The following is a 72,089-nucleotide window of genomic DNA, read 5'->3' as shown; positions in this document are numbered from 1 at the left end:
TTCCATCAGTATTTTACTACATGAGCAAACTCACAAGCTTGTAACATATACATTCAACAGTCATCTTTGTTCTAAGAGTACCCAACATCTGGTTTAAAACAAAACAATTTTAACCTTTGTTCCCATTACAATGACTCAAACATCCTTAACCAAAATGATTTTTTTCCCAAATATTCCCATATTTTCCTTTTCCTGGTGTACTTATCTAACGCACATTCCTTTTCTTAAAGTAGTTTTTGAAACTGTAATTATCCTAAGAATTTCCCATTCCTCTCCTTACCTAAATATCCCCTCTAACACAAAAACTAAGGAAACTTAATTCCTATCTTAGCATGTAGCTGATCGCAGGTGTCAGAGCCAGACACCTAACCTATCTCTGGCTATTAGATCCAATTCACCTAAAACCTTTTTAGTTTGCTTAGTAACTAACTATAAAGATCCAGGACATTAAAGGAAAATTCCTTTACAGACATAAGTATTGAATGTCAGTGTCCAGGCAGGTCACATGGGTAAGTCAAATGTCTTGGGCCAGATTTATTCTTCCAGGTGAGATATTATCCAAATGTCATTTTGGGGAAATCAAGTCAAAGGGGTCCAACCTCAGACATACTGAGAAGCCACCCCTTCGGCTGCCCATCCTTGTCACCTGACATCCTTGACCCATTGGCTTCCTTGGCTCCAAGAACATAACATTTACCCAGTAGCATTTCTTTTTTGTTGACCATCCTGGTATCTGACATAAGAGAAAAATCAATTAAAAGCCATGTGATCTAAAATAGTTGTTTTACCTAGTTAGAACTTCCAGTGAATACAATTCACTAAATTCCAATTATAATCTTAATGGAGTCCCGATTAATGAAACCCTTGCCTAAGGCTCTGAGTATCCTTCCTGGTTCTTTGCCTGAAATCAGGTATGATTGGCCCTACAGGCCTGTCTCCTACCTCTTACTAAAGACATCCCTTTGTCTGAAATCATATCTACTCTATCTTTACATAAAGATGGCATATCAGATTTCCCTTGGCTAGAGAAACCTCCTTCTAGTCTGTTGCATCTTACAACAAATAAATGCCTCCTTTGTCCAGGAGATTGCAGAGAGAAATATCAAATTATCTTGTGTTTATCTTTCCAATATTATATAGTGCTTTTACTTCAAAGCAAACAACCACTGCTTTGGAATCTACATATATATAGATCAAAAATATTCCTAATTCATAGTCAGAAACTTTTATACATAAACCTGTTTACCTACTAGCCATCCTCAGCATACAAATGGTTATTTTTGTTTTTGCAAGGCAATTGGGGTTAAGTGACTTGCCCAAAGTCACACAGCTAGACAATCATTAAGTATCTGAGGCCTGACCTGAACCCAGGTCTCCTGACTCCAGGGCCAGTGCTCTAACCACTGCAACACCTAGTTGCCCAGTAATATACAAATTACTTTTCAGAATTCTTTAAAACCATTAAAACATCTTAGGTAGCTTTAAATTTCCAACAGGCATTATTAATTTCATTATAACAGAACAGCAATAAGAGTAACAGAGTAACACACAAATTACTATTTTTTTAGGTTTTTGCAAGGCAAATGGGGTTAAGTGGCTTGCCCAAGGCCACACAGCTAGGTAATTATTAAGTCTAAGTAATTATTAAGTGTTTGAGACCAGATTTGAACTCAGGTACTCCTGACTCCAGGGCCAGTGCTTTATCTACTGCACCACCTAGCCGTCCCACTAGATTTTTTTTAAAGCAATCCTTCCATTATTACATTATTCTTGAACCCACAGATCTATCCCAGAAAGGGTCATACTTTTTCATATTTTCCTTATTGCCCTTCAAAGCAAGCACATTAATCCCAGGCTTTAACAATACAGTATCTAAATAACATATTCACAATAGATAGCTAAATATTGCAAATATCATCTCCTTGCGGTAACAAAAGAATCACATAACTGATAAAAACATCTTATTCATTAATAAGTTACCTTACAATAAGGCCCACCACTGCAATTTGTTGAGAGCCCTAATCAGCTGTCTTCAGTAAGAGAGAAGTCCACATTCTTGACTTCTTTAAAATTAAACATACATTGTTAATATACATTAAACATTAAGATTCTTATTTAAACATCTCATTTCCCTTAGAACAAGAGCAGAATGAATATCCCATGTTCTTTACACTTTTGTCTCTTTACCCAAATTCTCAGAATCCGATCTCATACATGACACATTTAAATTCCCAATATAATTAAGACTCAACTAACTTTCCAACAGTTTACTTAGATAAAAACTTTAAGAGTACCTGATACAGAGAATCCAGGACTCAGATTCCAAAAGCTCTATCCAAAATAAAAATACAACTGTTAGTATTATTCAACATTAAAATCAATTAGTTTTTTTACCAGAAGAAATCACTAAACATCCCTGATAACCTAGGTATTTCTCTTCTTAGTTAACCCAGTACCACTTTTCTTAACCCAAATAGAATTTTAAAATCCCAAACTGCTTGCTAAAGTTACAATAGTGTTAAAAACAGTTTAATCCCAAACTACTTTAACAATCTAGGTTATTTAATTCCTCCATTCTGTACAAATTTTGTGAGAATATTACAACACTAGTATCCCTCTTTTAAAATCCTCAGAGTGCTTTCCAGCACCTTAGTTCAGAAACTTTAGAAACAATGGGAGTCATCACTCAGGCCATGGGGCCAGCAGATATCTTAACCCCTGGATATTAGATATTTTTTTTCCCAATCACATATCCCACCTGTGGAGGGATCTCTTTCCCTTTAAGGCTTCTCTCCTGTCTATCCCCTCTCCCTTCATGGGCAGGTGGGCTCTCAGGTGTACTCGGTCTAGGGTTCAAGTGTTAACAAGATGGTGGATGGTATTGAGACTACCACGTGTCCAACCCACCACCCCTTCCCCCAACCCAGGGAAAAAGCATGGAATCTTTCCCAGATACTCACAAGGATAAAAAAAATCTTTCCTCCTAAAACTTCTCAATCTTCCCTTTAAAGGTTCTTTCTTCTATTAAACTTTTCTAAGAAAACTCTCCCCAAACCACAGCTTTTCTCTTTAAGAAACCCCCACCCTTCCCTTAACTCTGCCCAGCTACCACCGGCTCAGTGAAGGAGGGGCTGATTTCCACGTCGGGGAGGAGCTGCACAACCACTTTCTTCTCCTTTTACAATGATTTGTAAGCCACTTTACAAAGTTCACAAAATCCATCTGTGGCATACAAAGTCAAACCTGCTCAAACCTTCTGTCTACATGCTTCAACCTATTTCCATACTTAATTCCTTTTCATTAGCTCCTCTTGACTTTGATTCTAGTTCAGAACAGTATAAATTACATAGCTTATACAGCTATATAAACCACACATATGATTCCATCCCTAGCTTTTAATAGCATTTTTTATTACAACTGCTAAAACCCTGGAAAAGGCAAACAGTCATCCAAAAATCCCTTAGCGTAATCAGAATATTCCTTGTCCCTCCCCCCCTTTCTTCAAATAGAGTAAAGCTGAATAACTTTTATAGAGGGACAATCCTTTCTGGGGGGACAGTTGATCTTCTATTCTTAAATCTTTACATGTCCCATAATTTTCTGTAATAATCAACATTACCAGAACCTAAACTGATAAACTCCTGAAGTTTTGATTAATTATTTAGTTTCCCCTATACTGGCATATCTTGGTAACCACATTATATACTTTAGGATTAACCTGACTCTCTAACAACCTCTTTTTTTTTCAAATTAAAATAGCATTTTTTTCTATGATAGTATTCACTCTCTTTCATGTTTCTTTTTATTTCAAAATAAGGTCCCTTTGAACATTTATTTTACTAATTCTTCCTGAAGTAACTCTCCCTTAGTCCTTTTTCTAAAAGAGAGTGGGGGGAAATATTCTAGCACCACAAAATCATGGAGAACTGGGAAGAGAAGGGAACATAAACAGGGAAGGGGGGGCCCTTCTCATAATGGTAGAATAACAGGGTGAGTAGTTTGGCCTCCATAATCCATTCCTTTTTAATCAAAATCAAAATCCTTCTTTAAGTACTTAAGAGAAAACCTAGGAGTGAGGAGGGAGGGATCATATTATCTATTAACACAGGCAGAAGGTAGGCTCAAGGGAAGAGCCAGAGAGTTAGATAAATACTGCCTAAAAATCCAAAACAAAATGAGGCTACCCAAGGAACTCTTTAGGGCAACTTGCAAACTCCTCCTTTCCATGTTTAACAAATCACACAAGTAAATAGACATTCTAAACACATAAAGACAGACAAGGCACAAACACAGATCATACAAAATGCAACAGAATTTTCCAAAATGACAATTTCAAAACACAGGCCAATGGCAAATTCCTGCCATCTCAGGAATGCAGAGAGGGCTCTCCCTTCCAAAGGCAGACCAAATTCATTACAATACTTAATCATTTTCTTCTTACTTTTCCTTTATATTTTAATCTTATTTACCTGATTTGCCACAGGGGGGAGGGAGGCTTAGGACAGGGTCCTTCCCATTTTAAATATTGACAGAGACCTCTCAGGATCAAATGCCCTTAGATCCAAGCCTCTTACACCCAAACTGGAAGGGGTCACCCCCAACCCTCAGTCATCCAAATGGACCCTCCAGGAATCTAATGCCCTCAGATTCCAAGGTCTAGGCTTACCCAAATGGACCCCCCAGAAATCTAGTGCTCTCAGATTCTAAGGTCTAGGCTTACCGTCTTTTGGGTCTCTATGAATAGAAGTTTAAAGACTGTTCTTTGTCCTCACTGACATCAGGTTTCTGCTGCAGATTTTCTGTTCTCTTCCTACCGAGTCTCTCCGCTTCGGGCCATTTGCACAGAGGGGAAACCAAGGCTTCTCAGAAAATGACAAACTGCCAGAATTTGTGGCAGCACCACTGTTTTGCCAAGTTCTGAGAAGCTGAGGTCCCCAATGGGCATGCTGTCCCAGTGACGAGCCCTCAAACTGTGTGGGACAAATAAGTGCCACTGAAATAAATTTTGGAGAGCTTTCAAGATATGAAGAGAAGGCTTTATTTGTAAATGGGCCACAATCAATTAGAAAGATTGAGGCAAAAACAAAAGGCCCAAGAATCACATTTATCCTAACTCAATACCCCCCCCCACACACACACACACAACTGACCCACGATCCTCAATGAAGAATGTGGTCTTACAATCTAAACAAGAAAACTACCCTAGGGAAAGGGGCATAGAATTCAAAGAAAGCAAACTAATCTAGGGAAAAGAGCATAAAATTCAAACAGAAACCAGATTATCTCTTTAGTCCCAGGAATTGAATGATTCTCCAGACATCAACAGATAAGATGGGTTCAGTTGACTCTTCAATAATATCCCAGAAGTTTGCTTTGTCAAGGGAGGAGGGGCACAGTTAATCAAATTCAATCTATAATATTTTACTGAAGAAATCTCAAAGCCTTATCCCACTCATTGTGACTGACACCATCTAAGAGACTTAAGACCCCCTCTAATATTAATCTCTCAGTATCACAAGATGACCTCTAAGGCTAGTAATGTCCATCTCAAGGTTACTTTTTTCCCCAGAGTGATTAAAATGGTCTTTTATGAATATATCTTTGCAAAGAAGGACTACCTCTCTCTTAAGGGGCAAGGGGCACCAAATCCTGGAAATGCTAGGTCTTAAATGTACTTTGAAAGGCTAGTTCCTGATGCTGAGTGAGATGAGCAGAACCAGAAAACCATTGTACACCCTAACAGCAATATGGGTGATGATCAACCTTGAAGGACTTGCTCATTCCATCAGTGCAACAATCAGGAACAATTTTGGGCTGTCTGCAAAGGAGGGTGCCATCTGTATCAAGATAAGGAGCTGTGGAGTTTGAACGAAGTTCAAGGACTATTCCCTTTAATTTAGAAAAAAACCAGATATCTTTTTGTCTGATCTTGTCACCTCTTAGACTTCTCTTTAAGGATATGATTTCTCTTTCATCACACCCAATTTGGATCAAGGTACAACATGGAAACAAAGTAAAGACTGACAGAGTGCTTTCCATGGGGGTGGGGTGGGGGGAGGGAAGTAAGATTGGGGGGAAAATTGTAAAACTCAAATAATATCTTTAATAAAAATTAATTTAAAAAAAGGCTAGTTCCTCTCCCTTTTGAGCCAGTCATTGACTATAATAATAATCTAATTGATACATTTGCCCCACCCCCCAAACATTTTCCCCACCCTGTTCATTATACTAATGGGCACAGGGGAAGAAACAGTAATCTCATTGAGCATGCACAAAGGAGAAGGATGAAGATCCTAGATTAATTGAGAACTAGGTGGGGCAGACTTGATCTGATCTCAGGCTTTTGATCAGGTTGAGGCTAAGTCTTATAACTCACATACCTGCCCATAGGCACCAATACAGACAGAATCCAGTCTTTGCAATGTAAACTAACAATTTCCCCTTCACATTCTTGTGGGACCCAAATACTCCCATATAGCTCATAATTCCCCCATGTTCTTATTAGTGATTTCTTTCTTAAATCATAATCCTTGTTATTGATATGACTACTAACGTTTTCTATGAAGATTTTTACTTCCTCATTATCAGAGACATGGAACATACTATTTTCCAGGCTTGTATAGGAACACATGAAAACTTTTTTGATGTCCCTGCTCATTTCTTTTACTACTTACTTGTCATCTATCCTTAGGTAGCAACTTGATGCATTCAATTTACCATAAATTCCTCCTTCTCCAACTAACAGATAATCTAATACAAATCTTGTCTCTCTTGTTTGCATGGCTTAGTCAGTCAGCAAGTCTAGGGTCCTAACTGTCTAATTGGCAATTGTAATTGGTAATCCTAAACAACAGTTTAGGATCTGATTAGGATATAAATTGGGGTTCCATAGCCCTAACTCCCATCCTGTGCCCAGATAGCAGGCCCATAAATCTGGATAACAGCTCCCTGACCAACCCTTGGCAGTGGTAATCATTACATCTCACATGAGGGTCAGTCCACCTATCTCTGGAAGTTGTACAATCCAGAATATGCAAATTCAGGATTACTTTTTTGTCACCTTTATTTGAGAAAGAAAGACAGAGTAGTATAGGTGATTAGGACTTTGAGATCTCAACTTCCTTGAGCTCACCTGTGTCAGGTATACATGTCCTGAATTCTGTGTATGAGCAGCTTTCCATTTTGCTAGCATGTGGGAGGCTTGAATAGTTTTCATATGTTCAGCAGAGGAACAGAATCAGAGATAGAGAAGAAGAGAGGGATAGGAGAAGGTCTCACTCGTTTTAAAACCCTCTAGGTGGGTAGACTTATCGTTTCAGTATCCTATCCTTCTTAAGGCTGTTTCATCTCCTTGCTGTTTGTCTCAGATCGATGTCACACCAAAGTATTTCAGATCTGAACATATTTCCCTGGAAGGGACCAAGTCATAAATTCGATATCTCATGGGAAGTGCCCCAGTCAAAATTTAGTATCCCAGGATTTAGATATTAAAAAAAAATACTATAAGAAAACTAGAAGATCAAGGACTAGTTTACCTGTCAGATCTATGGAAAGGGAAGCAGTTTATGACTAAGCAAGAGATGGAGAACATAGATGATTTTGATTATATTAAATTAAAAATCTTTTGCACAGACAAAACCACTGTAACCAAGATCAAAAGAAATGCAGGAAACTGGGACACAATATTTACAACTAATGTTTCTGACAAAGGACTCATTTCTAAAATATAAAGAGGACAAAGGGACCCAGTGAGGCAGTTCTCCTACTCAAGGTAGCCTGGAAAAGAGCAGAAAGGCTCTGCTCCCCAGATCGGAGAGGCAACCTGCCAGAGGGGTGGCCCGCAAGAGCCAAAGAACTTCAGCCTCCTGGAGGCAGCACCAGGGCGCTGGCAGTCACAGCTCACAGCAGTGGGGAGTCTCCTGAGTTGAACCCTGGGGAGCACCAGACACAAAGTGGGGGAACAGTGGGGGACCTCTGCCAGAGCGAGCACATGGAGCCCAGCCCTCAGGGCACACAGGGAGCAGCTTGGTCTTTCGGCAGCCCAGATCCAGGAAACAGAAGCAGGCAGAGCCAGTAAGCAGGAGCCCCCAGGGCATGAGCCCATTGAGCTGAGGGAGGGGAGTGAAGAGAAACTGCAGAGCTCTGTCCTCTGCCTCTGGAACAGGACTCTGGGGTTCTGACCACATTCAGATCCTGAGCCCAGTCTAGGACCCCTCATAGAACAACAGGGCCCCACCCCCACCCCAGCCCTCAGCCCCGTGGCAGAGGGGGTCGCTTATGATCATTCACAGACCAGGAGGGAGGACAGAACCTCACACACTGAGACCCTTGTGGGAGTGTCCCAAAAGCTCAGGAAGCACCCAAAAAAAACAGGCTTAGGCTGGGAAAATGAACAAGCAAAGAAACAAGGGGAAGACCATTGAGAAATATTTTGCAAATGAGCCCAAGAAGGATCAAAATACTCAGTCTGAAGATGAGGAAGCACAAGCTCCTGCATTTAAAGACTCCAAGAAAAACAGAAATTGGGCTCAGGCTATGATAGAGCTCAAAAAAGACTTTGAAAATCAAATGAGGGAGTTAGAAGAAAAACTGGTAAAAGAAAGGAGAGAGATGCAGGAAAAACATGAAAATGAAGTCAGCAGCTTAGTCAAGGAAATCCAAAAAAAAATGCTGGAGAAAATAGCATGCTAAAAACCAGCTTAGGTCAAATGGACAAAACAGTTCAAAAAGTTATTGAGGAGAAGAATGCTTTAAAAAGCAAAATTGGCCAGATGGAAAAAGAGATAAGAAAACTCTCTGAGGAGAACAAATCCTTCAGACAAAGAATAGAATTCAGGGAGATTGATGAATTTACCAGAAATCAGGAATCAATACTTCAAAACTAAAAAAATGAAAAATTAGAAGAAAATGTGAAATATCTCATTGAAAAAACAACTGATATGGAAAACAGACTTAGGAAAGATAATTTAGAAATTATTGGAATACCTGAAAGTCATGATCAGGAAAAGAGCCTTGACATCATTTCCAAAGAATTACTACAGGAAAATTGCCCTGATATTCTAGAAGCAGAGGGCAAAATAGAAATGGAGAGAATTCACCAATCCCCCAGAGAAAAAGATCCCAAAAAACCAACCCCTAGGAATATTGTAGCCAAGTTCCAGAACTCCCAAGTCAAAGAGAAAATATTACAAGCAGCCAGAAGGACAAAGTTCAAATATCATGGAGCTGCAGTCAGGATCACACAGGACTTAGCAGCAACTACATTGGAAGCTCGTAGGGCTTGGAATACAATATACCGGAAGGCAAAAGAGCTTAGAATGCAGCCAAGAATGAACTACCCAGCAAGGCTGAATGTCCTCTTCCAGGGAAAAAGATGGACTTTCAATGAACCAGGGGAATTTCAAATGTTCCTTTTGGAATGGCCAGAGCTGAACAGAAGGTTTGATCTTCAGATACAGGACTCAGGTGAAGCATGGAGATTGGAGGAGAGGGGGGAAATATGAGGGACTTAATGAGGATGAACTGCATGTATTCCTGTATAGAAAAATGACATTGATAATATTCATATGAACCTTCTCAGTTAATAGAGCAGGTAGAGGGAGCTTTTATAGTTGAAGCACAGGAGAAAGCTGAATTCGAAGACAAAATATGGTGTAAAAATGGAGTCAATAGAAAAAAAGGGAAATGGAATGGGAGAAAGAAAAAGGAGAGGGGGAATAATCCAAGATATTTCACGTAAGATTTTTTTTATTACAATGAGCTATTGCAATGATATGGAAGGGTAGAGGCAAGGGGGAATGAGGGAATCTTTGCTCTCATCAGAGATGGCTAGGAGAGGAAACAGCATATATACTCAATGGGGTATAGACATCTGGACTAAGAAGAAGAGAAGGAAGACAGGGGGAAGGGGTGGGGATGTGAATAAAGGACCAGAGGATGGACCATGGGGGGAGACTGGTCAGATATAACACATTTTCTTTCTTACTTCTTGCAAGGGGCTGGGATTGGAAGGCCTGCCCAGGACCATGGGGCCAGGTGGATGCTGGGCTTAAGAGGTGGTATGGGGGCTCAGGGCTTCTTGGCCCCAGGACCAGGGATCTGTATGCTGAGCCAGTCAACAACCCTACAGCAGAGTCAGAGTGAAAGGAGAGAGAAAATAGAGTACATGGTAGTGGAGAAATAAGAAAGGAAGGAGTTGCGATCAGCAATGGCAACAGCGGAAAAATATGGAAGTAACTGTTGTGATGGTCTTATCATAAAGAATGAGATCTACCCATGACAGAGTTGTTGGTGTTGGAACAAAGGCTCAAGCACATTTTTTTATTATTATTTGGGGGAGGGTGCAGGGCAAGTGGGGCTGGATGGCCTGCCTGGGGCCATATAGCAGGGTGGTCTTTGGATGTCTGGGGCAGGATTTGGACCCAGGTGCTCCTGGCTCAAGGGCCAATGCTCTGTCTGCCACCCAGCCACCCTTACTATTACTATTATTTTATTTTCTTTCTTTCTTTCTTTCTTTCTTTCTTTCTTTCTTTCTTTCTTTCTTTCTTTCTTTCTTTTTTTTGGTTTTTGCAGGGCAGTGGGGATCGGGTGACTTGAATGTCACACGGCTCGGTGATTGTTAGGTTTAGGAGGCTGGATAGGGACTCAGGCACTTGTAGCTCCAGGGCTGGTGCTTCGTCCATTGTGCCACCTGGCCATACCTACAATTATTACTATTATTTTTTATTTTAATTTTTTTCTCTCCCCTTTACTTTTTTCACCCAAGCAAGTCTATCTATATTCATCGGGGAGGAGGGGTATTTTGTTTACTTGTAAACGAGAATATTTTATTAATGTAAAAAAAAACATTTGTACAAAATGAGAATAAAAAAATAAATTTAAAAAAATGTGGAAAAAAATAAATAAAATATAAAGAGAACTGAATCAGTTTTTTTAAAAAAAAGCCATTCCCCAATTGACAAATGGTCAAAGGATATGCAAAGGCAATTTACAGATGAGGAGATCAAAACAATCCATAGCCATATGAAAAAATGCTCTAAATTATTACTTATTAGAGAAATGCAAATTAAAGCTTCTCTGAGGTAGCACGTCATAGCTCTCAGACTGGCCAATATGACCAGAAAGGATTATGATCATTGTTGGAAGGGTTGTTGGAAATCTGGGACACTATTGCATTGTTGGTGGAGCTGTGAACTTATCCAACCTTTCTGGAGAGCATTTTGGAACTACGCCCAAAGGGAAATAAAAATGCTCACACCCTTTGACCCAGCAATACCACTACTGGGTCTATACCCTGAAGAGATGATGAGAAAAGGGTAAAACATCCCTTGTACAAAAATATTCATAGCAGCCCTGTTTGTGGAGGCAAAGAATTCTAAATCCAGTAAATATCCTTCAACTGGGGAATGGCTTAGCAAACTGTGGTATATGTATGTCATGGAACACTATTGTTCTATTAGAAACCAGGAGGGATGGGATTTCAGGGAAGCCTGGAGGGATTTGCATGAACTGATGCTGAGTGAGATGAGCAGAACCAGAAAAACACTGTACACCCTAACAGCAACATGGGAGTGATGTTCAAGCTTGAAGGACTTGCTCATTCCATCAGTGCCACAATCAGGGACAATTTGGGGCTGTCTGTAATGGAGAAGAACATCTGCATCCAGATAAAGAACTGTGGAGTTTGACCAAAGACCAAGGACTATTACCTTTAATTAATTAATTAATTAATTAATTAATTTTTAATTTACATTTATTTTTTATTAAAAATATTATTTGAGTTTTACATTTTTCCCCCAATCTTGCTTCCCTCCCCACCCCAGAATGCCCTCTGTCAGTCTTTACTTTGTTTCCATGTTGTACCTTGATCCAAATTGGGTGTGATGAAAGAGAAATCATATCCTTAAAGAGAAGTCTAAGAGGTAAGAAGATCAGACAATAAGCTTTCTGTTTTTTTTTTCTAAATTAAAGGGAATAGTGCTTGTACTTTGTTCAAACTCCACAGCTCCTTATCTGGATACAAATGGTACTCTCCTTTGTAGACAGCCCAAAATTGTTCCTGATTGTTGCACTGATGGAATGAGCAAGTCCTTCAAGGTTGAACATCACTCCCATGTTGCTGTTAGGGTGTACAGTGTTTTTCTGGTTCTGCTCATCTCATTCAGCATCAGTTCATGCAAATCCCTCCAGGTTTCCCTGAAATCCCATCCCTCCTGGTTTCTAATAGAACAATAGTGTTCCATGACATACATATACCACAGTTTTCTAAGCCATTCCCCAATTGAAGGACATTTACTGGATTTCCAATTCTTTGCCACCACAAACAGGGCTGCTATAAATATTTTTGTACAAGTAATGTTTTTACCCTTTTTCATCATCTCTTCAGGGTATAGACCTAGTAGTGGTATTGCTGGGTCAAAGGGTATGTACATTTTGTTGCCCTTTGGGCATAGTTCCAAATAGCTCTCCAGAAGGACTGGATGAGTTCACAGCTCCACCAACAGTATAATAGTGTCCCAGATGGATCATTATCCTTCCTGGTCATACTGGCCAATCTGAGAGGTGTGAGGTGGTACCTCAGGGAAGCTTTAATTTGCATTTCTCTAATAATTATTGATTTAGAACATTTTTTCATATGGCTATGGATTACTTTGATCTCCTCATCTGTAAATTGCATTTGCATATCCTTTGACTATTTGTCAATTGGGGAATGGCTTTTTGTTTTAAAAATATGACTCAGTTCTCTGTATATTTTAGAAATGAGTCCTTTGTCAGAATCATTAGTTATAAAGATCGTTTCCCAATTTACTACATTTCTTTTGATCTTGGTTACATTGGTTTTATCTGTGCAAAATTTAATGTAATCGAAATGATGTAATTGGTTTTTGGTGATGTTCTCCAATGCTTCCTTAGTCATAAACTGTTCCCCTTTCCATAGATCTGACAGGTAGACTAGTCCTTGATCTTCTAATTTGCTTATAGTATTGTTCTTTATGTCTATGTCCTGTAACCATTTGGATCTTATCTTGGTATAGAGTGTGAGGTGTTGGTCTAATCTAAGTTTCTTCCATAGTAACATCCAATTTTCCCAGAAATTTTTATCAAAGAGGGAGTTTTTATCCCAATGACCAGACTCTTTGGGTTTATCAAACAGCAGATTACTATAATCATCTCCTGCTTTTACACCTAGCCTATTCCACTGGTCCACCACTCTATTTCTTAGCCAGTACCAAACAGTTTGATGACTGATGCTTTATAATATAATTTTAGATCTGGGAGGGCTAAGCCACCTTCTTTTGCACTTTTTTTTCATTAAGATCCTGGCAATTCTTGACTTTTTATTTCTCCATATGAATTTACTTACAATTTTTTCTAACTCGTTAAAGTAATTTTTTGGAATTTTGATTGCTAGGGCACTAAACAGATAGTTTAGTTTTGGTAGAATTGTCATTTTTATTATATTAGATCTACCTATCCATGAGTAGTTGATATTTGCCCAGTTATTTAAATCTAATTTAATTTCTGTGAGAAGTGTTTTATAATTGTTTTCAAAAAGATTCTAAGTCTGTCTTGGCAAATAGACTCCCAAATATTTTATATTGTCTGAGGTTACTTTGAATGGGATTTCTCTTTCTAGCTCTTCCTGCTATTTCTTGCTAGACATAGATAGAATAGTTGAGGATTTATGAGTGTTTATTTTATAACCTGCAACTTTGCTAAAATTGCTAATTGTTTCCAGTAGTTTTTTAGATGATTTCTTGGGATTCTCTAGGTAGACCATCATGTCATCTGCAAAGAGTGAGAGTTTTGTCTCTTCCTTCCTAATTCTAATTCCTTTAATTTCTTTTTCTTTTCTAATTGCTGATGCTAACATTTCTAATACAATATTGAATAGTAGTGGTGATAATGGGCACCCTTGTTTCACCCCTGATCTTATTGGGAATGCCTCTAACCTCTCCCCATTGTATATAATGCTTGTTGATGGTTTCAGATAGATACTGCTAATTATTTTAAGGAACAGTCCATTTTTTCCTACACTCTCTAGTGTTTTTAATAGGAATGGATGCTATATTTTATCAAAAGCTTTTACAGCATCTATTGATATGATCATATGAATCCTGATAGGTTTGTTGTTGATATAATTGAGTATACTAACAGTTTTCTTACTAATGAACCAACATTGCATTCCTGGAATAAATCCTACTTGATCATAATTTATTATACTAGTGATGACTTGTTGTAATCATTTTGCTAAGACTTTGGTATTTTTGCATCTATATTCCTCAGGGAAATAGGTCTATAATTTTCTTTCTCTGTTTTAACTCTTCCTGGTTTAGGTAACAGTACCATATTGGTTTCATAGAAAGAGTTAGGCAGAGTTCCATCTTTCCCTATTTTTCCAAAGAGTTTATATAGGATTGGAACCAATTGTTCCTTAAATGTTTGGTAGAATCCAGGCCCTGGAGATTTTTTTTAGGAAGTTCAGTAATGGCTTGTTGAATTTCTTTTTCTGAGATAGGGTTGTTTAGTATTTAATCTCTTCTTCATTTAACCTGGGCAACTTATATTTTTGTAAATATTCATCCATTTCACTTAGATTATCATATTTATTGGCATAGAGTTGGGCAAAATGATTTTGAATTATTATTTTAATTTCCTCCTCATTGGTGGTGAGTTCACCTTTTTCATTCATAATACTAGCAATTTGGTTTTCTTCTTTCTTTTTCTTTTAATCAAATGGACCAGAGGTTCATCAATTGTATTGGTTTTTTCATAATACCAACTTTTGGTTTTATTTATTAATTCAGTAGTTTTTTTGGCTTTCAATTTTATTACTTTCTCCTTTAATTTTTAGAATTTCTAATTTGGTACTTAATTGAGGATTTTTGATTTGTTCTTTCTCTAATTTTTTTAGTTGCATGTTTAGTTCATTGATGTCCTTTTTTTCCAATTTATTCATATAAGCATTTAGAGCTATAATATATCCCCTGAGGGTTGCTTTGAATGAATCCCATAGGTTTTGGTATGTTGTTTCATTATTATCATTATCTAGGATAAAATGGTTAATTCTTTCTATAATTTGTTTTTTGGTCCACTCATTTTTTAAAATGAGGTTATTCAGTTTCCAATTTGTTCTGGGTCTATATCTCCTTGGCCCAGTATTGCATATGACTTTTATTGCATTGTGATCTGAGAAAGATGTATTCACTATTTCTGCCTTTCTGCAGTTGATCATTAGGTTTTTATGTCGTAGTACATGGTCAATTTTTCCATAAGTTCCGTGTACTGCAGAGAAAAAGGTATATTCCTTTCTATCCCCATTCAGTTTCCTCCATAAGTCTACCATATCTAATTTTTCTAACGATCTATTTTCCTCCCTAATTTCTTTCTTGTTTGTTTTATGATTCGATTTATCTAGATCTGATAGGGGGAGGTTGAGGTCTCCCACTAGTAGAGTTTTGCTGTCTATGTCTTCCTGTAATTCTTTGAGCTTCTCCTCTAAGAATTTGGGTGCTGTCCCACTGGGTGAATATATATTCAACATTGAAATGACTTTATTGCCTGTGGTACCTTTTAGGAGGATAAAGTTTCCTTCCTTATCTGTTTTGATGATATCTATTTTTGCTGCTGCTTTGTCTGAGATAAGGATTGCTACCCCTGCTTTTTTTACTTCAGCTGAAGCAAAATATATTTTGCTCCAGTCTTTTTCCTTTACTCTATATGTATCTCTCTGCTTCAAATGAGTTTCTTGTAAGCAATATATTGTAGGATTCTTGTTTTTAATGTACTCTGCTATTTGCTTACATTTTAAGGGAGAGTTCATCCCATTCACATTCAAGGTTATGATTACTAATTCTTTATTGCCCTCCATGCTATCTTCCCTCTGTTTGTATTTTTCCCCCTTCCCCCCCTTTATCCATATTCCCCAGTCTTTTGTTTCTGAAAACTACCCCCTTCAGTGTGTTTGCCCTCCTATATCACACCCTCCCCTTTCTTTCCCCTTTCCCTTTTTCCCTTTTCCCTTCCCTTCCTTTTGTTATTTCCCTTTATTTCCCCCATTCCCCCTTCTTTTCTCTGTTCCCCCTCCCCTTTTCCCATTTTAATACTTGAAAGGTTAGATGTTTTATAAGTTAACTGAGTATGTGTAGGTTGACTTTGAGCCAAGTCTGATGAGAAGAAGATTCAGGTGTTTCTCCTCTGCTCCCTTCTTCCCCACTATTACCATAGGTTTTTTGTACCTCTTAGTGTAATGAGATTTACCCCCATTCAATCCCCTCCATCCTCCCATCTCTTTCCTGTCCCCCTTTTCAGGGCAGTAGTGTTTTTTTTAGATCATTCTATCTAAGTCATACAAAATTCTAAGTTTCTTTCCCTTTTAGCTCTGTATATTCTATTGAATAGAGTCAAAATTCCTGAGAGTTATTAGAGTCTTTCTCCCAAGTGGGGTTAAAGCCAATTACATCCCATTAGATAGTAGTCTCATGGATAGGTCATGAATGTCCATCATTTCTGGTTAGGTGTATTCTCTCTGTTAGAGTTACATTTCTCAAGGTTTATGAGAATCTTTTTTTTTACTCCCATGCTGGGATATAGCCAGTTTCAACTTACTGGATTGCATTTTTTTTTCTTTTACTGCCCCCCCTTTTTTTTTTACCTTTTTATGTGTCTCTTGAACCTCCTGTTTGATGCCCAAATTTTCTGTTTAGCTCTGGTCTTTTCATCAGAAATTTTTGGAATTCTTCTATTTCATTAAATGTCCATCTTTTTTCCTGGAAGAGAAGGCTCAGCTTTGCAGGAAAGTAGATTCTTGGCTTCATTCTAAACTCCCATGGTCTTCAAAATATCTCATTCCAGGCCCTTTGATCCCTTAAAGGTGACACAGCCAGGTCCTGCATGATCCTTATGGTGGCTCCTTGATATTTAAATTTTTTTTTCTGGCTGCTTGCAGGATTTTCTCTTTTATCTGATAGCTCTGTAGTTTGGCCACAACATTCCTTGGTGTTTTCATTTTAGGATCTTTTTTCTGGTGGGGATTGATGTACTCTTTCAATAACTACTTTGCCCTCCAATTCCATGATATCAGGGCAGTTTTCCATCACTAGATCCTGTAATATTAAGTCCAGGCTTTTTTTTTTCCTTCAATGTTTTCAGGAAGTCCTATAATGTTCAGGTTGCCCCTCCTTATCTATTCTCAAGGTCAGTGGTTTTGTTGATGAGGTATTTTACATTTGCTTCTATTTTTTCTATTTTTTGATTTTGTTTAACTGACTCTTGCTTTCTCATGGTGTCATTAGTTTCTGTAGACTCCATTCTTTTTTGGGGGGAGGAGTTTTCTTCATTAACCTTTTGCAACTCCTTTTATAATTGGTCAATTCTACTTTTTAAAGAGCTTTCCATTTGACCAATTGAGGTTTTGGGAGAATTAATTTCTTTTTGCATTTGCCCATTTGAAGATCTGAGAGATTTGTTTTCTTGTTGCAAGGTATTAATTGTCTCCCCCAAATTTTCCAGTTGATTTTTAAACTCCTTTCTTATTTCTTCAAGGAAGTCTTTCTGTGCTGAAGACCAAATTGTATTCTCCTCAGAGGTTCCAGGTCTCTCTGAGTTAGTGTCTTTCCCTTCCAAGAATTTTTCTATGGATCCACCTTTCCGCTGACCCTTCTTCATTTTGCTGAGACCTGAGTTTTGGAGGGGCTGGTTCACAGGGGCTTGGGATCGCTAAAGGCTTTACTCACTGAGTGCGGTTTCTCTGGCTGGCCAGTAGGAGGTGCTGGTTGCTTTCTCTGGAGTGTCTGTGACCTTGGTTGAGGCCCTCTCCCTTTCCTTGAAGGGAGGAATTGGAGCTATTGAATTCTTTTGCCTTCAATCAATGGTGGGCTTTACCCTGGCATTAGGTCATTCCTCAGCTGGGCTGGTTCTTCTGCTCACACACCTGGGCCTGAGGCAGAAGTAGTTTGCATTTGTTTGTTAGGGGAGAAGTCTGAGTTGTAATGGGACTCAGACCAGAGGAGCCCAGGGATGGTGTCCACAGCTTCCCTGCTCCAGAATTCTCCCCCCCCCAGCCCTGTCCCGGATTTCCAGGGGGACAGCTCCAACACCAGCGCCTCTGCTCCCCCACAGACTCAAGCCCCCGCGGTCCAGCCCCACTTCTGATCCAGCAGGTCTGGCTCTCGGGCCCCCAGTCTCCAGGTTCCAATTCAGGGGCTAGTCTGGTTGATTGGGGCTGATCCTCCCTCTGAGCCCAGACTCACCTGCCCAAATTCAGCCACAGCTCCTGCTGGAGACAAATCCCGAGGTAGATGTTCTTTCTCTTGGCTTTTCTTTCTGGGTTTTTTTTTTTTTTGAGTCGGATTTCTTTTAAGAGGTTTGTTTCATGTGATAGGTGGGGAAGAGATTAGGAGACTTTAGAACTGTGCCTGTATTCTCTCCGCCATCTTGGCCGGAAGTCCTTATTATTACCTTTAATTTAGAAAAAAAACCCCATTGATATCTTATTGTCTGATCTTGCTATCTCTTATACTTTATGCTTCTTCCTTAGGGATATGATTTCTCTAGCTGTGTGGCCTTGGGCAAGCTGCTTAACCCCATTGCCTTGCAAAAATCTTAAAAAAAAAAAAAAGGATATGATTTCTCTCTCATCACATTCAATTTGGATCAGTGTATACCATGGAAATAATGTAAAGACTGGCAAATTGTCTTCTGTGGGGGTGGGGGGAGGGAAGTAAGATCGGAGGAAAATTGTAAAACTCAAAATAAATAAAATCTTTTTAAACAAGAAAAAATACTTAGTATCCCAGGCTGGTCCATCAAGTAGGATTTATCTATTTGTATCTTATTTTTCTTGAAGTCACCTGGTTTTATGTATGATGCTAATACAGGTGCTAAAAATTAGAGGGACTCTCCCTGTGACAAAGTCAACTCTAGAACAGCAGCTTCTCAGAGAACAGTACTGAAATAGTTGAATAATACAAACAATTCTTCTATATCTAATAAAAAATCACACACACTCCTCAAATATATTCAATTTTTTGATTTTGAATTCTATGTCTCATTTTATTCTCCAATATCAAATTTATTTTCTTGAAACCTGTAGTTTCAAAGTTATTGTTGAAAACTGATTTGAAGTTATTGTTGAAAAACTATTTATAAAGTGGTTGTTGAAAACGAACAGACAACAGATGTTCACTTCTCTAAACTGTTTGGTCACAGACCACTAGGAGGAGAGAGAGAGGTAAAGGGATGAGAAAACAGATTACATTACAGATCCATTACAGAGGAATTGCTTTATGGGATATGGGGAATTTTAGGGTATATGACCATTAAATTCAAACTCCTGTCATACCTACTTCTCCTTCTCTGGTATTGATTAATGACAAATATTTGCCATGATGCCTTCAGAGCTGTTTTGTTATCAAATTAAAAAGGGATCCTCTTTAATATATTTACTGAGGAATGTTAGAGCAGGTTGGAGAGAATTTTCTCTTTCCTCATAATATACTTAACCAAACAACACATTCTAGGGTATTGTAGATATTCATGATTTTATATGACTGTAAGAGGGTGTGTGTGTGTGTGTGTGTGTGTGTGTGTGTGTGTGTGTGTGTGTGTGTGAAGAGACAGAGCAACAAGAGACACAGAGACAAAGTATATGTTAGTTAATATTAAAGAATTTTAAGGCTTCAATTCACTCTCCACTATGCCACACACATATAATTGGCCAAAATCTGATGGAATAGCTTGTGACAACCCAAGCTGCCTTTAGTGGAGGTATTGAATAAATGAAGTACTTTATTCTCTAATTGTTTCATGAAATCTCTTGTCTCCCCCAATAAAGTCAGGCTCCTGGAGGTCTGGGCACTCCTTTCTTTTGTATCTCTCAGTTACTAGCACATCCTGGATCCCAGGAGTTACCTAAAGGCTCAGCCAGGGCACTGAGCTCATGCCCCTGCTAGAGGCATGGGGAGAAGGGAGGTGAATAATCGAACAGAAGTCAAGTCCAGTCACTGTGGCCACAAATAGACATGAATATCATAATTTACTGAGATTAACATCACACTGACAGTGAATAGAGCAATAATGAAGTTCTGGAGCCTGATACTAGTCACCTAAAAATGATTATAAAAATAACATGTCAGTGGTTAAAATTTATAAAGTCCTGGTGAACATTATGTCCCTGGACCTTCACCACACTCCTTGATGCTCCCCGACAGTTATTGACTCCTGTGCTACCCAAAGTTCCCATTGGGTCACCCTAAGTTAAAAACACACTTATTAAGCTTTTGTTGGTTGATTTGGAAATTACCGTTCTAAAATGTTTGCAGAATTTCATGCATTATATTGAGTAATCCATCATACAGGATGTCATCAACAAACAAAGTTAATGAGGAGAAATTAGGTCAAGGAAAATTTGAGGGAGAGAGAGAAATAAGCAGAGAGAGTTAGAGACCGTAAGAGACAGACACAGGGAGAGAGACAGAGAGATGGGGGACAGAAGAGATAGAGACATAGAGAGATAGAGAGATGGGGGAGGGAAGAGGGGGAGAGAGAGAGACAGACAGACAGACAGAAAGAAAGAATATTCTCTTTAGAGAATACTTACATTGGTCTCTGTTTCTTCCTTTAGAAGGAAGAAGGAATCCTATGATCATAGATTTAGACTTGGAAGAGAGGTTAGGATCCATCTTGTCCAATATCTACAATGAATCAAGAAATTCAGAAAGTTTGTACAGGAAACTCCCTAAAATTAAAGGAACTTTGAGAGGTGTTGGAGTCAATGGCAAGAGAGATTAGATATCCCATGAATTCCCCTAAGAGTACTGAAGAGGGAAATATAGCAAACTTGACTTGATGACAATGATAGCAAAGTAATTATTTAAATGCAAATATAGCTTGGAGGTATTTAGTGTCAGAGCAAGTATTCAAATCTAGGTCTCCTATTGCCTATTTCTATTTCTGTTCCTGTCATAAACTTCCTTCATTGATGCAGATCGGCAAATTGGGTTCCTTTAGTACTATGGCAAGCCCTCAATTTGATGTTGTTTTGTGGGACAAATGCCACTTAAATAAATTTTGGAGATCTCTCAAGGTATGAAGAGAAGGCTTTATTAGTTTCTCGAGAAATGGGCCACAATCAGTTAGAGAGATTGAGGCAAAAGCAAAAGGCCCAAGAATCATATTTATCCTAACTCAATCCCCCCCCCCCAAGTGAATCATATTTATCCTAACTTGATTCCCACCCCCCAACTGACCCACCCTCATTAATGAGGAATGTGGTCTTACAATCTAAACAGGAAAACTACCCTAGGGAAAGAGGCATAGAATTCAAAGAAAGCAAACTAATCTAGGGAAAAGAGCATAAAATTCAAACAGAAACCAGATTATCTCTTTAGTCCCAGGAACTAAATGATTCTCCAGACATCAGCAGATAGGTGAAGTCAGTTGACTCTTCAACAATATCCCAGAAGTTTGCTTTGTCAAGGGAGGAGGGGCACATAGTTAACCAAATTCAACCTATAATACTTTACTGAAGAAATCTCAAAACTTTATCCCACACATTGTTGTTTGGTCATATCCAAGTCCTTGTGACCCTGTGAGCCATATCACACCAATACTATCCATGGGGTTTTTTTGGATTGGGGGGATTTGCTAGGAGATGGGATTTAAGTGATTTATCCAAGGTCACACAGGTAGATAATTATTAAGTATCTGAGGTCGAATTTGAATTCAGGTCCTTCTGACTCCAGGGCCAATGCTCTCTCTATCCATTGTGTCACCTAGCTGTCCCTCCATGGGGTTTTCTTGGCAAAGATACTGATTTGTCATTGCCCAGGATCTCATAACTAGTAAATGTCTGAGGTTGGATTTGAATTCAGGTCTTCCTCAGTCTAGGTCCAGGGCTCTATGTACTGAGCCATTTAAGTGCCTCCTCTATCATTATACTATACTGCTTCTATGAGAAGTATGCTAGTCTGATACAAGCAAAAATGGCTTGTTAAATGAGTCTTCAGAATCCCAGAAGTCAAGTTATCTGTGGGCTCCATCTAAGGTTGTCTGAAAAGACCTCCAAGCTATATTTGCATTAACAACAATTAGTTTGCTATCATTGTCATCAAGCCAAGTTTGCAATATTTCCCTCTTCAGTACCCTTAGGGGGATTCAAAGTATATCTAATCTCTCTTGCCATTAACTCCAACACCTCCCAATGTTCCTTTAATTTTAGGGAGTTTTCTATATCCCCTGTATCTACTTAGCTAATTAGTAATCAGTTGCATTTATAAAGAAATGTTTACTCCAAAGATGTGGCAAAGATAAACACAATACTCCCCCCCCCAAAAAAAAGCTCCCTCCCCTAGGGGAGGGACTTAGCAAAATCCCTTTAGGTATAAACTCAGTCTCTGAGGAGGGGAAGGTGTTTAGGTTAACACTTTAGCATAGTTCCTTTATAATACAGTCTCATTGAATTCCTCATCCAAAACCCTCATCCAAAGTTCCTTGCTGGCTACATCTGGCCTTGAATTCTTCTTCAGAGGTTTCCACTGGATTCTACTGCCTATGTCTAGACATAAAAAGGACAAATAAAATAGATCAGAAAATAACCTAAAGCCCATTTCTTGGGGTCACAGGGTCTAAAAGGGTGAGTGGGAGGAGAAAGGGAAGGACATTCCTCCTTCATCCACATTCATTTATGGTTCCCATAAGTAGAACCTTCACCCCCTCTGGACATGATGGGGGGAAAAAAGAGAGAGAGAGAGTCCGTGCCCAGTCATCTTGGAGATACACCCTTTCCAACTATGAAGACTATCAAGAGGCTGTTCCTAGTCTTGCGGTAGGTCTTTTCTCAGAAGTTAGTCTCTGGCCACTCCCATGTGGTGCCGTTTGCAAATGCTGTAGCTGTCCCCACTTCTGTGTATGTTGGCTGCTCTCCTTCAGGCTTCCTTCACTGAGAGGAGTAAGCTCAGTGTCTCTTTAATCAGACTAATCAGACCAGTTTACTTTCAGAACCTTCAGGCCTATACCTCTGACTGCTTCATCTATGAGATTCCTGCTCTCTAGATCCTCAAACCCAAAGTGATAGAGAGGGTAAAACTGAATCAGAAAAAAAATCCCAAACCCACAAAACAAATGGACTTTGTAACTTAGAAAGTTAGGTCCCATATAGAATTTACAAGTCAGAATTAAAGATCATAAATGGAATTTTGAACATTAAATGTCAAATCTAGTTTGGATTTCATAGTCAGAAGGTCCTGTCAAAATTGGAATTTAGAACTTAGAGTGTCAAATCACATAAGGAAATTAGAATTTAGAATGTCAAATCTAATTTGGTTTTCAAAATGCCTGATCCTGTACTGAAATTTTTAAATTAAGATTTTATTTTTCCAAATACATGCTATGAAAGTTTTTCAACATTCATCCATTCACCTTTTAAAGAATTTCTCTTTTGTACTTCTCTCTCCCTTAATCCTAATTCCTCATACCATAAATGACTAATCTGTAAACATGTTTAACACAAATATGTTTGTACAATATTCACTTGACTGATCCCCACCATTGAGGGCAGGGAAGGGAGGATGAAAGGAAATTATGCAATTTTTAAAAAATCACACACCTATTTCTACACACACACATACACACACACACACCTCTCCTCTCCTCTCCTCTCCTCTCCTCTCCTCTCCTCTCCTCTCCTCTCCTCTCTCTCCTCTCCTCTCCTCTCCTCTCCTCTCCTCTCCTCTCCTCTCCTCTCCTCTCCTCTCCTCTCCTCTCCTCTCCTCTCCTCTCAAATACATATATACAAAGGCTTCTTTCTATTCACTTTTCTATGTTGCAGACATAACTTTGGCCTCCATAGAGGGGTGGTCATTGCCATAACCTTGGCTTCAGCAGCTGCAAGCCAGAGGTCCACCCCTGGAGAGGTATCATTTTTGAAGAGTTAAATGACAACTACACATACACACACACAGACCATAATTTCATATGTATAAATTTTTGTGATTGTGTAGGAATGTAATACACTTTTGCCACACATATGCTGTATATCTGTATACTATGCATTTCCTCCAAGTTTTTACCTATTCCCGGATCTGATTTGTCCCTTTGGGAGGTCTAATCTTTCCTATCTTTCAATCATTTCACTGAATCAGATTTAGAAGAGACCTCAGAGGCCATCTAGTCCAGGACGGAAAAAGAAATCTTTGATACGAATACTCAGGACTAGTTGTCAGCTCAATCCACAACAACAGTAGCTTATCATACAACCTTTGACTTTATCAGTGAAGCCTCTGGTTTCAACCTTCATCTTATCCCATTTCCACCAAGGTCAAAGTCTCTTGTCCCCTCAGTCTCATTTGATTGGCTCATTTTTTGTTTTTCCTCTCCACTTAGGCTTGCTGGGTTTGGAGTCATTATCATCCTGAACAGCTTGACTTCAATTCAGGTCCAAAAAACTTTGGGTTCTCAGAGAATATTAGAAAAAAGATTGTTTGACACAAGTGTGACCAAATACAAGGTAGGGGTCAAAAAAAGGGAATGACTAGTTCAGTCTTGCCAGATTTCCCCCACTCCCCACCACATATCATTTTATATTTTTCTATTGATGTGTCACAGATTACTTAACAGAAATATGTGGATTAAATGGGAATGAACTTGGTTAAGTCACTATTGAGCATATGCTCACAGGTTCCTAGGATTTTATGGGATCTTCTTTATGATTAATGACATGAAGCAGACTTTTTTAATGAATCAATTTTTATGCAGTCTATCTTATATAATCAAGTTTTATGATACAAATGAAGGCAGAGGGGTGAATCATGAGATTTTTTTTCTAGAATAAAAGCTTGATACTATCACATTTATTTCTATTCCAGGGTTAGGGACTTGTTACAAGTCTTTAACTGACTAGACAGACAAAGGTCCTAAACCTGTACTTGGAAAAAAGGACACTCACATAGATATATCAAATTAGAACTGTTTTCAACCTCCCATCTATAAAAATAAAGTACATTAGAAATCTCAAAGACAATGCTGGGGAAGCACATGTACACGTTGTGTTTAAATTAGATTTCCTTTTAAATACAATATTATATAAAGATGAAGTGTGGTGTAGTGGAAATAATGTTGACCTTGTAGTTATATGAAAATGTGATAGTGTTCAAATTCTTTTAAATTTTTTTCTCAATTGTATGTAAATAAAACTTTTTAAACATTTTAAAAAATATTTTGAGTTCCAGATTCTCTCCCTCCTTTTCCCTTCCCTCTCCTTGATTAATTTTTTTCCCAATTAATATTTTATTTTTATTTTTCCAATTATATACTATGAAAGTTTTTCAACATTCATATGCATATACATATTTATAAGTTACATAAGTTCCTTTCCTCCTTCTCTCTCCACCCAAATGGCAAACAGTCTGGTGAATATTATACATATACATTTGTATCTAACATGTTTACAGATTAGTCATTTTCTGTATGAGGAATTAAGACTAAGGGAATAGAAAGAAAACTATGAGATAGGAAAGAAAACATAAGAGAAATTTTTTAAAAGTGAAGGTAGTGTTCATTCAGATTCTGTAGGTTTTCCTATGGATTTGGATAGCATTGTTCATAACAGGTCTCCTAAGGTTGTCTTAGCTCTCTGGACTGCAGAAAATTGCTGCATTCATCAAGGTTGAGCAATCCTTGAGTAATTTAGATATAGATTATACATGTGTCATCATGCAAAACATTTCCATGTTAGCTATGTTGCAAAAAGAAAACACATACACCTCCCCCTGCCAAAAAATTCAGGGATAATAGTTTCAATTTTCATTCAGACTCTATCAATTCTTTCTCTGGAGGTGGATAGCAGTTTTCATCATGTCTTCAGATTTGTTTTGGATTATTGTATTACTGAGAATAGTTGTTATTCAGAGTTGACCATCACACAATATTGCTATTTCTATACACAATATTCTCCTGATTCAGTTAATTTCACTTTGCATCAATTCATTTACATCTTCCCAGGTTTTCTGAGAGCATCCTGTTTATCATTGCTTATAGCACAATAGTATTTCATCACAATCATGTACATGTATAATCATTCCTCAATTAATGGGCATCCTCTCAATGTCTAATTCTTTGTCGCCATTATAAAAAGAACTGCTATAAATATTTTTGTTCATGTAGATTCTCTTCCTTTAAAAAAAAACCTGGGGTGGCTAGGTGGCACAGTGGATAAAGCACGGGCCCTGGAGTCAGGAGTACCTGGGTTCAAATCTGGTCTCAGACACTTAATAATTACCTAGCTGTGTGGCCTTGGGCAAGCCACTTAACCCCATTTGCCTTGCAAAAAAACCTTATTGGGATATAGACCTAGCAAGGGTATTGTTGGATCAAAAAGTATACACACTTTTATAGCCCTTTGGGCATTGTTCCAAATTGCTCTCCAGAAAGGTTGAATGAGATCACAACTCCATCAACCATGCATCAATGGACTTTTAAAGAAGGTAGTTACTCAAAGAAGGCTATAACCACCCACGTGGAAGGGGAATCAGAGGGTTAGACAAACTGAACATGCTTCAAAGTTTCCTCAAGTGTAGATACCCATATTAGGAGAACTGGCCATGCTCAGACAAGCATAGACTTTTTTAGATTTTTTTTAAACAATCTTCATTCCAAATTCAAGTCAGTTTTCTGTGATCTCTGGGGAGGCATAAGCAATGGCAATTGACTTGCTTCCTCAGAGGCATACAGAAAAGTCTTGAAACACTCAAAGTTATAGCATATGCAATCCCATATATACAGATGAACATCACAAGCATCTCCAAATATTAAATTTTGTAAATTCCCAGAACAGGGAACATTTCACAAAGTTCTCCAAATCGAAAAGAAAATTAAGAAAGATTTTATAAAGTTTATCAGATATCCCTGTCTGCTGAGCCTTAGCCTTTATAGGGATGTTCTCAATTTCCAAGCAACAAAGACAGCAAAATGGCTTCTGTCTTGACCTGTCCACTAGGAGTCTTTCAAATTAAATGGAGCATTCCTTTATAGGGATTAGGAATCTGAGTGTCAGTTTGGTATTTCCCCATTCTCAAACAAGAAAACTAGATTAGGTAGAATAATTCCAATTGAGATCTGCACTTTTCCTCGGGGCACAAGAAAATACAAAGTGTGATTAGATAGGGGCCCTTCTTAGGCAATCCCACAGGGGTCTAGACAATTTCTTCCAGGATCCTTATTCCAAAGGTTATCCAAAATTCCTCCTTGGATCCTTGCTTCTGCCAGGTCAGTCAAATGGAATTGCAAACTTACCTATTAAAACTAGAAGACAAGTAGGTTCAGTTAAAAAAAAAAGTAAAGAATATCAATTACTTGTGGTTTCTAGACCCAGATATTCTGACCCTAAGAAAGTTATAAGAGCAATCTGTTTAAATGCAAAATGAACAATATAAATACTTCTACTGGACAGTAGCAATCTAGTGATTCTAGATTCCTCTCATTAATCTTAATATCAATACTTATATAGAACATAGTAATACAGAATCTATCAGTAAATCAAATTTTATATAGAATTCAGTAGCACCAAAAGTATCAATTTTTAAATAATCAAGTAATCAACATTGAAATAATCAATGTAATAATCAAGTAATCAACATGTGAAAGGTTTGCAGAATTACACCAATGGAACTCATTTGTGAGAAACTACTCACCAGGAAAAAAAATCGACTGTACATTTATAGCCTAAATTTTTTTTTGCTCAATTCTCTAGGCTCCCCCTTACTAAAAGTTTTTCTGGTAAAGCCTAGAAGACTATTTGTAATTGGAAAGATTCAGTTAGTTGACAGTCAATATTTTATAGTGGGATTTGGATTAGATGGTTGTAGAAATCCTTTCCAATCCTGAAATTTGGTCCCTAAAGTGTTTACAAAGCAGCCAGGTGGTGAAAGGGAGAGGCAGAATGGAAATGAGAAGATGAGAAGAGCTGGATTCAAATCCTGCCTCCAATACTGCATCTGTGACCTGAGTAAATAATTTCATCTCTCTACTTTGGTTTCCTCCTCTGTAAAATGGAATTGATAATACCATCTATCTTACAGGATGGATGTGAGAAGCCTTTTCTGAGCCTTAAAGTACTCTTCAAATGCTAGCAATGAGAAGGTTCCTTTTTGCTAGAACATTCTAATTTGTTATTTTTATTGATTCCAGGTGTCTCAACATTGACTCCCTTAGACAATAAGGTCCTCAAAGGCAAAGATTGCAAATGTTTATTGATACACACAGCATCCATCTACTGAATAAAACACTGGAAAATTTCAGGGACATCATTTTAAGGTTTTTACTTGGATAAAATCTTGGATACTGTCATTGTGGTGTTGTCTCACAGCTTTCAATTTGAAGGACTATAGGATAGCTTTTCCTTATATTCAAAGGCCAAAAATAGAAAATAGACATTCAAAAAATTATTTCCTATTGCAAATGACTTCCCATAACTTCATCATTCTTTAGTTTGGAGAATTGGGAACTGATTATATTCATTAGTCCTATTCTTGACTTTGACATTGGGTGATATGAAAGACCACTAGTTGTAGAATCTGAAGACATTGGTTTGGATCTTAGCTCTGTTCCTCATTATAAATAAATCATTTCAATTTTATGAGTCTCATTTTGCTTATCTGTAAAATTGAGAGAATAATACTTTACTATCTACCTCACAGGGTTATTGTGAAGAAAGTGCTTTGTAAGCAAGGAAAAATTATGTAAATGTAGATTGTTATTACTGTTGTACTCTTGAGGTTTCCCAGTATCTTGGTGGGGTTTCTGAACCTAAGAACATTATCTTAGGTTTGCACTAAGCATTGGCTTGGTGAGAGAAGCTCATTGTGAAGGGCATGAAAAATCCTGGGGAGGGAAGTTTCAGGCTGAAGAAAATGGCTTCTCAACTCAGCCCCATTGGGACTCTCATGCACTTTATCAGACCCCAATACCGCTTCGTAATGTTTCAGAGGACACTGCCTGCTGGTTTTGGGAGGTATCGGCTCAAAATGAAGTCCGTCACCACTGTGGGGAGCTTGGCCAGTGGAAGGTAGAGGAGTTTGGCATCCAGGCCAGGATTATAGCGGATCCGGGGACTCCGAGAGGTAAGGGCATGTTCCATAGAGTCTGTGACCACACTAATTTTCGGATCTGCCAATCTGGTCCAGTTTTTTAAGTTTTTCGTGTCTGTATTAGAGGACAAAAAAAATCAAGAGGTCAATGATTCTGCACAAAATTGTCTCCGTTTTCCTGATATCTCCTTTGATGCGCATCTTTTTTAATTCTTCTATGAAATTCTAAGGCTCTGACAATTATTCCCCTATGTCTCATTATTATTTCATTTATTCACTCATTCAATTAAATATTAATTGTATCCTAGGTATATGCAGAGATACTGAGAAGAATACAAAGGAAGTAAGAAAAAACCCACAGCTTTGTCCTCAAGGAATCACATTAAATTGGAGAAGACTGGGCATATTATACAAGAAATAGTGAGGCATAGATCTGAAATCAGATGGTCTGAGAAAGTTAAATGCAGCTCATAAATGTCTGCTCCATTACCTACTAACTATATGACTGTGGGTGGGTTATTAGATCTTTCTCAACCTCCATTTCTTCATCTGTAGGCTGAGAACTTTGCCTCATATTTTACAGAAAAAATTTAGTCCATTTGCTAAGAGTTCCCTTTTTCTCCCCCTTCCTCCTCTCCTATTACTCATGTGTCCTCTTCTACTATCTTTAGTGTTTTTAATAGGAATGGATGCTGTATTTTGCCAAAAGCTTTTTCAGCATCTATTGATATGATCATATAATTTCGGATAGGTTTGTTGATTGAGTATACTAACAGTTTTCCTAATATTGAACCAACCCTGCATTCCTTGGATAAATCCGACTTGATCATAATGTATTAGCCTAGTGAAAACTTGTTGTAATCGTTTTGATAAGATTTTATTTAATATTTTTGCATGTATATGCATCAGGGACATAGGTCTATAATTTTCTTTCTCTGTTTTAACTCTTCCTGGTTTAGGTAGCAGCACCATATTGGTTTCATAGAAAGAGTTAGGCAGAGTTCCAACTTTCCCTGTTTATCCAAAGAGTTTATATAGAATTGGAACCATTTGTTACTTAAATGTTTTGTAGAATTCACTTGTGAATCCATCAGGCCCTGAAGATATTTTCTTAGGGAGTTCAATGATGGCTTATTGAATTTCTTTTTCTGAGATAGGGTTGTTTAGGTATTTAATCTCCTCTTCATTTAACCTTGGCAACTTATATTTTTGTAAATATTCATCCATTTCACTTAGATTATCAAATTTATTGGCATAGAGTTGGGCAAAATGATTTTGAATTATTACTTTAATTTCCTCCTCATTGGTGTGAGTTCACCTTTTTCATTTATGATACTGGCAATTTTGTTTTCTTTCTTTTTTTTAATCAAATTGACCAGAGGCTTATCAATTTTATTGTTTTTTTCTTAATACCAACTTTTGGTTTTATTTATTAATTCAATAGTATTTTTTGCTTTTGATTTTATTAATTTCTCCTTTAATTTTTAGAATTTCTAATTTGGTATTTAATTGGGGATTTTTAATTTGTTCTTTCTCTAATTTTTTTAGTTGCATGATTAGTTCATTATTTCCTCTTTTTCCAATTTATTCATGTAAGCATTTAAAGCTATAATATATCCCCTGAGAGCCGCTTTGAGTGAATCCCATAGGTTTTGGTATGTTGTTTCATTATTATCATTATCTATGATAAAATGGTTAATTCTTTCTATAATTTGTCTTTTGGTCCACTCATTCTTTAAAATGAGGCTATTCAGTTTCCAATTTGTTCTGGGTCTATATCTCCTTGGCCCAATATTGCATATGATTTTATTGCATTGTGATCTGAGAAAGATGTACTCACTATTTCTGCCTTTCTGCAGTTGATCATTAGGTTTTTATGTCCTAGTACATGGTCAATTTTTCTATAAGTGCCATGTACTGCAGAGAAAAAGGTATATTCCTTTCTATCTCCATTCAATTTCCTCCATAAGTCTACCATATCTAGTTTTTCTAACAATCTATTTACCTCCTTAACTTCTTTCTTGTTTATTTTATGATTCGATTTATCTAGATCTGATAGGGGGAGGCTGAGGTCTTCCACTAGTAGAGTTTTGCTGTCTATGTCTTCCTGCAGTTCTTTCAGCTTCTCCTCTAAGAATCTGGATGCTGTCCCATTGGGTGCATATATATTCAGTATTGAAATAACTTTATTGTCTATGGTACCTTTTATGGAGGATAAAGTTTCCTTCCTTATCTCTTTTAATGATATCTACTTTTGTTACTGCTTTGTCTGAGATAAGGATTGCTACCCCTGCTTTTTTTTACTTCAGCTGAAGCAAAATATATTTTGCTCCAACCTTTTACCTTTACTCTATATGTATCTCTCTGCTTCAAATAAGTTTATTGTAAGCAGCATATTGTAGGATTCTGGTTTTTAATACACTCTGCTATTCGCCTACATTTTAAGGGAGAGTTCATCCCATTCACATTCAAAGTTATGATTACTAATTCTTTATTGCCCTCCATGCTTTCTTCCCTCCGTTTGTATTTTCCCCCTTCCCCCCTTATCTGTATTCCCCAGTATTTTGTTTCTGAATGCCACCCCCTTCAGTGTGTTTGCCCTTCTATACCACCCCTCCCCTTTCTTTCCCCTTTCCCCCTTTCCCTATTCCCTTCCCTTCCTTTTGTTAGTTCCCCTTTTTCTCCACTCTCCCTCCCTTTCTCCATCCCCTCTCCCCTTCCCCCATCTTTTAATATTTGAAAGGTTATATTTTTTTAAGTTAACTAAGTATGTGTAAATTGACTTTAAGCCAAGTCTGATGAGAAGAAGATTCAGGTGTTTCTCATCTCCTCCCTTCTTCCCCTCTATTACCATAGGTATTTTGTGTCTCTTAGTGTAATGAGCTAATGCCACTGAGGGAGATTTCTGTTAAGAGGTTTGTTTCATATGATAGATGTGGAAAGATCAGGAGACTTTAGAACTGTGTCTGTCTTCTCTCCGCCATCTTGGCCATAAGTCCTCCCCACTCTTTCAGTTATTTTCAATCTCCCTATCTGTCGGTTCATTCTCTATTGCTTATATGCACATGTCTCTTCCATCTTGAAAAAACAAACACCACCTTCATTTGATCCTTCCATCCCCAACTATAATTCTTTATCTCTTCAACCCTTTGAAACTAAGCTCAATAAAGGGTCTACAATAGTAGATCCCCCCTCCCAGTTTCTTCTCAATTGTTTCTTAACCTTACAATCCAGCTTCTTACTTTATCATTCCACCAAAATTGCTCTCTGAAATTATCAGTGATTTCTTATTGTCTAATCCAATGGTTTTTTTCTCCTCATTTTTCTCAACTGCACTGCAGCCTTGGACACTGTTGACCTCCTTGACACTGACTTCTCTCTAGGTTTTCATGACTCTAATTTGTTCTGGTTCTCTTTGCACCTGGCTAACCACTCCTTCTTTGTTGTCTTGGCTGGATCTTTTTCTAACTGTTGATAGCCTACAGGTTCTATCCTGGACCCTCTTCTCTTCTCTATACTATTTCATTTGGTCAGCTCAACAATTCCCATGAATTTAATTGCTGTCTCTATGGTAATGATTCTCACATTTACCTAACCTCAAATCTTTTGTTTCAGAAACTTGAAAGTGGAAGTCCAGAGGACATTTTAAACTCAGTCTGTCCAAAATATTGGGGCAGCTAGATAGCATAGTGTATAGAGCACCAGCCCTGGAGTCAGGAGGACCTGAGTTCAAAATGGAATTTATCACCTTTCCCCTCCAACCTCTCTCTCTCCCTGACTTTCCCTATTCCTGTAGAGGGCAGTTCATTCTTCCAGTCCCTCAGATTTGATTCCTCACTATCTTTCACCCCATTCTTCCCTCCACCCTGCCCTGATCTCCATCCAATCTGTTGCCAAGCCCTGACAACTTCACTTTTTTAACATCTCTTTCCTTTCCTTGACCATTCTGGTGCAGACTCTCATCACTTCACCCATGGACTATTGCTATAGTTTGCTGGTGGATCTGTCTGCCCCAAGTCTCTGTCTTCTTCAGTCCATTTCCAGTTTAGCCACCAAAATGATTTTTTTTTAAAAGCTAGGTCTGATCATGTCATACCTCTACTCAATAAAGTTTGCTGGTCCTCTAATTCAAATCTAATTCAAAATACTCAAAGCCCTTCATAGCCTAGCCTTCTCTGACCTTTCTAGCCTTTTTATATCTTACTCTTCGACCATGTTGTCTTTAATCCATTGCCATTGATCTATCTGCCATTCCAAGAATATGCCATTCTATCTCTTGTCTCCAGGCATTTTCTCTGGCTTCCAAGCCTGGAAAGGAGTTTTAAATGCTGGTTAGTTCTGTTGCACTTTAAAAAACCTCTTTTAAGAATTCTATATTTAATAACAGCAAGGTGGCACAGTGGACAGAGTGTCAGCCCTGGAGTCAGGAGGACCTGAATTCAAATCTGTTCTCAGACATTTGATATTTAATAGCTGTGTGATCTTGGGCACTTGCCTCATTGCCTAACAAAAAAAAAGAATTTTATATTTTAAGAGATGAACCTCTGAGAGGGATTTACTTTGAAATATAAGTGATATGAAAAGAAAATATACTAATATTCTTTTTTTTAAAAAAAGGAAGTTAATTAGGCCAAACTTTTCATTTTACAAATGAGGAAATGGCAGCCAGAGATTTTTAAATGACCTTCCAGAAATTGTGGAAATGAGTGTCTGGTTTAGGGATTGTTTCTAGATGGGGCTTAGGATTTTATTGGTGTAGAGAACTGTCTCTTAAGAAAGTCCCTCTCTCCCCCCACCCCCACCCCTCTCTGCTCTGACACTGAAGGCTGTCTGAGGCTTGGAGAAGTTAAATAATTTATGCAGGGTCATATAGTATACAAGAGAGGCAGGACTTCCATTTGAGTCTTCCTGACTCCTAATAAGGTCTTGATTCAAACACCATGCTGTTTTGGTCATCAACAACTAGGGACAGCATTGAAAATTCACTGTGGGACTGGGGCAATATCAATGCAGGGTATAGCTGTCAGAAGTTTATTGATGTCCTGGGATTTAGAGAACAAATAAGATGTAATTTAAAAAAATAAGTTACAAAGGTCAAATGGGAAAAAATAGACTGTTTCTCAATATAAAAAAAGATGACATTTGAGACCTGGCTTCATAAAAGAAATCATCATTTGAACTATAATATCATTAACTACAACATTTTCACCACATCATTTGAATTATAATACAACTTCAGTGAAAAACACTATGGCATAGCAAATAGAGAGTTGATCTTTGAGTAAGGAAGTCCTAGCTTCCAGTCCTGTCTAGGACATTATTAGTTGTGTGGCCATGACCACAGAGACATTTAACTCCTCAGTAGTCCTTTAAAGTTCTCTAAGATGGTTCCGGCCAAGATGGCGGAGAGAAGACAGGCACAGTTCTAAAGTCTCCTGATCTCTTCCCCATCTATCACATGAAACAAACCTCTTAAAAGAACTCCAAACCAGGAAACCCAGAAAGAAAAGCCAGGAGAGGAAAATCTACCTCAGGATTTGTATCCCGCAGCAGCCTTGGCTGAGTACCCACAGATGAGTCTGGGCTCTGAGGGAAGATCAGCCTGGGATCAGCCAGGTTAGCAGCTGAATTGGAACCAGGAGTCTGAGGGCCCGAGAGCCAGACCTGCTGGATCAGCAGTAGGGCTGTACGAAGGGGGCTTGGGTCCCTGGGGAAGCAGAGGCGCTGGTGTTGGTGCTGCCCCCGGGAGCTTGGGGAAGTGGCTGCGGAGAGAGGTCTGATGCAGGAGAGCTGTGGACGCCATCCCTGGGCTCCTCAGGTCTGAGAAACTCTGAGTCCATGCCACCATTGCACAGAGGCCTCTTCCCAAACAAATGCAGTCTAATTCTGCCTCAGGCCCAGATGTGTGAGCAGAAGAACCAGCCCAGCTGAGGAATGACCTCAGGCCAGGGTAAAGCCCACCATTGATTGAAGGCAAAAGAATTCAATAGTTCCAACTCCTCCCTTTGGGCAAAGGGAGAAGGCCTCCCAACCAAGGTCCCAGACACTCCATAGAGGGCAACCAGCACCTCCTACTGGCCAGCCAAAGAAACTGCAATCATTAGAGCCTTTAGCAATCCCAAGCCCAGGGGAACAAGCCCCCCCCCCAACTCAAGGTCTTAGCATAATGAAGAAGGGTCAGCGGAAAGGTGGATCCATAGAAAAATTCCTGGAAGGGAAAGACCCCAACTCAGAGAGACCTGGAACCTCTGAGGAGAATACAATCTGGTCTCCATCACAGAAAGACTTCCTTGAAGAAATAAGGAAGGAGCTTAAAAATGTGGGAGAGACAATTAATACTTTGCAACAAGAAAAAAAAACCTTAGAAAGTACAATTGGACAAACACAAAATGAGAATAAATCTCTCAGATCCTCAAATGAGCAAATGCAAAAAGAAATTCATTCTCTCAAAACCTCATTTGGTCAACTGGAAAGCTCTTTCAAAAGTAGAATTGACCAATTGGAAAAGGAGTTGCAAAAGGTGAATAAAGAAAACTCCTCCCCCAAAAAAACAATGGAGTCTACAGAAACTAATGACTCCATGAGACAGCAAGAGTCAGTTAAACAAAATCAAAAAATAGAAAACATAGAAGCAAATGTAAAATACCTCATCAACAAAACCACTGACCTCGAGAATAGATCGAGGAGGGACAACCTGAACATTATAGGACTTCCTGAAAACATTGAAGAGAAAAAAAGCTTGGACATAATATTACAGGATCTAGTGATGGAAAACTGCCCTGATATCATGGAATTGGAGGGCAAAGTAGTTATTGAAAGAGTACATCGATCCCCACCAGAAAAAGATCCTAAAATGAAAACACCAAGGAATGTTGTGGCCAAACTGCAAAACTATCAGATAAAAGAGAAAATCCTGCAAGCAGCCAGAAAGAAGCTATTTAAATATCAAGGAGCCACAGTAAGGATCACACAGGACCTGGCTGAATCAACTTTAAGGGATCGAAGGGCCTGGAACGAGATATTTCGAAGAGCATGGGAGCTTGGAATGCAGCCAAGAATCTACTTTCCTGCAAAGCTGAGCCTTCTCTTCCAGGGAAAAAGATGGACATTTAACAAAATGGAAGAGTTTCAAAAGTTTCTGATGAAAAGACCAGAGCTAAACAGAAAATTTGGGCATCAAACAGGAGGTTCAAGAGACACATGAAAAGGTAAAAAAAAAGGGGGGGGGTGGTAAAAGGAAAAAAATGCAATCCAGTAAGTTGAAATTGGCTATATTCCAGCATGGGGGTGGGGGGAAGAGACTCTCATAAATCCTGAGAAATGTAACTCTAACAGAGAGAATATACCGAGCCAGAAATGATGGACATCCATGACCTATCCATGAGACTGCTATCTAATGGGATGTAACTGGTTTTAACCCCACTTGGGAGAAAGACTCTAATAACTCTTGGGAATTTTGACTCTATCCAATAGAATGTACTGAACTAGAAGGGACAGACATTTAGAATTTTCTATGACCTAGATAGAATGATCTAAAAAAATACACTACCTCCCCTAGAAAGGGGGACAGGAAAGAGACGGGAGGAGGGAGGGGATTGAATGGGACAAATTTCATTACACTAAGAGGTACAAAAACCCTATGGTAATAGAGGGGAAGAAGGGAGCAGAAGAGAAACACCAGAATCTTCTTCTCATCAGACTTGGCTTAAAGTCAACCTACACATACTCAGTTAACTTATAAAACATCTAACCTTTCAAGTATTAAAAGGGGAAAAGGGGAGGGGGGATGGAGAAAGGGAAGGGGAGTGGGCGAAATAAGGGGAACTAACAAAAGGAAGGGAAGGGAAAAGGGAAAAAGGGAAAGGGGAAAGAAGGGGGCGGGTGTGATATAGGAGGACAAACATACTGAAAGGGGAGGTATTCAAAAACAAAATACTGGGGAATATGGATAAAAGGGGGGGAAAGGGGGAAAATACAAACATAGGGGAAGATAGCACAGAGGGCAATAAAGAATTAGTAATCACAACCTTGAATGTGAATGGGATGAACTCTCCCATAAAACATAAGCAAATAGCAGAGTGGATTAAAAACCAGAATCCTACAATATTCTGCTTACAAGAAACTCATTTGAAGCAGAGAGATACATGTAGAGTAAAGGTAAAAGGTTGGAGCAAAATATATTTTGCTTCAGCTGAAATAAAAAAAGCAGGGGTAGCAATCCTTATCTCAGACAAAGCAGCAGCAAAAAATGGATTGCGTTAAAAGAGGTAAGGAAGGAAACTTTATCCTCCTAAAAGGTACCATAGACAATAAAGTCATTTCAATATTGAATGTATATGCACCCAGTGGGACAGCAACCAAATTCTTAGAGGAGAAGCTCAAAGAATTACAGGAAGACATAGACAGCAAAACTCTTATAGTAGGAGACCTCAACCTCCCGCTATCAGATCTAGATAAATCGAATCATAAAACAAACAAGAAAGAAATTAGGGAGGTAAATAGATTTTTAGAAAAATTAGATATGGTAGACTTATGGAGGAAACTGAATGGGGATAGAAAGGAATATACCTTTTTCTCTGCAGTACACGGAACTTATACAAAAATTGACCATGTACTAGGACATAAAAACCTAATGATCAACTGCAGAAAGGCAGAAATAGTGAGTACATCTTTCTCAGATCACAATGCAATAAAAGTCATATGCAATACTGGGCCAAGGAGATATAGACCCAGAGCAAAATGGAAACTGAATAACCTCATTTTAAAAAATGAGTGGACCAAAAAACAAATTATAGAAAGAATTAACCATTGTATCCTAGATAATGATAATAATGAAACAACATACCAAAACCTATGGGATTCATTCAAAGCACCTCTCAGGGGATATATTATAGCTCTAAATGCTTATATGAATAAATTGGAGAAAGAGGAAATCAATGAACTAAACATGCAACTAAAAAAATTAGAGAAAGAACAAATCAAAACTCCCCAATCAAATACCAAATTAGAAATTCTAAAAATTAAAGGAGAAATTAATAAAATCGAAAGCAAAATAACTATTGAATTAATAAATAAAACCAAAAGTTGGTATTATGAAAAAAACCAATAAAATTGATAAACCTCTGGTCAATTTGATTAAAAAAAGAAGGAAGAAAACCAAATTCCTAGTATTACAAATGAAAAAGGTAAACTTACCACCAATGAGGAGGAAATTAAAGTAATAATTCGAAATTATTTTGCCCAACTCTATGCCAATAAATTTGATAATGTAAGTGAAATGGAATAGTATTTACAAAAATATAAGTTTCCCAGGTTAAATGAAGAAGAGATTAAATACCTAAACAACCCTATCTCAGAAAAAAGAAATTCAAGCCATTACTGAACTCCCTAAAAAAAAATCTCCATGGCCTGATGGATTCACAAGTGAATTCTACCAAACATTGAAGGAACAATTGGTTCCAATCCTATATAAACTCTTTGGAAAAATAGGGAAAGATGGAACTCTGCCTAACTCTTTCTACCAAACCAATATGGTACTGTTACCTAAACCAGGAAGAGTTAAAACAGAGAAAGAAAATTATAGACCTATCTCCCTGATGAATATAGATGCAAAAATCCTAAATAAAATTTTAGCAAAATGACTACAAGTCATCACTAGGATAATACATTATGATCAAGTAAGATTTATTCCAAGAATGCAGGGTTGGGTCAATATTAGGAAAACTGTTAGTACACTCAATTATATCAATAACAAACCTATCAGAAATCATATGATCATATCAATAGATGCTGAAAAAGCTTTTGGCAAAATACAGCATCCATTCCTATTAAAAACACTAGAGAGTGTAGGAATAAATGGACTGTTCCTTAAAATAATTAGCAGTATCTATCTGAAACCATCAACAAGCATTATACTCAATGGGGAGAGGCTAGAGGCATTCCCAATAAGATCAGGGGTGAAACAAGGGTGCCCATTATCACCCCTACTATTCAATATTGTATTAGAAATGTTAGCATCAGCAATTAGAGAAGAAAAAGAAATTAAAGGAATTAGAATTGGGAAGGAAGAGACAAAAGTCTCACTCTTTGCAGATGACATGATGGTCTACCTAGAGAATCCCAAGAAATCATCTAAAAAACTACTGGAAACAATTAGCAATTTTAGCAAAGTTGCCGGTTATAAAATAAACCCTCATAAATCCTCAACTTTTCTATATATGTCTAGCAAGAAACAGCAGGAAGAGCTAGAAAGAGAAATCCCATTCAAAGTAACCTCAGACAATATAAAATATTTGGAAGTCTATTTGCCAAGACAGACTCAGAATCTTTTTGAAAACAATTATAAAACACTTCTCACAAAAATAAAATCAGATTTAAATAACTGGGCAAATATCAACTGCTCATGGATAGGTAGAGCTAATATAATAAAAATGACAATTCTACCAAAACTAAACTATCTGTTTAGTGCCCTAGCAATCAAAATTCCAAAAAATTACTTTAACGAGTTAGAAAAAATTGTAAGTAAATTCATATGGAGAAATAAAAAGTCAAGAATTGTCAGGAGCTTAATGAAAAAAATGCAAACGAAGATGGCTTAGCACTACCCGATCTAAAATTATATTATAAAGCCATCAGTCATCAAAACTGTTTGGTATTGGCTAAGAAATAGAGTGGTGGACCAGTGGAATAGACTAGGTGTAAAAGCAGGACAGGAGTATAGTAATCTGCTGTTTGATAAACCCAAAGAGTCCGGCCACTGGGATAAAAACTCCCTCTTTGATAAAAAAAAAAACTGCTGGGATAATTGGAAGTTAGTATGGAAGAAACTTAGATTAGACCAACACCTCACACCCTTTACCAAGATAAGATCCAAATGGTTACAGGACATAGACATAAAAAACAATACTATAAGCAAATTAGAAGATCAAGGACTAGTCTACCTGTCAGATCTATGGAAAGGGGAACAGTTTATGACTAAGGAAGCGTTGGAGAACATCACTAAAAACCAATTAGATGATTTCGATTACATTAAATTAAAAAGCTTTTGCACAGATAAAACCAATGTAATCGAGATCAAAAGAAATGTAGTAAATTGGGAAACAATCTTTACAACTAATGATTCTGACAAAGGACTCATTTCTAAAATATACAGAGAACTGAGTCATATTTTTAAAACAAAAAGCCATTCCCCAATTGACAAATGGTCAAAGGATATGCAAAGGCAATTTACAGATGAGGAGATCAAAGCAATCCATAGCCATATGAAAAAATGCTCTAAATCATTAATTATTAGAGAAATGCAAATTAAAGCTTCCCTGAGGTACCACCTCATACCTCTCAGATTGGCCAGTATGACCAGGAAGGATAATGATCATTGTTGGAAGGGATGTGGGAAATCTGGGACACTATTACACTGTTGGTGGAGTTGTAAACTCATCCAACCCTTCTAGAGAGCTATTTGGAACTATGCCCAAAGGGCAACAAAAATGTGCATACCCTTTGACCCAGCAATACCACAACTGGGTCTGTACCCTGAAGAGATGAGGAAAAAGGGTAAAAACATTACTTGTACAAAAATATTTACAGCAGCCCTGTTTGTAGTGGCAAAGAATTGGAAATCCAGTAAATGTCCTTCAATTGGGGAATGGCTTAGCAAACTGTGGTATATGTATGTCATGGAACACTACTGTTCTATTAGAAACCAGGAGGGATGGGATTTCAGGGAAACCTGGAGGGATTTGCATGAACTGATGCTGAGTGAGATGAGCAGAACCAGAAAAACACTGTACACCCTAACAGCAACATGGGAGTGATGTTCAAGCTTGAAGGACTTGCTCATTCCATCAGTGCAACAACTGGGAACAGTTTTGGGCTGTCTGCAAAGGAGAGTACCATCTGTATCCATATAAGGAGCTGTGGAGTTTGAACAAAGTACAAGGACTATTCCCTTTAATTTAGAAAAAAACCCAGATAGTTTATTGTCTGATCTGGTTACCTCTGAGAATTCTGTTCTCTTTAAGGATATGATTTCTCTCTCATCACACCCAATTTGGATCAAGGTACAACATGGAAACAAAGTAAAGACTGATGGAGTGCTATCTGTGGGGTTGTTTTGGGGGAAGGGAAGCAAGATTGGGAGAAAATTGTAAAACTGAAATAATATCTTTTAAAAAAAAAAGTTCCCTAAAATGGTAGTTACTGAGCAACTGCAGATATCACCAAAGAAATCACAAGTCCAGACCAATACCCAACAATTTCAACTTTTTTATAAAGAAAAAGACATTAAAAATTGTGAAAGTAGTTGAGTCAAATAAGAAATAACTTTCTCATTATTACTCTAAGATAATTACTACTGAAAATCATTGCACCAATAAGCCTCACTCCTCCTGCTAAGGTTCCCAAATATATAGGGCAGAATTCCTATGTGGAGGGCTCACCAAATAGAGGTTTGCCAAGCTTGGGGGAATCTAGGAGAAGCTCATAACAATGGGTAGGGCCTCATAAGAGACAGTCGTGAAGTCTTGTATGAACTTACAGGGTAGTGTTGGACTGTAGTCCATTTTGAATGTTTGCTTGGGAAAACATCATTCAAGGGAGAATTTATTGTGTGTAGTATTTGCCAAGAACCATGCCAGACTATGGAGGTAAAATATTTGGAGTAAAACAATCCCTCTTCCCAAGATGCTTATATTTTACTGGGGAAGAAAATATAGATTTACTTTTTGTTTATTTATAATAGATTGATATATTTGTATGTATATAGACATATATAGAATTATCTATCTATCTATAATACAGCTGGAGAAAGAAAGCTCTAACAGATGAGATCAGGAAAGGTTTCAATAACAAGAGAATGCTTGAGTTCTATTTTGAAGGAAAAGAGACAGATTTTATGAGAAGAAAGTGAGAAGACAATGCATTCTAGACTTTGGAGATGGCCAATATAGAAGCCTAGAGATAGGAGATGAAGTGTGTGTGATGTGTGAGAAATAGAGAAGGACAGTTTGTCTGGATTGCAAAATGTGGAAGAGGAATTGTACAATAAGACTAGAAAGATAAGGAGGGAAGGTTTAAAGGCTAAACAGAGAAGTTTTATCTGAAAGACAATAGGAAATCATTAGAATTTACTGAGTAAGGGAGTGATATGGTAAGAGTTATTCTCTCTCTCTCTCTCTCTCTCTCTCTCTCTCTCTATATATATATATATATATATATATATATATATATATATCTCAAATAGGTCAGGATTTTTATTTTATAAGCCTGCAAAATTCTCAGATCAAAACCTTTTTACTGAAGAGACAAGACGTTGCTTGTAAACCACTTGAAGACAAAGGTCCAGGTGAGAAGCCTGAGGGAAAGAGTGAAAGAAAAACAGTCAGGAGAGTTGGCTGAGACTCAAGTGAGTTGAGCCATGGAGCAGAGACTTAAGATTGGGGCCAGGTTAAACAACAAAGTTCTAGGTGAGATTGCCTGAAGATAAGGGAGAAAGGAAAAACAACCTTAAAGGCTGGCTTAGACTCAAGCCAGTTGGGTCACATGGAATAGAGGCCATAGTTCTCCAGCAGCCTAGTTTGGGAGAATGTGGTTCTAGCTTAGAGAGAGAAAGTGCCCATCCTACAAAGAAGAGGAAATGAGGGGGGGAAAGACTTCTTTTCCCAGAGCCCTTCCTTAAATGTATTTCTATGATGGGTTGGACAACGGTGATCATTGGGGAATGATGTAGCACTTAGCTCCAGATATTCAATGAGATCTATTCTAAAAAAAAAATCATTTTGGCTGCAGTGAGGAGAGATCATTGGGGAGGTTATTTTAACAATCTAGACAAGAGGGAATAAAATTTTAAACTAACTTGCTAGTTGTGTAAGTAGCTTTCTCAGAATAATAATGTTAGTTATATGGTATTTTATAATTTGCAAAAGTTTTCACATACATTATTTAACCTTTCTAGATTTCAGTTTCCTCATCTGTGAAAAAAAGGAGAAAAGATTAGATGACCTCTGTTAACTTTTCCAGCTCTAAACCTAGGATTCTTCGATGCTATTATTGATTCTACAGAAGAAGAAACTGGTGGATGTGTATAGAGAACACTGGAAGGCCTTATTAACATAGAATTAGGAGTGCTAAATGTCAGAATGAACTGAGGTTGACTAGATAAGTTGAACTCAATAAAGAATTTATTTTTAGGCTCTAATGAGAGAAGGAATAGAACTGTTGCTTAAAGTGGATTGGAACATAATAGTAGGCAACAGAGTAAGAGTAAGCAGAAGGGTCCAATTCTTTTTTTTCTTTTCTATTTTCACTGCCAAAGAGACTTTTACATTGGAAATGACATGACAAAAATGATGAATGGGGAGTTAAAAAGTAGAGAGATAATGAGAGAACACCTGTTGCCCTTCATTCAATTCAAATTACTTGGCCCAGATGAACTCCATCTTTGAGTACTGAGGATGATGTAATTGTCTAACCACAGTCAGTGACATCTAAAGAAAGAACTTAGAAAATGGAAGAGGTACTAAAGGATGGAAGAAGAATAAATCTTATCTCAACCTTTGGAAGAAGGAAGATCTACAAATTATAAACCAATGAGCTCAACTTCATTCCTTTTGAAAATCCAAAATTAGATTATTAAAGAGGAGTTAAAGAACGTTTAGTAAGAACAGGAAGGACAACAAGGTTGCTGCATGAAATATTGGGATTGGAATCAGGAAGACTCATCTTCCTGAGTTCAAATGCAGCCTCAGACACTTGTGACTCTGAACAAGTCATTAAACCATGTTTGCTTCAGTTTCCTTATCTGTTAAGTGAGTTGAAGAAAGAAATAGTAGATCACTCCAGTCTCATTGCCAAGAAATGCCCAAATATAGTCATGAAAACTGAACAGTAAAAAGTAAGGAGGTCATAAAAACAAATATTTACTTTAAAAAACTCACAATGTGGGATGGCTAGGTGGTGCAGTGGATAGAGCACCGGCCATGGAGTCAGGAGTACCAGAGTTCAAATCTGGCCTCTGTGTGTCCTTGGGCAAGCCACTTAACCCCATTGCCTTGCAAAAAAACTAAAAAAAAAAAACCTCACAATGTTACTGTACTATAAATCAGTGGTATACTGTAACTAATTTACCTAGATTTTAACAGTTAATACACTATGTTGTCATGCTAATTTTGAGGAGGAAGGATAAAATAGATTAGATGATAGTGCAATTAGATGAATTTCAAGCAAGTTGAATGGCCTGACTCAAATAAGGTTGACTAGATAAGTTGTTAATGTTAGTTTGACAAGGTTTCCAGAGTGTCATCTCAGGGTTTTGAAGTTGGCCTTGTGCTATTTACTAACTTTATTGGTGACTTGGATAAATAAAATAAAACTGTTCATCAAGTTTGCAGATGAGATGACACAAAGTCAGGGGTGAAGTGGGGTTGTTGTTACCTAGGATCCAAAAAGACCTTGACAAGACTAGAGTATTAGGCTGAATCTAACAAAGAAAAAAAGTATGGAGAAATGGAAAATCATGTTCTTGGTCTTAAAAAAATCAACTTCACAAGACTAGGGAAGGCACAGATGGATGCTAGACCACCTAAAAAGTTCTAGAGGTTTTAGTGGCAGTTACTCAAGTGAATATAACCTTGGGCTCCATTGAGAGACAGTTTCCAGGAAAAAGGAGGTGATGAGAGTCTCTCTGTATTTTGCCCTGGTCAGACCTTTTCTGGGGTATTGTTCTTGGTTCTGGGCACCATTGATAAACTGGAGAGTAGGCAGAGAAGGACAACTGGGATTATAGAGAGGTTGAATGAGTTGGGCCAAAAGAAGAGAAGACTAGGGGATGGCGTTAAGATGGGGAACACTGAAGCTGCCTCAATATTTGAAGAGCTCTCATGTTAAAGTAAGATTTGACATATTCTTTTTGACCCCAGAGTATAAACTTTGAAACCACTGGTGCAAAAAAGATAACTACATGGATCAATGTACAATATGGAAACAAAATAAAGACTGACAGATTGCTTTCAGTGGGTGGTGGGGGTGGGGGAGGGAAGTAAGATTGGGGGGGAAATTGTAAAACTCAAATAATATCTTTAATAAAAATAAATAATAATAATAATAAAAAGATAACTATGGGCTTGGTGTCAAGAAATAGGTTTCCTAACCATTTGAACTGTCAAAAAGGGGACTAGGCTGGGGCAGTTGGGTGGTGGAGTGGATAGACCACCAGCCATGGAATCAGGAGGACCTGAGTTCAGATTCAGTCTTGGATACTTACTAGCTGTGTGACCCTGGGAAAATAATTTAATCCTGATTGCCTCCCCTCAAAAAATGGGGAGGAGGGGGAGGAGGCTGTCTTAGGATATGGAAGGTTCTGCCTCACTGGAAATCTTTAAGCAGAGGCTATAAGAATATTTGGTGGGGATAAGGGTAGATAGAGTAAACAGAACTCTAGACTTGGAATCAGAAAGACTTGAATTTCAATTTCACTTCAGATGCTTACTTAGCTATGTGATTCTGGGCAAATCACTTCACCTCTTCCTACCTCAGTTTCCAAATCTCTAAAATGCAGATAATAACACCGACCTTCTAGGCTTGTTGTGAGGATAGAAAGACTTAATATTTATAAAGTGCAAAACTCAAAGCACTATATAAATGTTACTACTATTATTATTATTAAATATTCCTTTTAGATATGGATTGGATTAGTAGCTGAAGTTTCTTCCTACTAAAATTCTGTGATTCAATGATTCTGTCAGATTTAGCACTGTGACCAGAAACACAGTTATTCAGATGAGTTTTTACTTTAGAATAGCCTGTGAGTAGTACATGAGAATAGCTTAGAGATGAAGCATTCCCTCCTTCATTCAAAAGTATTTACTATGCTACGATTGAACATTGCTAGATGATAGATGGCTCTCATAGGAAGCCCAAGTTCTTAAAGTATTTCATTTGGATGAAGAGAATCCAATGCATCCTGGGGTTAGAGCTCTTGGTGCAATGGAAATGGTGGGAGATGGATGTAGACACCCCTGACTTTGTGTCATCTCATCTGCAAATTTGATGAACACAGTTTTATTTATCCAAGTCATGATAAAGTTATTAAACAGTGCAAGACCAACTACAAAAGGGGGAATTACCACAAATAGAATACAACTTTTTATGAAATAATTTTGTTCAGTTCAAACTTGTGATCTGTCTAGTTTTCCAATATTGCCCCTTTGTCACCTACTGTGGAAAAATGCTTTTGTATTGTTGAATTTTAATACAGCACCTCTAGTTTTAACAAGAGGTCCCCCCCCCACATATTTGTAATCAAGGTATTTGCAACCGTGTTTGATTCCATCTGTATTCGATAGAGAATATTTCTGTATAATGGAAAAGTGCTTTTGTGCTATTCAATCTCCATAGCTCATCTCATTTGTTTAAGTGGTAATCATTTTCCTATTTGATATAGAGAGCATGACATAGAATGTCTAAGAGAGAGTCGCATTAAAATAAATACTTGGAATGTAAAATTACCTGGCTTGGGATATTGTGGCACAGTAGAAAGAATCACTAGATTAGGAGCTAGCAGATATTTCTTATTATCTGTGTGACTTTGGTTTTCTCGTGTATAAAATGGGGGACATGATGAGATGGCTTCTGATGCTATGACATTTGAGGTCCAACTTTCAGTTCTAAGTGGGTATTATTGAGTCTCTTTCTCAGGAAAAGAAAATCACTTTGACTTCATCTCTAAAGGGGAGTTGAGAGCCCCAGAATCTTCCACAGACATAAGAGAAGTGAGGCTTCATCCCACACTCTCCAGGACAAGGAAGCAGTATGATCTGGAGTAGAAAATGTTGAGATCTGGCTGCTACTGACCAAGGTTGGCTGCCTCCTGTCTTTGGGAACTGGATTCCCTTGTGGCTAGGTAAGTGACAGAGGATGGCTCACTATTGTCCTTGGTTTTTGATCATTCTGGTTTCTTTGTCATAAGATCAAAATAGCCTGGATGTGGCTGTTGAAGATAAGTATCACCAAGGTGATTCAGACACTGAAGTAGAAATCATGCTGTAATAAGTTAATAATAATAGCTAATACGTACATAGAGCTGGCTATATGCCAGGCACTGCTAAGTACTTTATAAATATCATCTCATCTGATCCTCACAACAATCCTGGGAGGCAGGTTCTATTTTTATCCTCATTTTACAAATATAGGTAAATTGAGGTAAACAGAAATAAAGTGACTTGCCCAGGGTCAGTTAGCTAGTATCTGAAGTCCGATTTGAATTCAAGTCTTCCTGACTCCAAGTCTGGTCCTCAATCCACTTAAATCTCTTTGCTGGAAGATTTTAGGAACTGAGATTGTCAGCTGTTGTGACTCCTGTTGGGTAGGCAAACTGGGGGTTGAGTGAGGAATGGTTTCTCCCTCTACTTTTCCCTTACTATAATCTATGATCCTGAGATAGAGCCTCGGACAGATCTCCTTCCTAGATCCCTATTGGGCCATGTGTTTTTCTGTGATCTCCTTCCTCTCCAAACATATCCCAAGAGTACAATCAGGAAGTATACTGAAAGCAAGGAATGTCTATGGACAGATAGCTCTATATATTTTATCTATTTCCTTCTATTTTTGCTATGTTATACAAATATCCAACCACAGTATTTTAAAGTATCTGAGCTTTGGTGTATCTGTGTGTGTGTGTGTGTGTGTGTGTATGTGTGTATGTCTTTTGGGAGGGGTTAGCATAAAGAACAAATTATGAGTGTATAATATTGCATACAAAGTCAGCAACAGTTAGTCCACTGGTTTTTCCTTCCTTATGAGTGTCCAAGGTGCTGTCCTGGGCTTTTGTCTTATTTTATTCTATACTATCTCAGTTATCATCTCCACACAAATGATTACTTGATCTATATCGCCAATCTTCATGTCCCTCCTGAGCTATAGTCTTTTATCACCAGTCACCTTTTGAACATCTCAAATTGGAAGTATTGTTGGAAAAGCAAACTCAAGTCCAAAACAGAACCCATTATCTTTCTCTGTCAAACCCTACCCTCTTCCCAACTTTCCTATTCTTTTTTTTTTTTTTAACATTTTGGAAGGCAATGGGGTTAAGTGGCTTTCCCAAGGCCACACAGCTAGGTAATTATTAAGTGTCTGAGACCAGATTTGAACTCAGGTACTCCTGACTCCAGGGCCAGTGCTCTATCCACTGAACCACCTAGCTGCCCTTCCTATTATTCTTAGTATACAAGATGGCAATCTCAGTGTTATCCTCAAGTCTAACTCCACATCATCAGCCTGTTGTCAGATATGATAATTTCTACCTTTATAATATCTTTCATTTTTGTGCCTTTCTCATCATTTACATGATCTTCACCCCATAACCTTTCACCTGGATCATTATAATGCTCTTTCTCCTCATTCTTGCCTATCCTCCACTCAGCTTCCAAAGTGATTTTTCTAAAGCTCAGATCTCATCACATCCTCCCACTCAATAAATTACAATGGCTCCCTTTTTCCTACAGGATCAAATACAAAACCATTTATTTGACATTTAAAATCCTTCACCACCTGACACCTTCCACCCTTTCTAGCCATCTTACACGACATTCACTTCTATGCACACACAAAACCGTATATCTCAACTCCATGCTTTTGATCTCATTGTCCCATATTGTTGTAATGTTCATTCTCCTTACCTTGGTCTCCAGGCTTACCTGGCTTCCTTTAAGACTCTGCTCAAATCTCACCTTCTGTAAGAGATCTTTCTAGTCTTCCTCTTCCCAGATTCCCAGTGCAGGTGCTTTATAAATACTTGTTGACTTGACTCTGTTTGAGGTGCTGGCACTTAGTAGGTGATTTATAAATACTTTACTGACTTGGCTCCTTGAGGTGCTGGTACTTAGTGGGTGCTTATTAAATATGTGTTGACTTGATTTGACTTTGAGGTGGCAGGCACTTTGTAGTTGCTTTATAAATATTTGTTGACTTGACTCTGCTTGAAGACTTCCACAGTAACTGGATCCCACCACTTCTTGAAGCAGCCCATTCTCATATTCTAATTGTTGGTAAGTTTATGCAGACATGGAGCCTAAATTGACTCTTAACTTCCTACTTCTCCTAGTTCTATACTCTGGGGTAGAAACATTTTTTCTACATGACATCCTCAATTGGTGATTTTGCTGTACTAACTGACTAGTCAATCAGTCAATGTCAAAGGTCTCTCACTCATCGAGAGTCATCTCCAGTCATCATAATCCATATCTGGCCATTGGATCCATATGGCTCCAGAGGAGAAAGTGAGGTTGGTGACTTTTCACAGTTCCACCTCACTCAAATACAATTCACTTGAATGTCATGGTATCACCTTCCTGATGTCATAGTTTTCTTCAAGAACAAAGGATAACCAACCAATCAACCAACCCACCCACCAACCATTTGTTTATTTATTTAGTTAGTTTATGTTTTTGCAAGGCAAATGGAGTTAATTGGCTTTCCCAAGACCACACAGCTAGGAAATTATGAAGTGTCTGAGGCTGGATTTGAACTCAGGTACTCCTGACTCCAGGGCCAGTGCTCTATCCATTATGCCACCTAGCCGCCACTGCCCCCCCACCAACCATTTATTAAGCAAACATTGTGCTAAGCTGTGAGGCACAGAACTATTTTTTGGGGTCCTCATTGTAGTCTCTTCATCTAGACATCCCAGAAGGGGTCACAAGGAGAGGAATGAAGACAGATAATTAAAATGTCTCCATCTTTCCCTAAATTCCTTGATGTTTTTTGTCCTTCATCTTGAAGAGGACCATGACATCAGAGAGGTGGTGCCTTGACAAACATGTGAATTAGATTTGAGTGAGGGGGTGCTGTGCTAGTCATTATCCTCAGTTTCTCCTTCAGAGCCATCTGAGTCCAGTGGCCAGATAAGAATCAGGATGACTGGAGATGGCCCTGGATGTGAAGCAATCAGGGTTAAGTGACTTGCCTAAGGTCACACAGCTAGTAAGTCCTGACTCCAAGATCAGCACTCTATCCACTGTAATATTCAGCTGCCCAAGACTATACATGCACACCCCAGACTCCCCATTTATGATTTCCTTTCCTCTTTAAGCTTGTCCCCAAGTTCTTTCTATATCTTTCCCTATACTTCCCTGTATGGTTTAAAAATGCTTGAGGAGATAATTTAGGCTCCTTGTCTGCACAAACAAATGAGTGATTTGTGCTATCCAGAAACTCCCTCAAGATAACCATGCTTACTTTTAACTCACTCGTAGATGTGATGTTGCTCCCCATCACTATCCCTCCTCCTTGTCTGGTTCCATTTCCTACCCTTGTTATGTTGGGTGAGGACACTTACAAAGATAGAAGTACTGCTCTCCATAGCTGTCCTTTGTCTCCTGGGGCAGCCGCTCCCACAGTCGTCGCATGCGTTCTTCTATGTCCTCTTTGCCCAAAATGGAAGTCCGGTAGTTTCCAGGTTCAATGATGCAGACCTTCACCCCAAAATAATAGAGCTCCCTCCTAGTAAGAAAATTATGAACTTAGCTCAGTGTTCCAAAGACTTTCATATTTTAGTGGGATAATTATGTGTGAGAGGAGGGTGTCAGTTCATCTACTCCCTAACACCCATTTTCTCCAACTAGCTGGAATTTTTACCTGGGGAACTTACACACACACACACACACACACACACACACACACACACACACACACTCACTCACTCACTCACTCACTCACTCACTCACAGAGAAATAAATGCAAATGGTCCTCTCTTTAGGTGCTTAATCATTACTAGCAATTAGATTGGGCAGAGCCATCAGGAATAAGAATTAATTGCTATATACCAGCCACCCACTTTTGACCTCCTACACCCAATTTCTCTCTAGTTTGAAGGTTTAGAAAGGGTTGATGGAAAAAGAAATAGAACTGTGGATGTATAGCTTCTTCTTTGAGTATACAGGTCCTTGATGGAATAAGGTCTTCAGTGATCTTAAATCCTCACCTCCCAAACATATATTGAAGGGTGAGTGAGGCAATCCTTCTATCTCCACCCCCCTCATTTACCTAGCCATCACCATACCATGCTTCCTCCCTTTTGACTATCTGCCAGGATGTGAGCATTTTATCTCTTTCTCAGGAACAGTAACAAAAATCAATATTGTCAATATTGCTCCTGGAAAGTTTTTGAAAAATTATCATCCTACAATTTCACTCACAATCCCTTTGACTTGCCTGATTCCTTTCCTTAGCCACCATCCTTATATGTTTTGTATTGATCTTATAGAATGGATACTCCTTGAAGGGAGAGACTGTTTCATTTTTATCTTTGTATCACCTGAGTCTGCCACTATATCATTGCATACTAATTGATTGATATTTTCTATATTGTGACTGAGCCTTCTGCTAGATGGAGTTCTTCCCCATCCTGGTACATCTGTAGTCCAACTCTCCTCAACTTCATCCTTTCATCCTTGTTCCTATCTGAAAATTTAAAATTCCCTCAATGAGGTAGAGATACAGGGTGAAATATAGTTGATTCAAAACAAGAGAGATCAATAAAGATTTATTTTTAAAACAAACATTTTTAAAAGAAAGGTCCTTTACTAAGGTCCAAGCCTTCTCCTTCTGACATGGTCCTACCCAAGGAGAAAACAATGAGCCATACTCTTCTAGAGATGCCCCTTTCACAATTTTACAGTCTGGAAATGAATTCTACTCATTTTGGCACTGATGACCTTTTTCCCATTTAATGAAGGATAGAGCAGGGGATAAAGCTGATTGGGTAAGAGGAATGGGGTCCCCTCACCTGATGCTGTCAGAAAAGGCCTCTACACCAAACTTGGAGACACAATAACCGCCGCCAATGGCTGCCACTCGGCCCCCACTGCTGGACATGTTGACGATCCTACCCTGGGCCCTCTTGATCATTGGCAGCATGTTCAGGGTCACCTCAATTGTTCCTATCAGGTTCACATTTATCACCTTTACAAAGTCCTCCTTGGTCAGCCACTCATTGGGGCCACTGGGTAGGCCAACACCAGCATTATTCACCAGGCCCCAGAGCCCTGAGGGAAGGGAGAAGTAAAAAGAGAAGAAAAATGTTTGTGGAATATGCTAACATATCTGTGATTTCATCAGTATAAGGAAATTCTTAATAATCTATTCTATTACTTAAGAGATTAGTCTCAGGGAGTCACCTGCAATCATGCATAAAGATTAAATGATTTGCCTAGAGTCATACAACTAATGTAAAAGGGAAGATCTGAACCCAGGTCTTCCTGATTCCAAGCCCAGGGTTCTATCCACCAAACCATATTGCTCCTTATTGCGACATAGAATTGTCATCTACAGCTGGAAGGGACCTTCAAGGTTACCTAGTCCAACCTCCACATTTTACAAATGAGAAAATGCAAGCCTGAGCATTTAAACCCAGATCTCAACCCCAGGGGGTGGTGTTCTTTCTTGTAGATGTGAATTTGTACACTAATACATTTAAAAATTAATATCTTACAACACCCTGAACCCCCAGCACCTCCCCACATCTCTACATAGCTGGTACAGTGGATAGAGCACTGGCCCTAGAGTCAGGAGTACCTGAGTTCAAATCTGGTCTCAGATACTTAATAATTATCTAGCTGTGTGGCCTTGGGCAAGCCACTTTAACCCCATTGCCTTGCAAAAAAAAAAAACCTAAAAAAAAGATTATAAAATAGTATTTTATATGTTCCTTGACACAACTCTTTTTTTTTAATTTTTATTTTCCCCTGGTTACATGCAAAAATAAGTTTCAACATTCATTTTTAAAACTTTGAGTTTCAAATTCTCTCCCTTCCTCCCACCCCAAACCCCTTCATTGAGAAAGCAAGTTATTTGATATAGGTTAAAAATGAAACAACTTTAAAGACTGACAGATTGCTTTCAGTGGTGGTGGGGGGAAGGAAGATTGGGGGGGGGGAAACTGTAAAACAAATAAAATCTTTAATAAAAGAAAAAAATCTTGACAAAAAAAGGAAAAAAATGAAACAGCTTTGTGTGAGATGAATTGTTCATTTTTTTTTCCTGCTGTGTCTGGGCCTTTGTGACCCCTTTTGGGGTTTTTGTGATAAAGATACTAGAATGGTTTAGACATTTCTTTCTCTAGTTCATTTAGCAGATGAGGTAATTAAGGAAGAGTTATGTGACTTGCCCAGGGTCACATGGCTAGTATGTGTCTGAGGTCAGGTTTAAACTCAGGAAAATGACTTTTCCTGATTCTAGCCCAGTGTTCTGTTCCCTAATCCACCTAGGTGCCCCACTATATAATAAGAATTATGAACATCCCACTCTAAGTGATTCCTCATTAGTTGAGGAATGACTGAACAAGTATTTTTTTTTTCTGTAAGAAATGATTAAAGGGGCAGTTTTAAAGAAACCTGAGAAAATTTGAATGAACTGATTCAGAATGACTGAGCAAAGTCAGGGGAACAATTTATACAGTAACAGCAATATTGCAGTAGAAAGAGCACCAGTCCTGGAATCAGAAGGATCTGAATTCAAATCCAGACTCAGACACTTAGTACCTTGGTGACCCAGAGTAAGTTACTTAACCATGATTGCCTCCTAAAAACCAAACCCAACAAAAAAACCCCAATAATAACAATATTGTTGAAACCAACAACTTTGAGAGACTTAAAAACTCAAATAAATGCAACAAACTATCAGGATTCTAGAGGACCTGATGATACTATTCCATCTACCTCCTGACAAAGAAGTGAAGGACTCAGGCTGCAGAATGAGACTTCTACTTTTTGGTCATGACTGATGTGGGAATTTGTTTTGGTTGACTATGCGTATTTGCTATAAGGACTTCATTTTATTTTTGTTTTTAATGGAAGGGGGGAGGGATTTTTTTAAATTTGAAGATAAATTTTAAAAAATTAAAGCTATGGAGACTAAGCAAGCTTTCTAGCATAGAGGAAAGAAGACTCAGCTTAGTATTGGGTTCAAATGGGTTCAAATCTTGACTTTCCCACATCTTTGCTGTCTGATCATGGGAAAGTCACCTAACTTCTCATTATTTCAGTTTTCTCATTAATAAAATTAAAATTATTTTTTATCTATCTCATGATACAAATTTATATTTTCTAACTTTTTAACATAAGGAAAGTTCTTTATTAAATTTTCTAAATGTGTGAATTATTATTAATTGCTATTGTAGAGAAACCAGGGTTTAGAGCCTAGCCTTTACAGCATACTAAAGGTCTCAGTTTTGTTGCAGGGTAGGAGGAAATGAGCCAAAGGTTTCTAGCCTTTTTGGTTCCTTTCCATCTGGATCTACTCCTGATATTAGCATCAAACTCCACTCACATTGAAACTCAAATTACCCCATTATGTAAATGATTTTCTAGATATTCTTAGATAACTGGGTTCTTGAGGTTCATCAATCAACTAGCTAGCATAAGGTTTCTAAAAATATTTTTTAAAAGTCATCTTATTCTCATGATAACCCTAGGAGTTACATCCCATTATTATACCTATTTTACAAATAAGAAAACTGAGGTTGAGAAGAGGTTCAATGACTTGCCCAGGGTTCCACAGCTAGTAAGTGGATTTGAACTCAGGTGTGTTCTGACTATTATTAAACACTCTAATTACTACTCTTCACTTAAGAGAAAGAATCTCTGGCCTCAAGAGACTTCTATTCTATTGGGAGGAAATAGCAGACTACTGGGGTCCAAAGGTATGCCAGTACCAACCAAAAAGTAACAACAGTTTTAGTGTGGACATGGTAATAGATTCTAATCAGCCTCTATAAGATCAGAAGAACCTTTATCATTAGCTGGACAGCAGAGGAATGAATTATGGTAGTCACAAATCAGAAGGGTTTCAGATTACAAAGGTAATATTCACCAAAAAAGTAATATCTACATGGAAAATATTACAAAAGTAATGGGATAAAATTGTGTATTCTTATTAAATGACTGGGCTAATAAGTCAGATCCATAGATGATGATGTTTGTCCTTCATTTTTTTTTTTAGGTTTTTGCAAGGCAAATAGGGTTAAGTGGCTTTGCCCAAGGCCACACAGCTAGGTAATTATTAAGTATCTGAGACAGGATTTGAACCCAGGTACTCCTGACTCCAGGGCCGGTGCTTTATCCACTGCACCACCTAGCTGCCCTTGTCCTTCATTCTTGAAGAAGACCATGACATCAGGGAAGTGATACCTTGACAAGCCTATGGATTGGATTTGAATGAGGGGATATTGTGCTAAATCACCAGTCTCACATTCTCCCCCAGAATCATCTGGTTCCAGTGGTCAGATATGAATCAGGACAACTGAGATGGCCCTGAATATGAGGAAATCAGGGTTAAAAGTAACTAGCCCGGGGGAGGCTAGGTGGCACAGTGGATAGAGCACCGGCCCTGGAGTCAGGAGGACCTGAGTTCAAATCCGGCCTCAGACACTTAATAAGTACCTAGCTATGTGACCCTTAACCCCAAGTCACTTAACCCCATCGCCTTGCAAAAAAAAAGTGACTAGCCCAAGATCACATAACTAGTAAGTATCTGAGACCGGATTCAAACTCCTGCATTCCTGACTCCAAGGCTAGAGCTCTATTCACTGTGTAGCCTAGCTACCCCCCCCAACCAGATTAGAGCTAAAATATTTTACAGATAATCTTAATCTAGTTCCCTTCTTATACAGATAAGGAAACTGAGGGCTAGAGAGGGAAATGACTGATTCAGAACCAAAATTAGACTCAAGGCTTTTTTGGTTGTTCAGTTGTGTCAGGTTCTTCTTGACCCCATTTGGGGTTTTCTTGCCAGAGATACTGGAGTGATCTGACCTCTCCTCCAATTTATTTTATAGGTGAGGAAACTAAGACAAACAGTACTAAGTGACTTGCCCAGGGTTCAGATTTGAGATCAGGTCTCGCTGACTCCAGGTCTGTGCTCTATGTATGATGGTCCAGGCCATTACTGCCAGGTCTCTATGGATTCTCAAGACAGTGCTCTCAAACTGCCAATATGAGCTGGGACTCAAACCTTGATCTCTTCACTTTAATGTACTATCATTTGGGGGGGCAGCTAGGTAGTTCAGTGGATAGAGCACTGGCCCTGGAGTCAGAAGGACCTGAGTACAAATTTTACCTCAGACACTTAATAATTACCTATGTGACCTTGAGCAAGTCACTTAACCCCACTGCCTTACATAAATAAATTTTTTAAAAATATCTATCATCATTTTTCAGTTCAAAGACCACTTACTCTGGAGTCAAAGAACATAGGTTTGGAGATCCAGATCTAAGTTCTACCACTAACTACCTATGGGACTTTTACTAAATCACCCTCTGTGAGTCTTAGTTTCCTTATGGGTAAAAAGAGACAATGATGTTGAAGATCCCTTCTAACTCCAAAAGTATGGTTCTCTAATCTCCTCTCACCTCTGAGTTCCCATTTGCTACTACCCTTACACCCACAGGAAAATGAATGAGGCCTCCATTTCCCATTTGTTCTACTAAATTTTCAGTCTACCTGTTGAGGAGAAGATAGTCTATTCTTGGGGGACACAGTAGATATTTTCACTCAGAATGATTTCTACTGTCTCTACTGCTTGTGGTAGAGAGATGACTAGCACTCTTCCTAGGGTCTTTTAAGGATGCAAACATCAACATTATTCTTAATTTTATTGATAAAAATAGTCTTTTTAATGAGAGACTGTGGCAGAATTAAATAGACTTGAATAAGATTGGAGTTAAATAGTCTTGGAGTTGAGAAGACTCTAGCCCATACTGACTCTGTGACCTCAGATAAGTCAGTTAATTTCTCAGTGTTCCCAGATAATTTTCTAAAATTCTTGAGTTGCAGAGTAGGTGCAATTCTTCTTTGAGAGAAGACAGTTCCTTACAGGAGATCTTTTGCTTCAATAAAATCATAGGTGAAAACCATAAAAGCAAAACAACATTTTATACTAAAAATACATTTTTGGTATTGTTCAATTGTGTCTTCATGGACCCCCAAAGACCATGTCCATGGAATTTTCTAGGCAAAGATACTGAAGTGGTTTTAATTTCCTCCTCCAGTAGGTTGACAAGTAGAAAATAGTTAAGTATCTGAGGCTGGATTTGAACTCAGATTTTCCTGACTCCAGGTCCAGCACTATCCACTGAACCATCTAACTGCCTCCTTAAAAAATATCTAATTTAAGTAATACCTTAATATTTGCATAATATAAGTAATACCTTAATATTTGCAAAATGCTTTCCTCACAACCCTGTGAGATCAGTAGCACAAGGGTAATGATTCTTATTTTACAGGTAAAGAAACTAGAATTTTGAGAGGTAAATTATCTTATCTGTGGTCTTAGAGTTCATGGCATTGATGCCTATTCCCACACAAGCTTTTTCCTCTCAACTTACCCCATCCTTAACATATATCTCTCCCTGGAGACTCCTCCACCCATAAGACTCCCAAGGGGAAGAATTCTAGAAAGACTAGACTTGTAGAGTTGCCTATGTTTCTTTTGCTTGGTTTGTTTTGAATCTTAGGGATAGAGGCTATGCAGGATAGCTGCCATACTCAGCTACCCTCTCCCACTTCCTGGGGGCTTTGCTAGCCTATCACCAGAAAAACTATATTGATAAGGAGAAAGCACAGTGAGACTCAAGAGGTACATAATATGATTCAGACTTGACAGAGTTAATCATTACAGCAAATGCTAGGAGGAAGGGCGGGAGTAGGTGACAAGACATTATGCAATTAGGAGAGACCAAGGAAAGAAAAAGAAGTTTGTCCAGGCCTGAGTCACAAGCAGAGGTAGAAGCACCCCAAAATCTAGGCTCCCAAGAACTGTTGATTGGTCATTTGACCCTGATATTAGCCACCAGCAGAGGGTATCTCTGTGTGTGTGTGGTGTGTGTGTGTGTGTGTGTGTAGAGAGATGCCAGAATCTTGGAGGAGCAAGGATGAGGTCACACATGGCAAACTTCCCCCTTAAACTTGGTTTTTGAGACTAGGACACTTGTCATTCTTCCTCCTGCATCCACACAAAATGCCACCTTTGTGGGCAAGTCAGACTAGGAACTAGTCTCCCTAGTTCCTCCTTGTTACAACCTGGGATAGGAAGGAAGGGAGGAAAGAAATATGCCAGATATTATCTTATTTGATCCTGGTACATTGATGTCATTCTGATCTCCATTTTACAGTTGAGGAAACTGAGTCTGGATCTGAACTCAGATTTTCCTAATTCCAGATCCAAAGCTCTATCCACTGCCTTCAATACTAAGATATGTAACTTCTAAGCTAGGTCAAGTATCTGTTTCTTTTGACCTACATAAGGACAAGACTTTCCTTCTCTCCTGTATGGATAGGAAGAAACAAAACTCTTCTACCTATCAGCCCTCTCATCTGAGGCACCTGAACTTTACCTCTTTGGCTTCTCCTCTGTTCCACCAGAAAAAAGAATTCCATTTTGACTGTAGTAAGAAAAATCAGGACTAGCCACCACAAAGAATTTCATGATGAAGGCTGTCAGAGCCTCAGAGAGATACCACTTCATGATCTGAGATGGTAGAAAGAGCACCTGCTCTGAAACTTATAAGCCATGTGGCTTGGTTAAGACCTTTCACCTCTTTGGGCCTCAGTGTCCTCATTTGTAAATTGGGATGGTTCCTGCTCTCAAATGTTGTGATTCTAGAAACAGTCCTGCCCCTCACAGTACCTCTTTTACCTCCTACCTGCATGAGTAGCCAGTGTCCAGAGTCTAGCTGGATGTACAGAGAGGGGTGATTCCCCTCTGCATCTGCTACCAAGAACCATATACCTTAAAGACTATATACCTTAAAAAACCAGCCCCAAACTTTTCCAAAGTTTGAATTTTCCATACTGCTTCTGCCCTTCATTTGATGACCCTCCCTTTTCCAACAGAACTGCTGAAAGGATGTCTAATATGAAGAGTGGGAGTGGCGGGGAGGGAAAGGAGGGGGAAAAAGAGGATAGAAAGAACAAATCAGAGAAGTTGATTGCTCCAGACCTTGATCTCTCACTTGGGCATTCACCCACTGGGCTGCTGCCTTGATGCTCTCTGTCTTGGTGATATCCAAAAAGGTGATCTGTAGCCGATGGGAGGATGCCCTTCGGAGTTCCTGGGCTCCCTCCTCAGTGAAGCAGGTAGCCAACACCCGCATCCCTCGCTGGTCCAGTTTCCGAGCTAGGAGGTTCCCGAAGCCAGAGTCACAGCCAGTAATGAGTACATACTTGTCAGAGAGGTTTGGAACTAAGTTAATGTTCTTAAACCATCGGTACATGAAGGAGATGTCCATGATGCCACCCATGGTGCCAGGGTTTGGGGAGAAGGGACCCTAGGGTCTGGAAACAACTGGAGACTCTGGCCCAGAGAGGTTCACCCCAGACTCTCTGGAACACACTGAGGAGACAAAAAATTACCCTCCCTTTCAATTCCTTGCAACAGATACTACTGGGCCAGCCCCAACCATATTTTTTTTTTTATTATAGGCGGGTACCATTGGCAATTAACTTTGATGCAAGAAATTCAAGTCTGACTTGAAGCCCTGTCATCTCTAATGGTAGCTCCCTCCTTATCTCCCCATTCCTGATGCTGGTGACTGCTATTTTTGAGACAGGTACTCCTTATTGGGGCATTAATGGTTACAGATAGTTTAGGTTGTTAAGTCATAGATGTGTGGGCTCTCTACCCTTGTGGAGTGACTAGAGCAAAAGTGTGCATAAAATTCAGACTTTCTGCCACAACTAGTTTGGCTACACTACTTGGTGTGAGCTCAGTGGAATCATTATGAGCAAGTAATTATGAAGGTAAATGTACCAGTGAAAAGAAGATTCAAATCATGCATCCCAAGGTACAGTTGAAAGTATTTTTGGATCATCTCCTCTCTGGGATTATCTATGCTTAAGCTCTCCTCCAATATAAAATAATGAAAGACTAATTGTGTTTATGCCATTCTGGTTCACTATTCTGGTCTAGTTGAAAATAAAATGTATGGGACTGAGGGAAAGGAGTTCATACTGATTAGGGAAAATTGACCTTGTTTTAATGATAAAGTATGGGATCTCAATGGATCTGTATTAGGTCTCTGCAGCCATACGCTAGAGAAGCTAAGGCTCTCCAATGAAATGAAAATTGAATCATTTTCCAAGGACCCACTCCACTGCTCCATTTGATAGGTTTTCCTTGTGAGTAGAAGAGATTGGCCCATAGTAGCTTGTTAAATAATTTTTGATTAATGAGTCTAATTAGGGTGGTGGCAAGCAATAGGAAAGGAAGTTGGACTTTGTGATTACCTGAATTTGATAAGGAGGAGTAGGGAAGGGAGGTTAGGGTGAGGAAAGAGTCCAAGGTAACTCAGGTTTCTAACCCAGGTGACCAGGAGAAGGATAGTTCATTGACAAAAAGAAAGAAATCAGGAGAGGGAATCCTGATGGGGAAAGATAATGATTACAGAATCAGAGTCAGAAGGGGACTCAGTGGTCATGTGGTTCAACATACATATGGGATAAGAGTTATCTCCACAACAAGACTAGCAAGTGGGGATCCAGTTTTCCAAAGGCAATTCATTCCAGCTTTGTCTAACTGTAATCGTTGGGAAGTTTTTCTTCACATCAAGTCCAAAGCAATTTTTCCATAAGGTATATGGGGTGTTTAAATGGGACTAGTATTTTTGGTGTGAAGATTTGCTGAATCCTTCATCACCTTTGGTTCTACCTCTCACTCAACTCTCAAATGTGTTTCTTAGAAGTTATAGCATGCACAGAAGCCCCACCTAGTAATAGTGGGCTAAAACCAGTTGGTGAGTTAAGGGGATGTCTACTCCAAGTATGTGAAGAATTCCCCCAGTGGAATGGGTGGATGAGAACAATTTGTTCCAATAACCATGAAGGTGGCTAAGGTGAGCTCTGTAGAGTGCCTAGAGCTTAATCAACATCAAAGACACCAAGATCATCCACTACATCCTGGGCAGTCACCAATCTCTTCATTTTTTCCTGCCACTGGACTTTGATGACCCTGTTGGATTTTATGACATCAGGGGATTGGTCCAACTCAAACCCAAATCCAGAATGCCTGCCCTTTAGGAGCATATTCTAGGAGGGAAGATGAACTACATATGAAAACTTAGTTATGTACAAGATATACCCAACTGAGCAGGTGATATTAGGATAATTCCCCTTCCTGACATGGTTATCTCTTACCCTCAAGTTACCCTGTGACTATGGCAGGAACCTTTTGGAGGGTAGGCTCTAAGAGCCAGGGCAGTGATTGATGATTAAGAATCCTATCTACCCCCTTTTTATTTGGATGGGACAATGAATTTCACAGGATGAATAGGTATGTGTGAATTGCAATCTTTATGACAAATCTCATTACATTATCTTTCTTCCACATTTCCCTATTATAGTCTAAAGGACATCACCATCCTTTCAGTTACACAGGTTCATAAGTTCAGTATTATCTTCTACTCTGCTCTCTCACCCCACTTGTCTGGTCCTTCTTACACTATATCCCTCACATCAATCTCCTTTTCTCTATTCACAAAACTATCGTCTAAGTTCAGATCTTTATCACATCTTGTGGTAACTATTTCAATAGCTTCCTAATTGTACTCCCTGTCCAAAATTTCTCCTGTTTTTCCATTCATTCTCCCTATAGCAAGCAAGTAAAAGGTCTGACTATCACTATCTCAATAAACTCCATTGGCTTCTAATTGATTCTAGGATAAAATATTATTTTATTTCTAATTAATCTCTTTAAGCCAGATGGGAGAATGGAGAGTGTTAGTCCTGGAGTCAAGCGAATCTAAGTTCAAATCCAGAGTGAACCCAGGAAAATAATTTAATCCTATATGTCTGTTTCCCCATTTGGAAAATGAGCTGAAGAAGGAAATTGCAAAGTACTCCAGTATCTTTGCCAAGAAAACCTCAAATTGGGTCATGAAGAATCAGACACAACTGAAATAACTCAACAGCATTCTTTTACAAAATATTATTTTGGGGTGGCTAGGTGGTGCAGTGGATAAAGCACTGGCCTTGGAGTCAGGAGTACCTGAGTTCAAATCTGGTCTCAGACACTTAATAATTACCTAGCTGTGTGGCCTTGGGCAAGCCACTTAACCCCATTTGCCTTGCAAAAAATCTAAAAAAAAAAAAAAAATATATATATATATATATATATATATAATTTTTACTAAGTTTTCTAATATATAATTATTAGTACAGTTGATCTGTATATAACTTATAAATAATTATACAAACATAAGTATATTGGGGATGTTATGGGCTCAAAAACTTTTTCTGGTAGAAGTACATAAAAGCTTGGAAATGCCATTGCCATATTTGACATTGATCATGTAAATGAGGGCAAGTCATTTAAACTTTTTAGCCCTAAGTTCCCTTTTTCATAAAATGGGGAATATAAAATATGCAATAGATCCTTCAAAGGATTATTTTGAAGCTCAAATGAAAAAACATTTTAAATGCTTTGCGAATTTTAAATTGTTCTGTGTAACAAACATTCACATAGCTGGTGCTTGGCCTAGTTGGAGCTCTTTCCCTCTCTAAGGAGTTCTCTCAGTATTGGACTTACACTCAGAGGTTGAGGTCAACATCTTTAATCTCTGACTTTTTAATGCCCTAACCCTAGAGCTCTAGGAAAATTATTTAAAGCCTAAGTTTAATTCATACCTAGAGGCACCTCATAAAAAGAATGTAGAAAGGAATTCAGTGTACAGTTATCTATCCTATATCATGACTTTTCCCATTGCAGTTTTGACATATTATAGATCAGCATAAGAAATTAAACGGAAATTTTTGCAGAAGCTACAGATGACATTCAAAGGCCAGCAGTTGACCCAGGAAAAGTTTAGAAACTCAGAAATAGATAAAATATATCTTTAGTATTATATACTATAAACATATTTGATCTTTTAATATTGTAATAATTCAGACTTCTTCTCTGGAACAAAAGGAAGGTCAAAAACTTTTACACAGATTTGCCAGATCACAGAGGCACAGCACTCCTAACCCCTATGATGTAGAAGAAATAACTATACTATGTAAATAAGTTTTAGGAAAGCTATCCAGTAATAACTACTGTTATACTGTTTCAGGAGATGGATCTTAAAATGTCAAAACATGGAACATTTTGGGGGACTATTGAATCATCATCTCACCTATACCTTGGTTCTGCACTGTCCAAATGATTTTCTCCAGATTCATATCTTCTAATATCAGACTAGGTCACGGTTTGAACTCATCTTTTTGAATGAAGAAATTCTTTGGGTGAAAAGGCAAGGAAGTTAAGATTTCTTTACCTCTCTAACTCAGAAGGTTGTCTCTTCCAACTCTGAGATTTTATGATTTTTTAAGTGACCAATGAAACTAAGAATAAGACTGAGTTCTTTGAGGGAGAGAGTGAGAGACAGAAGAGCAGCTACAAATCAAAGAGCTACAAAGTTACTACCAAGCTTCAAATAAAAAGACAAGAAAAACTAGCAAAGGAGACAAAGAAAGAGTGATCAGAAAGATAGTAGGAGGGTCAGTATGATGTGTAAAATATTCTCAAGTCAATTGGGCAGACGCATTTTGTAGAACTGCTAGATTAGTCCTCCAAATTTAAATATCCATATAAGAGCAGGGATTCTTGGGGTGGCAATATGCTTTTTAACAACTACTTTTTTCTTTATTAGCATTTTACTTGTTTTTCCAACTTCCTACAATAGTAGTTTTTTTACTAATCATTTTTTGTAAGGTTTTGCATTTTACAATCTTTATTCCTCCCTCCTTTCCCTTCCCCTACCTTGACAGAAAGCAATCTAATTATAGGCTTTTCATTTATAATAATGATGCTAAACATCGATATTGAAAGTAACAACTATTTTTTAATTATGAAACACAAAAACAAACCTCATAAAAAAGAATAGAAAAAGATTGCATATGACAAGCTTTTTAGAGAGGCTATATTAAATTTAGCCTAGTATTTCCACCACTGCCATGCTTGTCTGGTTCCCTTTCTGAACTTCCTTTTGGAATTGTCATTCTTTCTTTCTTTTTTGTATCATAATCAGCATCCACTCTGATAGTCTTTCCATAAGTCTCTCCCCTAAACATAATTTAGAATTTTTCCTCATTATAAATTTAATCAAACAAAACAAATCCATACATAGACTGGTTTTGAAAATGTATCTTATTCTGAATCTCTAGTCCATTACCTGTCTGCCAAGAGGTGAAAAGCAAGAATTTTCTTCAGTCTTCTGAAGTCATAATTGATCATTGTATTAATCAGATTTCTTAAGTCTTTCATAATTGTCATGTGGTCATTATTATAATATAAATTGTTCTCCCTGTTCTCTTCATTTTTACTCTGCACCAATTCATATGAGTCCTCCCAGGTTTCTCTTAATCCATCCTGTTAATCGTTTCTTATAATATAATAATATTCCATTATATTCATATACCATAATTTATTCAATTATTTATCAGTTGTTTAGTTCCTACTTCATTTCATATTTTGTGCTATGAAAAAAGTGCTCCTATAACACTTGTATGTATGAGTCTTTTCTTTTTAATTACATTGAAGTATCTGCCTAAAAGTTTCATTGCTGAGTCAAAAGGCATTTGCAGTTTATTCACTTAGTGGGTAAAATTCTAAATTGCTTTCCACCAACATTGCACTAACATGTCTTAGTTCCCATAGTCTTTCTAGTCATAGTCATTTTTCTATTTTATCATTTTGCCAATATGATAAATATGTGTATTTTTATATATGTGTATATATGACATAGAAACTCAGAGTTGTTTAAATTTGAATTTCTATTATCATGATTGTAATTGGTTTGAAGCAATTTTTGTATGACTGCTGATACCTTGTTTTTCTTTTAAGAAATGACTTCATATACTTTGGACATTTTAGAAAAAGGTTATTGATGGGTCTTGTGCATTTACATCAATTCCCAATATATCTTAGAATCGGATCTCTATCAGGTAAAATACAGTAAATTTGCTCCTATTTAACAGCTAGTTCAGATGTCTGAACTTGTAGTAAACAAGGCTTGTATGTTTCTCTTTTGCATCAACCTGCATCCACTTTCCACTCTACCCCAACCTGCTATGGTAGGCTTGATTCTGAGTCATTGCCCTCTCACAATGTCTGTATTGCTATTGCCCTCCTGTGTCCAGTTAGAGTATTGTGGGTGTTACTATGACTTTGCTCTGCTGGGATTGGATGCTATAGGACAGAGTACTCCTGGCTGGCTTGTCACAGTTGATAAAGTAAGGAACCACCACATAGGATGGCTCAAGAAACTCCAAGGGATTTTTGCCAGTCACTCCACAACTTGGGTTCTTTTCCTGAAAGTGGTCATCCTTTTCAAAGCAGTAAATTTCTCTGGCTGCTAGTCAGTCCCCACTGAAGAATCCAGGAATAACATCTCAAATTCATATGCTCAAAAGCAAAACAACACAAACACAAACAAAACAACAAAAACCAGGGACTCTAGGCTGGTGAATGTTCTCTATTTATCTTATGCAAGAAATAGACACTTTTGAGGAGTGAACTTGGGGCATGAGTTCCCAAATGTGCATGGAAACCTTCTTGGAAGGGAGAGAGAGAGAGAGAGAGAGAGAGAGAGAGAGAGAGAGAGAGAGAGAGAGAGAGAGAGAGAGAGAGAGAGAGAGACTCAGAGACACAGAGACAGAAAGTAGGGAGAGAAAAGTGGAGAGAGAGAAAGAAAGTGTAAACTTTTTGAACTGATGCAACACTCCAACTTGTCCTTAGCTATCTAGTTTGGGGTACAATTGGCATGCTTGTCCATATCCCCAATTCCAGGAAGGTCTTTGAGGACCTGGGACAGAGTTAAGCATTGTTCTTTCAGGTGCCTTTCCCAAATAATTATAATGATGTCTATCAGGAAAAATTCTAGTTGACCTCTCAAATGCCTAATTAAGACAAACAAACAAACAAACAAACAATATTCTAAAGATCCCTTCAGCAATATTTTTTAGACAAACCTAAAATTCCAAGAATTTGTCTTAGTTTGCATTCTGTAATAATTGGGGGTCACTCAAACCTTGATGGCTGGTTTTGTTCAGCATAATTATAGAACTTAGTAATGTTTAATCATGTCATCACCCCCAAATACGGGACTCTCATGTTTGAGAACTCTGAAATTCCCTTATCTGATCATAGTCTGTTATCATTTCATCTTTATCTCTCTCTGCTCTGCAATATCTAATTGTCATCCCTCTCTCTCCTATTTCATTTGATGATCTCAGTACCTTTTGTAAATTGAATTATTTTCCCTATGAAGATAATTCTCAAATTTACTTATCCAGACCTAATTTTTCTATCTCCAGTCTTCCATCTGTCAAAGAGATATCTATGAACTGAATGTCCCATGTTGTGGTTCACTTATTTCAGTCAAATCTGACTCTTTGTGACCACATTTAGGATTTTCTTGACAAAAATACTAGAGCAGTTTGCCATTTCCTTCTCCAGTTCACTTTACAGAGGAAAAAACTGAAGCAAACAAGGTTAAATGACTTGCCCAGGATCATACAAGAAGTATGTGTCTGAAGTCAAATTTGAATTCAGATTTTCCTGACAGACAGATCTGGAGCTCTAACTACTGAGGTATCTACCTTCCCAAATGTTCCACAGATATCTTAAACACAACATCTCCAAAATTCAACTCATCATCTTTCCTTCACCCTAAGCCTTGCTAACTTCCTTATCAAGTCAAGGGTACTACTATCCTCCCATTCACCCAGGCTCCCAAACTACAAGACATCACTGGAGAAATCATTAATCACGAGGGTCTAAAATCCTACTGGAGAGTAATTTCTTCCACCTTTGGCCTGAATTCCATTTGTTCTTGTTGAGTTGTCCAGTTATGTCTGACTCTTTTTGTGGCTCCAAGATCCACAGCAGACCAGATCCTTCTATTCTCCACTATCTCTCAAAGTCTGTCCAAGTCCATGTTCATTTTTTCCATGACACTCTATCCATTCCATCCTCTGCCATTCTCTTTTCATTTTGCCTTCAATCTTTCCCAATATTAGGGTTTGAATATCTGAGATTGTTGATATTTCTCCCAGCAACCTGAATTCTGGCTTGTGATTGTCTGGCATTTCAGAAGATATGTTCTGTATGTGAGTTAAATAAATAAGGTGACACTATATAGCCTTGTCATTCTCTTTTTCCCATCTTAAACCAATCAATCATTTCATGTTCAGTTCTGCTGTTTGTTGACTCATGTACAGGTTCCTTATAAAGCAAGTAAGATGATCTAGAACTCCTATTTCTTTAAGGACTTCCCACATTTTGTTGTGATCCACACAAAGGATTTAGTGTAATTAATGAAACAGAAGTAGATGTTTTTCTTAAACTGAAAAAAGTAGGGAAAAACCATCAGATCATATAGGTATGACCTATATAACATTAATTATGAGTGTGCTATTTTGCACAGTCTAAGAGTAAGTAATATTACAGGTAACAAAGGCAGCCTAGATGAGTCTGCTTAGTCACTTTCTTTTTGGGGAAGACTGAATGATAGAGACAGGATATCAAGTAGTTTGTGGTAGAATGTATTGGGATCTCAGAAGTTGCTAAAGATTAGGTTTGCTCCTGTGTAGGATGTTTTCTCTGTAGTCAATCGTATCAAAAGTCTTGGTAGGAAATCTCTAAGATAATGGAGACCTTCTTCAAGACTGAAATCAGAAAGGCTCCTCCTATCCTTGCCACTCTGAAGTTCTGCCAATATACCATTGTAGTTCTCTTTCTTTGATTTCTAAGGTTATCTTTTCTCAGGGGAGATGTTTCCTCCAAACACGCAAGTCTGCAACATTCTGAACTCCTAATTTTCTCTTACCCAGCAGCATATGCCAAGCCCTATTGACGTTGCCTTTGTAACATCATTTGAATTGCTTCTCTCTCTCTCTTCTGACACTGGCACCCCACTTGCATAGTCCATCATGATCTCATTCTTGGACCATTGCAATAGCCTGTTGTGGGGTCTATCAGCCCATCTTCTATTCAGCTTCCTAAGGCATCTTCGTAAAGTGTAAGTCTGGCCATGTCACCTCCAATTCAAAAAACTCCAGTAGTTCCCTATCACCTCCAAGATCAAATATTGGCATTTGAAGTCCTTCTTAATTTACCCCACCTCCTCACCTTTCCAATTTTCTTATACCTTACACCCAGTACTTTGCAATCCAGTGACATTCATGTTGCTCCTCAAGTAAGATTTTCATCTCCAGACCTTGGACATTGTCAGTGGGACATCACAGCCATGGAATGTTCCCCATCTCAGTCTTCTGGTTTCCTTGGCTAAAAAATCTACTTTTTGCAGGAAGCATTCCTCCCTTGGTTGATTGTCTCTTATTTTATCCTGTGTATAGCTTGTTTGAATACAGTTGTTTGCATCTTTTCTCCCTCCATTAGACCACAAGAGCAATATCTGTCTCCTTGAGAGCAGGGATTATCTTTTGCCTTTCTATGTATCCCCAGGACTCAGTATGGTAAGAGCTTAATAAATGTTCATTGATTGAGATGTTGGTTACTTTTCAAAAAAAACATTCAAAAGAAATTGGGTGATGTTGTTCATTAGCAATACAAAAGAGTAACAACAGTTTTTTTTCCTAAAATTGTCCTTTTCTAAAAGATCTATACGTACAAAAATATTTACAGCAGTTCTTTTTATGTTATAAAAAAAATTAGAAATTGAAGAAATGACCATCAGTTGATAAATGACTGAAGAAGTTATGGTATATGATTGTGATGGAATACTATTGTAGTATAAGAAATGATGGGCAGGATGCTCTCAGAAAAACTTGGAAAGTCTTAGATTAACTGATGCAAAGTGAAATCATCATCCATGAATGACTTTATTCTTAGCAATTCAAAGATCCAAGACAATTCCAAAGGATTTATAAAGAAAAAATGTTTCCACCTCCAGAGAAAGAACTAAAAAATATAAATGTAGTTTGAAGCAAACTTTTAAAAAAAACCCTTATTTTTCATTTCATTTATGTGTTTTCTTTAGCTAAATATGTCTAATATAGAAATTAGTTTTACATGACTATGTATGTATATCCTATATCAAACTGTTTGTCTTCTCAAGGAGAAGAGAAGAAAGAGAGAGTGTTGTGTCATATGTATTCCAGGCTAAGAGCTATGAAGGGTTAACACAGAAATAGTTATGTGCTTTAACCAGCAGGATGTACTTCATAGCTTAGATAAGGGAGTAGCTGCATGTCTGAGCTAGCAAGGTGTATTCCCAGGCTCAGATAGATAGCGCATTCTGAGATAATTACCTTCTGCACTCTGTTTATCAAATCACTGTTTGGTTCTCAAAACAATCTGCATTCTGTTTATCAAAACACTGTTTGGTTCTCAAAACAATCACCTAAGACATACACAAGGATATGCATGTGAAAAAAATGCTTGCTAAAACGCTTATGTAATTGGTTAAGTAAATGTAGAGTATAAAAGTATGTATCTTGTGATCAATAAACGAACCAGCTTATGCATCATATTGATGTCGGCCTGGGTTCCCTCCTCCGGACTCAACATATGGTGACCCCGATGTGAGGGAAGTGAGTTGAATGGGGAGAAGACATCCCGGTTTGAGTTGGTAGGGAAGTGCTAACCACCCCTTCACTCAGCGCTAGAAGAAAAGCGGATTTAAGTGGCCACGACTGACCGGTGAGTCAGGGAATTTGGGATGGGAATGGCTGCATCAGCCACGGAGCGGAGCGCATCACGCTCAACACCTTAGAGGACTTATCGAAAAAATATGACCTGCCTGTTAAGAGATCAGAAATTTCCTGGGTGCTACACTGGGGAAGAGATAAGGGCATAATTACTAAGACTGAAGAACTCTTCTCCTTGGAAAAATGGGATAAGCTGGGAAAAAGCTTATGGGAAGCAGTCCAAACTAAGAACAAGGAAGCCCAGAGACTGGCAGAACCGTATGGCACACTGTGCAAAATTGTCTATGATGACATTGAAAGTTTGTGGGCTTGCCCCGCTGTGACTGATGCTGAAAGGACCGCTATTGGAGGAAGTTCAGTTTTGCCTCCTCTAGCAGAAAAAGTATTAATTAATCCCCACCGCCACCTGGCGGGGAAGAGGGCGGGCAGGTGGGCCACCCCAGAGCCTTCCCGCTGCCGCCTTTGTCTCTTGCAGGCTTTTCAGATCAGGGGCCCAGGCCGCCAGCACTCTGCCTGCACTCTGTGGCCTGGGTGGGGGCGGACTGAGGGGAGGAAAGCCGATCCTGTTCCCCCCTCTGCTCCGTTAGTCCAGCCACTGCCGCACTTCCACTCTCTCCCCCTGCTACATCCTGCTCATGTCAGCCAAGGCTTTGGCGAAAACCTTCAACCTGCCCCTGACACAGACGAGAATGATTGTTGCCTCCTGCCCTGACTGCAGTACAACGACTCTCCTGCTTAATGAGGACTTGACTCGGCAGCCGCCGTGAATCATCCCTGGGCTGGCAGAGGAGGGAGGAGGATTTAACCCCCTCCCACCCCGCTTCATGTCCATGTCTCATTTGCCTCGGTCTGCCTGGCAGGACCGCCGCTGACAGGGCTCGTCAGGATGCTAAGAAATACTTAGTCTTGTTATTAAAAGAAAAGGGGGAGGTTGGGGGATCACCGCATAACATAGTGAGCAAAGTGATTTATGTTTTGAACTGGCTTAACTCTAAGCACTCCATCTCAGATAACAAGCCTCTTTACTTTCACTTTTCAAAGAACTTGGCACACTTTGCCAGTGTTGGCATTTCTGTCTCTGTTTTTGATCCTAAGACTGCCCAATGGGACAATTCCTATCGGTTACTAACCTGGGGACGAGGGTATGCGCGTGTTGTTTCAGGTTCATCGAAACCACAGTGGGTTCCTGCAAAGTGGGTAAAACTTCACCTGAAAAATGATACTTCTTCTGCTGGCACTTGCATCCTGCCCGCTATGGCTCTTGTGACTCATCTGATTCCTAAGTATCTACAGCAACAAATGTGTATCTCCCTGAAATCAGCTGGTGATCCCATCAAGACATGCTTCATAGGGATCCCCCTGGACCCAGAGAACATCAAACAGAGACTGAAAGGGTACTATGGACAGTTAAGGGGAACATGTAGGAGTTTTCAGCAGTATGGTTCTTGTGCATGTATGTGTGATAAACAGCAAAATTATACCTGGCCATCCCTGAAAAATAGTTGTAGATTAAGAGCTATTCTGGAGGCTTTAAATAAACCAACTACACAGGAACCACAGGAAATAAATCTCTTGTGGAGTGTTCCCCCTGGAATAAAAGAGAATATCACTCATCTCCCACATTGTAGTCTTGTGAGCTCCCCACAACTTTATAATGCTACAAGAATTTTTATATTTGGAGATTTAGAGTATTTTAAAGAAAATGCGCCTTGAGATTCCCCTAAGTGGGAACGATTCACTAATGTATCAGGTCATTTTCATTACTGGAATTTATCAAAAACAGATTGGGGGCCCCTTAAAGTACAAATTGAGGGAGCGAAGTCATTACCCCCTGGAGTATTCTTGATATGTGAAGACAAGGCATACAGTTCTATCTCATGGCGTCCTATAGGAGGACCTTGTTACCTAGGCCAATTAGCACTAGTGTCCACACCATACCTTAATTTCTCCAGAAGCCCTAAGAAAACAAGGAGCATTCCCCTGGCTTCCAACTGTAATAAAAATGTTAAATTTCTATCAGTATCAGAAACAGTAGCCGCATCCTTTTTCACACCAGGGGTAATGGCATCTATTAATTATAATACCATGAAAAAACTTGCATGTTGGGCAAAAGCTCAGGCTGACATTACATCCACAGCTTTAATGGATATAATTACGGACGTACAGAGCATTCGCAAGGCTACACTACAAAATAGAGCTGCAATAGATTTCTTGCTTTTATTACATAATCATGGTTGTGAGGAATTTGAAGGCATGTGTTGCTCTAATATTTCAGATAATAGTGCTTCAGTCTATGCTAAAATAAAAAAGTTACAA

The 72,089-nt window shown here is 38.4% G+C and overlaps 1 protein-coding gene across 1 annotated transcript; it reads right to left on the bottom strand.

Annotated features, from left to right (window-relative positions):
* Positions 1-24,757: 24,757 nt before the first annotated feature.
* Positions 24,758-59,494, bottom strand: SDR9C7 (short chain dehydrogenase/reductase family 9C member 7). The gene is made up of 4 exons (XM_074226340.1): positions 59,068-59,494; positions 51,859-52,117; positions 50,410-50,573; positions 24,758-29,196 (listed from the first exon to the last, which is right to left on the bottom strand). The coding sequence occupies exons 1-4, from the start codon at positions 59,366-59,368 to the stop codon at positions 28,976-28,978; spliced, it is 945 nt and encodes a 314-aa protein (XP_074082441.1). The 5' UTR covers positions 59,369-59,494; the 3' UTR covers positions 24,758-28,975.
* Between the last annotated feature and the right edge of the window lie 12,595 nt (positions 59,495-72,089).

Source organism: Macrotis lagotis, chromosome 2 (genome assembly GCF_037893015.1).
Source record: "Macrotis lagotis isolate mMagLag1 chromosome 2, bilby.v1.9.chrom.fasta, whole genome shotgun sequence".
NCBI lineage: Eukaryota > Metazoa > Chordata > Mammalia > Peramelemorphia > Peramelidae > Macrotis > Macrotis lagotis.
The sequence above is the reverse complement of the archived record's forward strand: the minus strand, read 5'-3'. Positions and strand labels throughout refer to the sequence as shown.

Bases quoted from the DNA above. Each gene is read 5' to 3' on its own strand.
- SDR9C7 (XM_074226340.1), bottom strand. From the start codon at position 59,368: ATGGGTGGCATCATGGACATCTCCTTCATGTACCGATGGTTTAAGAAC. The intron at 52,118-59,067 runs GTCTGGAGCAAT...CCCTTCCCTCAG, and splicing joins TGCCCAAGTGAGAGATCAAG to GGCTCTGGGGCCTGGTGAAT. The intron at 50,574-51,858 runs GTGAGGGGACCC...TTTTCTTACTAG, and splicing joins GCCTTTTCTGACAGCATCAG to GAGGGAGCTCTATTATTTTG.